The 72,089-nt window shown below is 48.9% G+C and overlaps 1 long non-coding RNA gene across 1 annotated transcript; it reads right to left on the bottom strand.

Moving 5' to 3' along the window:
* Positions 1-38,789: 38,789 nt before the first annotated feature.
* Positions 38,790-49,041, bottom strand: LOC125941835 (uncharacterized). The gene is made up of 3 exons (XR_007464647.1): positions 48,895-49,041; positions 39,083-39,651; positions 38,790-39,035 (listed from the first exon to the last, which is right to left on the bottom strand). It is a non-coding gene; the product is annotated as an uncharacterized LOC125941835 (long non-coding RNA).
* Positions 49,042-72,089: the final 23,048 nt, after the last annotated feature.

Below are 72,089 nucleotides of genomic sequence, written 5' to 3'. Positions count from 1 at the left end.
GCGGCGCTGCACAGGAGGGAGAATGAGGCGCGCGCGCTCCGTCATTTTCATACCGCGGAACTACTGTGGCGCCCCCAACGGGGTATGCAGCTGTCGCACCACCTGTCGTGCGAGCCGCTCAGGATTCCTACAGGACCGAAAGGGGGGCAGCGTAGGAGAGGAGACAGAGGGAATGAGACGCGCTTGCGCTGTGAGAGTGTGGCACGCAGGCGCGGCTCCGTGCAGTAGAGGATTCCTAGAGGAGAGAAAGGGGGGAGCGTACGAGAGGAGAGAGAGGGGGAGGGGACTCGCCGTGGGGGTGTGGCACGCCACGGGACGCAGGACGGACAAAGCCCCCGCCATAAGCTGCTTCGCATCTAAAAAAAAGTGGCCTTTTGACTCAAATTCATTCGATGTATGTTCTCAAAGAATCTGTGTGTAATCATTCTCTGTGTATTTCGTCTAAGCGGTGGTCTTCCAGAATTTGAACTGCTGATAGTCGCGAGATGAGGCACGTTGTCCTTCACTACGAATGATAGGTGGTGTCCAAAACATGGCGCCTATTGCGTGTTTCCGGATCCGCCGTCCCTTCCGTCGCATGCATTTATCTAAGGACCTTAGATATCGGTTTCTGAAACGTTGATAGGCTTCTGTTTTTGCATTTATATACCACGTATTGACGCCGCAGGCGTGCAGTTGCGAAATTGGACGAGAGATTAGCACAGAAATAACATTAAAAACAACTAGTGCTCAATAAAATATACATGTCATTCCAGTAAATGTAGCAAGATTGAAGCCTGTGCCGTGTAATGCTTTTGCCATTGTAGGTAAAAACAGACATACTCACACGCGAAATTGTTGAAGCCTCCCGATACCATTTTAAAATTTAGGTGAGATTGTGTGTGCACCCTTTTTGTGTTTTTGAGCGATAAATGGGATCAATGTCTTGGAAGGTGATGCATGCATGTAACATGCCATCACCGAGTTATACAAGTCGTGATTTTGTGCAATAAAATGCTGTTGAAAGGGAAGCTGACGGTCTGTCTTGTGCATTCTTTGTTTTCCTTGTACAGGGTCGTACACTCTTAGCGTGAACACGGCTCAGAGTGGCAGTGCAATCACGTTGCACCAGTGCGTCCGGTGCGGCCGCACATCGAAGCGAAGCGGCGCAGGCGCACATGCACCTAGGGGAGCTGCATCGCGTCGCCTGCTACAGCCCTGGAGCGCGCCGCTCTTGCTTTTCTTTGAAGTACACAGGCTCTATTCTCGACACGCATGGCAGTTGCACGGCCGCCATTATCCGCTATGTTGACTCTCGTTGGCTGTCGAGAGGTCACGCGTTTTGAAATTTGTGCCGGGAAACGGAAGTTTTGCAAAATGCACTTTTGCGTTTTAATCAGAATGACGAAACGTGACGTGGAGCTGCAAATTTTATGGATTAATACTTTTTCGTGGTCCTTGGCACCTATATTGCAACTTTAGCACTTTAAAAAGAAAGTGGACGGTAGCGTGCAAAAGCCCATGGAGTGCATCAGCAATTTCGCGAAAATGCGGTGGTGGCCCAAGGAAGCAACCATGTCAGCTTGCTGATTGGCTGAAGGAATATGCCGTGAGGAGCGTCGCAGGAAGACCGGTTTCGTAAACGTCAATTTGACGTTGCGTGACGTTGCGCTGGGCCGCCATTCCAGAGATTTTCCGTCATAATTTGTGGTGCGACCCGCGCGGAGGAGCGTAAATATCTTTATTGAGTCCTGAGGAACCCCTCCGTGGGCGTCACTTCGCAGCGCGCCCTCCCAGTCTTCTTTACTGAACACGGTGACGCTTAATGCGGAGCATTGCCAGAGCATGTGCGCTAGCGAGCAGTACGATTCGCCACAATCCGGACATTGCGGCTCTACCTCTTGTGAATAAAGGCCCAGTCTGCCTCTGGAGGGAAACGACCCTGTCTAAAGCATTCTGAATATCGATGACTGTGGTCTATTGAGTTTAGCGTGGGGGAGCGGGAAGGCCCTCCTCGACAGCTGATAGTGCGTTGTTATTTCGTTGAAGGTGAGCCACGGGTCTCGGTGCTCCCCTCCTTCCCCGCCACTTCGCTCGCCACGATCGCTGCGGTGCGTGAGTCCTCGCGCGCTGGGCCGCGTCTACAAATGCTGCCAGTCCCGGGCAGTTGGCGGTCGATTTGAGCAGTGCTCGGGCCCTCGCCTTTCGGCGCCCCTCGTTGAATTGCGGGTGGACGTTTCTAGGAAGCGGTTCTACCTTCAAAGTGCCCCTGACCGCCGCGCTGAGCGCGACATTGGGTGCGTTGCACTCTGCCTCTGCATTCATGCCTGCTTCTTCTAGGTAGGGTTGGTAATATCGATGAACGAGTAATCGATTAATTGATTAAAAGTATCCCGCAAAACGATTAATCGTCATCGATGTCCACCTTTCATTTAATCGTCTTAATCGATTAGGCCTGTTCGATTAATCGTGTGCGAGAGTTCGACAGGAGTGGCACGTGAATTTTGAAATCGTACTAGAATGGCGGCCCACGAGCAGTGTCTGTGCGACTGGGGTGGAGCGACTGTCGACTGTCTTTCCGAGTCCAGAGTGAGGCGGAGCCGAGCGCTTCCCCTCCCCTCCCCCCCCCACCTCACACGCCACCACGCCGCGCGATGCCGGAGGCTTGAAATGCCCTCATAATTCAATCATATAAGAATCCAACAAACAATGGCACCAAGGGCAACATAGGGGAAATTACTTGTACTTACTAATTGAATTAACGAAATGAAAAAATAATGTAAAATGAAAATGCATGAAAAAAACAACTGTCCGCAGGTGGGGAACGAACCCACGTCTTCGCATTACGCGTGCGATGCTCTCACCGTTGAGCAACCGCGGAGCCGTTTGTGAGTGGTGGCGCTGGCTAACACTCCCAGGGTAGTTCTACTTGTAAAACATAAATACCACAGAAAGTGGATGGGAAAACGGCTCCGCGGTAGCTCAACGGGAAGAGCATCGCACGCGTTATGCGAAGACGTGGGTTGTTGAAAAAACAACTCACCTGCGGAGAGTTGTTTTTTCATCCATTTTCATTTTCCATTAATTTATCATTTCTTTAATTAGTAAGTAGAAGTAATTTCCCCTACGTTGTCCTCGTTTGTTGGCTTCTTATATGATTAATAAAAATCGGGCCCCTCGGTTCCCTTTCTTCTCCCTCATAATTCAAGGCACACTATAGCAGCCCAGTCATTGATCGTAGTAAAGCTGCCAGTCAACTAAAAATGTTTCACAGCATGCGCGATGGCTTAAACAATGTATTTGACATAACGATGGAGTTCTATATTCACGCATGCTGGTTGTGTGCCATTCCAAGTAGGTGTCGGTTTCACCTAAACATGCCAGCCAATTGACATTCGTTCGCTCTGTAGAAAATATTATCTGGCTTAAAATCCTAAACCACTAACTTTCTTTTCCCCTGTGTACATTGCAATTTCTTGCATATTTAAGTTGGACTTCCCCTTTCACTTTTGCCATTTTTCATAATTATTCTTGAACTGTACTCTACTTGGATTCAGTAGTGCAGAGTACCTTTCTAAAGGGAAGCTTTATATGTCTATAGTCGGATACAACTTAAGTCTGCAGTGAAGCCCCGCCCACGTCCTCATAACCGCCAGCCACTGTTCCTCCGCGAGGCTGAAAATAGTTCGTACTTAAAGTTTCTCTGTTACCTAAATAAGGCGGTAACCACAAAAATAAAATTATAAACGCGTAATTTTACACGTTTTCACGTAACTATTATAGTGGAAAGTGCAGGTACGACAAGTACAGTCGTATCAAGTACGACGCCATTTTAAAACGTCGCATGACGACGATTTGTTGCTTCTTTGATTGGCTGGCGGAGTAACACAACCCCCCGTGGTCCCTCTACCTTTTTTGCCAACTGCTGTTTCTACATTTGTATCCTACTATAGGCGAAATCGTATATGGCTAGGCGAAATCGGCTGTGTACACACAATTATCATCATCAGCATTGGCTCGAGCGACGTCGTCTTCTTCCGCACCTGGCTCGTTGGCGCCCTTGGAGCTGCGCTCGTGCTCTGCATGCGCTCGTGCCACTGCTCCCGCGTTCGTCGTCATCGTCTGCTTCCATAGCTTGCTGCGTAGCCGCTAATCATTCCAGCGTATAATTTCACTTCTCTTCTGTCGTCGTAATGGGCAGGCCGCGTTTACGGCGCTATCAGTCTTTGCTTAAAGGGGTATGAGCCAATCATTGTCTTACGTGACGGGCAGATTTAATTTTGGAAGCAATTTAAGTTAGAAGACTCGCAAGCGGTAGTGGCGGGCGAATGCTGCTAACAACGCCGCCGAGCAAATTCGAGACATCCAACGCAAGCGACAACGGCCGACTGCGGGCATACCGTCAGTGACGTCGTTCTCTCCATCGCAGCCGAACGTGTGTGTAACCTCATATTTGAGAAATAATTTAATGAACCCTAGGGATCAACCTAGTGATAAATACCAGGGCTGCACGTTTCAGCTTCGCTGGTTAACCATCTTCACGGAGTGGTAGGGCTGCCGAATTTTTTCATTCTTGACTAAGTGCCATTTTATAACATACAGGGTGTTTCAGCGAACACTTTCAAAATTTATTTAAGGTTACCTATGGCAGATAGCCCAATTCTAGTTAATGAGCTGGTCTACTCGAAGTGGCGGACATTACTTGCAAAAGAAATTGAAATGCATAATCGACTAATTAACAAAAATTCACCAATTAAGCTTTTAACTAATTACCTGATGGCCCATATTGCAATTTACAAATTGTAGCCTTGGAGTTCGCAAGGCGGATACCCTTGGAATTAATTCTCAGGATGACACCAGTTTCAAGATATTAATTCCCGAACTTTGCGGAGAAATGCATTGGCGTTCCAGTTAATTTTATGCTTCAATGCATAAAGCGACATTTTGTTAAGAATTTAACTGCATAGAGAGAGAGGGCCTGTTCCCACACAACATAGTGGGCTTCAGACAGGGCCTCTTCACACAGGACGTAATGCTACTACTCAAGAAGCATATAATCGACGGCATGACCAGAGACACCAGGGGCATACTGGCCCTGGACCTAGCGAAAGCGTTCGACACGGTCAAACACAGATTTTTACTGGAAATTAACGATCTCGGTGATGGGGCTCGGCCGGAAATTCCACTCTTACATAGGCTCCTTCCTCAGAACAGGAAAGCCACGATCAAAATAGGAGAGGTCATGTCCAATTGGTACACGCTGGGCGCGAAGGGCATCCCACAAGGGGCGGTGCTCTCCCCACTATTATTCAATCTAGCAATGAAAGGGCTCTCGGACCGGCTGACGAGAGTCACCAACGTCAATCACGCCCTGTACGCAGACGATATTATGGTGTGGTGCAGGGGAGGGTCCGGCGCAGATGTCGAGCGGGCTCTTCAAGAGGCACTGTACACAACGGAAGAGTACCTGAAGGAAACGGGACTCCGCCTGCCACCCAACAAATCGGAACTGTTGCTGTACAGGCCCTCAAAACAGGGCATGATGAGTTTGACGCCGATCGATCAAATCGCGATCAAAATACACACGAGCGACGGCCAGCCGATCCCAAGAGTGAACACTATAAGAATCCTGGGGCTGCTAATTGAGGCTAAAGGCCTCAATTACGCAAACGGTCACGCAAACGGTCACGAAACTGACGTCCACAACGGAGAACATGTTCCGGTTGATCCTCAGGGTGACCAATCGCATGGGAGGGCTCAGCGAGAGCAATCTCATCAGACTTTACCCAGCCTTCCTCATGAGTCACGTAAATTACGTAGCTAGCTGTAACAGACCCCGTGATCGAGGTGCAGACGCCAGACCAAATTCCAAAGCCAGCTTATTAGCTTCTGAAAATAATGCCACGAAAGCAAGGACAATTAAGAGTGGACCCTCTGGAGCGCCAGCGAAGGCCGGTTGCTGTCCAAAGACTGAGTCAGAGCCCAGAGTTGTCAAAATGCAACAAAGTATATTCTTCGCACAAGGCAGTTACACACACACTAGCACACTTAGGCTAGACACAACACAATACAAATCAGATGGTTATTCACAAAACACAGGAAAATAATTAACGACAAGCACTAAGAGTCTAACACGTAAAGTACAAAGTGAATAGGACCACTAAGTGTCCAATCGTATTCACCCATGACGATCTCGGCGTAGCTCGGGGCAAATCTCGAAGGAACTTCTTCCGGAAATGCAGACGCTCGATGAACTCGTCGACTAGCTTGCCGAGGAATCCCCTTCTTCCGCAGACGGTCTGCCTTCACGTTACATCTGTTTACTGGAGGCGTCGCAACTGAACTCTTCGGATTCTCGCACGCCGTTTTTATAACCTTCGACGGTCGTTCTCAAACCTTCTGTCGGAGTCGTGATCCCGTAGCAGCAGGGTTCCACCGACCAAGCTGCCAAAAGAGATGGAAAAAAGAACAGCGTGATACCAAGAAAAAAATTACTAGCCAAGCTCCGAATACTTGTCGGGACTGGATGGGACCCCACGGTTCAATACATCCAAACTGAGACCTGGGTACAGGGGAACGAGGGCGTCACCGGGAACCTGCATGCGGACGAGGCGGCTCGAGGCTTTACAAATCACCGTGCCACCCCAGACTCTGAAATAGAGGACGCTACACCCCTAGACCCTTGCTTTGCAACAATTCTGAAATACTTCAGAGAAAATAGAAAGATCTATCCACCCCCGCACGGTAAACTCAGCGCTGCGGAGGCAACCGTGTTGCGAAGATTACAGACAAACACCTACATAAATTTGCACACACTCCACCTGATCTACCAGAGTGCATAGAGAGACATATGCCCGTGGTGTGGAGCAACACCAACACTCTTTCACATCACGTGGGAGGGTGCAGAACACGGAGAAGAACACGAAACAAACGGCACGTGGAACGAATGGGAGGCACTGCTGTCTAGCCCGGCCCTGGAAGCGGATGGCCTATGTTAGTGGGGCCTTCGAATAGGGGCACCACCCTGCTGGACAAACTTCGTCTTTAACCCCCTATACCCCCTCTGTGGACTGGGGTAGGAGCCTGTCCGGTTTCTGAATATATAATAAAGTTTTACTATTACTACTACTACTACTACTCGCCAAGGCGGGATTCAAACCCACGTACGCCTGGTCTCAAAACGAGCGTCGTAACCACTAGGCCATACAGCCACGCTTCCAAAGCATGCATTCATGTGAACCATCTAATTGCGTTCGAGCGCCCTCGGCAAAAGAAACCACCTAGAAACATGGTACCCGCGAGCGGCGCATGGCGGCGCCAGCGGTCGAGCACTGGGCTTGGGCGCAAATAGAAACACGCCGCCGGGTGAGAAGGTGTCTCGGCGTCTGCGCTCTCTCTCTCTGGTTAGCGTCGCTTCGTCTTTGTTCGTCTAGACGTCTAGATACTACAGACTAGAGCACTGCACGGGCCTGATTTTTCGGTCCGAGTCCGGCCCGGGCCCGCTTTACGAGGCCCGAGCCCAGTCCGGGCCCGTAATACAAAGCCCGAGCCCGGCCCGGGCCCGGGCGTACATGACCGAGATCAGCCCGGTCCCGGCCCGGGCCCGTGGTTCCAAGCCCGGGCCCGACATGTGCCCATGTTACTGAGCCCGGGACCGGCCCGGGCCCGGGCGTTCATTACTAAGCTTAGCTAGGGCCCGCGTGTGCATGACCAGGCCCGGCCTGTAAGAAAAAAAGTCTTTTTTTTTTACTTACAGATTGTACCGTATCTGTCAGCCTCACCTTCTCGAGGTTTAATCAGCTGCAGTATATAAGCAATAAAAGGCCGAAATCTTTGTTTCTCCCACGGCAACATCAGTAATCCGGCCCATTGCCTGTGCTACTATTTTTCTGGTGGTGCGCATGTACTTACTTTGATTTGTATGATATGGTTCTATGATGTCATTTAGCATGCAAATATACAGGGCGTTTCATTTTAGCTGAACCAAATTTTGAAAGATTGCCTGTGGGAGATAGCACAGTTAGAATCCTTGATCTAAACTACTCGATGAGGCGGCGATTACTTCAACGAGAAATCAAAACGCCTAATTGAATAATTACCATAATTACGCCATTTAACGTTTTAATTAATTATTTTATGACACATCTTTCAATCTACGAATTATAGCCGCCGAGTTCGCAAGGCGTATCCACTTGGAACGAATTCTCAGGACTAAACCAGTTTCGAGATAATAATTTTCAAAGTGTCCGACGAAATCAATCAAATCAAATTAATTTATTGTCCAGTTTACATGCTGGACGGTCATTTTGGACTAAAAGCTACATATATAGCTTGACGTGACCCATAAGACCAGGCAAGGCAATAGTACCGCAAACAGTGTGCACACATGCACAACAATTCACATATATTTCCAGTTATCGCTGGAATTCCTCATAGACGAAATAGCTATGAACGGAAAGACAAAGAATATTTACGTCACGGCGAGTTAACAGAATTGGAAAGTTTTAACAGAATGCATTTTAAACCACACTACAATAACAATACTAGCTATACAAAACAAGGCAACACCAGCTATACAACATAGCATGAGACTGAATTTTACAAGATCAACATTTGCTAAGAAAACGAAACAGGATTTACATTGTATACTCAGAACCATACACAAAGGCAGAATAATAATCACATCAGATACATTACAAGCGACCAAAGTGTCAGCTGAGTTCTTTCTTACTGAAATTACCGCCATTTTTGTATCTGTTCTAAGTGAATGGTAGGTAATGTATTAACGACTGATGCTTATAGACTGTTCTGAAGTATGGAATTGACCATATCTCAGGATTTCTTGCGTTCGCATTAATGCGACGACGCTCTAAGGAGGCTAATTGTTTTATGTAGTTGCAAGCTAATTCTGACATCGATGGCCTAATGGATGGTCAAAACGCCTAATTGAATATTTAACATAATTACGCGAATTAACTTTTTCATTAATTATTTTACGGCACACCTTTCAATCTACGAATTACAGCCGCTGAGTTCGCAAGGCGTATCCACTTGGAACGAATTCTCAAGACTGAACCAATTTCGAGATAATAATTTTCAAAGTGTCCGACGAAATGCATGGGCGTTCCAGTTAACTTTTTGAGGAAAACGCTGTTTTATGCATTGAAGCACAAAAGTAACTGGCCTTAGCGCTAAAATAATGCCATAGTATTGACACTGGTGCGATCGCAAAAGCGGTAACATGGAAATGGTTTGAGGAGTGGTTCTTTGTATAATTTATTTTTCCTTACGCGGAAACAATGTTCGTTTTTGCGGAAAAGAAAACAAAATTAGCGTAGCTTGCACTGGAGGCGCAATGCTAAAGAGACAGCGGAGATGATGGGCACCTATAGCTAGTCCTGTCTTTTGGGCTTGACTAAGCACTACCAAGTCATCCCCAGCATTTCCCGGAATTTATTTATTATTGATTGATGTTTGATTAGCTATTGACTGCCTATCGATTGTCTATTGCAAGATATTGGCCACGTATTTGGGATAGGCTAAGCACTACCAAGTTATCCGAATTTATTGATAATTGATCCTTTTATCGATTAGCTATTGATTGGCTGTCGATTTGCTATCGTAAGGTATTGGCCACGTATTTCGGCTAGGCTAAGCACTACCAAGTCATCCCCAGCATTTTCAGGAATTTATTGATTATTGATCGGTTATCGACTAGCTACTGATTGGCTATCATTTGCCTATCAATAGGCAATTAGTCCCCACCATTCTTAGCTAGACTTATCCAGGCTCAGCTTCGCTAGTTCACAGGTGCATGTGCCATTGCGCTTGGACCCTTTCTGCACTGTTGCCAGGATCGGCCAACATTTTTGGATTCTGCGGACACATTAGGCCCGGATAAAACAGCTCCGCTGTTAAAAATGAGTACTTCATCCGTTTTACTATTTTCTTTGATAAGATATATTCATGTGATAAGATATACATTCAAGAGAGCGGTGTGGATCTGAGAACAAACGGGATAACCGATATTCTAGTTCACATTAAGCGGAAAAAAATGCGAGCTGGGCCGGCCATGTAATGCGTAGGATGGATAACCGATGGACCATTAGAGCTACAGAATGGAAACCAAGAGAAGGGAAGCGCAGTCCAGGATGGCAGAAAACTAGGTGGGGTGATGAAGTTAGGAAATTCGCAGGTGCAAGTTGGAATCAGGTAGCGCAAGACAGGGGTAATTGGAGATCGCAGGGAGAGGCCTTCGTCCTGCAGTGGACATAAATATAGGCTGATGATGATGATGACAGTCATCTTGCACGTGTCACTTCAGCTTGGCACAGAATGCACTGAACCATGCAATGCACAACGGTCGCGTGTGCTCGAAGGCCTACTTAGGCCCTTCAATGAGCGGGCCCGAGTCTGGCCCGGGCCCGCGGCCTTAAGCCCGAGCCCGCCGACAAATGCTTCGGACGGCCCGGCCCGGGCCCGTGCAGTGCTCTACTACAGACGTCCAGAACAACGGGTCGCGTCGCCCGTTTGAAGCATATGCGCTCTTCCCCTCTGTTGAAACTGCCGCGGGGCCGGCGTGTTTCTTTTGCTGGCTTGCGTGACACACGGCGCGCGCTTGGATTACGGACTCTTTTGTGACAGTAGCCTCGGCGCTAAAATGGACCAAGAAAGACGCGGCCAAGATAGAGACACTGATGCGCAAGAGCATGAAAAGGGTGCTAGGTCTTCCGATCACTACAAGCACAGAGCGGCTCGATCGGTTAGGGGTCCACAACTCGCTAGCAGAAATCACAGAAGCACAGACCAAGCGCAGGTCGTGCGGCTGTCGACCACCAGGGCCGGCAGACGCATCCTAGAAGTAGGGATGGTCGATGAATTATTTTATTCGATTAACGATTAATCGTTCATCGTTTTAGCCTTTAATCGAATAATTGCTTTCGATGCATGGTTTTTCATCGATTAATCGAAATTTTTGGGGGCACTTTCAAAAAGGCTGAAATGCAGTTATCTACTTTTGTAGGGCCCTGTTTCAATGTTTGAGAGGTGGAACCAAGTTTGAAACACTAGTGTTTTATAAAGGTAATCTTTACCTTGTTAAAGACTAGTGGCTTTTGACAAGATAAACAATATACAGGGTGTTTCAACGAACATTTTCAAAAATTCTTAAAGCTTGCCTGTGGCAGATAGCCCAATTCTAGTTATGAGATGGTCTACTCGAAGAGGCGGACATTACTTGCACAAAAAATTGAAATCCATAAACAACTAATTAACACAAATTCACTAATTAAACTTTTTAACTAATTCCCTGATGGCCCATATTGCAATTTACAAATTGTAGCCGTGGAAATCGCAAGGCGGACACACTTGGAATTAATTCTCAGGATGACACCAGTTTCGAGATATTAAATCCCGAACTTTGCGGAGTAATGCATTGGCGTTCCAGTTAAATTCTTAACAAAATGTCGCTTTATGCATTCAAGCACAAAATTAACTGGAACGCCAATGCATTTCTCCGCAAAGTTCGGGAATTAATATCGCGAAACTGGCGTCATCCTGAGAATTAATTCCAAGGGTATCCGCCTTGCGAACTCCAAGGCTACAATTTGTAAATTGCAATATGGGCCATCAGGTAATTAGTTAAAAGCTTAATTCGTGAATTTTTGTTAATTAGTCGATAATGCATTTCAATTTCTTTTGCAAGTAATGTCCGCCACTTCGAGTAGACCAGCTCATTAACTAGAATTGGGCTATCTGCCATAGGTAACCTTAAATAAATTTTGAAAGTGTTCGCTGAAACACCCTGTATGTTATAAAATGGTACTTAGTCAAGAATGAAAAAATTCGGCAGCCCTACCACTCCGTGAAGATGGTTAACCAGCGAAGCTGAAACGTGCAGCCCTGGTATTTATCACTAGGTTGATCCCTAGGGTTCATTAAATTATTTCTCAAATATGAGGTTACACACACGTTCGGCTGCGATGGAGAGAACGACGTCACTGACGGTATGCCCGCAGTCGGCCGTTGTCGCTTGCGTTGGATGTCTCGAATTTGCTCGGCAGCGTTGTTAGCAGCATTCGCCCGCCACTACCGCTTGCAATTCTTCGAAATTAAATTGCTTCAAAAATTAAATCTGCCCGTCACGTAAGACAATGATTGGCTCATACCCCTTTAAGCAAAGACTGATAGCGCCGTAAACGCGGCCTGCCCATTACGACGACAGAAGAGAAGTGAAATTATACGCTGGAATGATTAGCGGCTACGCAGCAAGCTATGGAAGCAGACGATGACGACGAACGCGGGAGCAGTGGCACGAGCGCATGCAGAGCACGAGCGCAGCTCCAAGGGCGCCAACGAGCCAGGTGCGGAAGAAGACGACGTCGCTCGAGCCAATGCTGATGATGATAATTGTGTGTACAGAGCCGATTTCGCCTAGCCATATACGATTTCGCCTATAGTAGGATACAAATGTAGAAACAGCAGTTGGCAAAAAAGGTAGAGGGACCACGGGGGGTTGTGTTACTCCGCCAGCCAATCAAAGAAGCAAAAAAATCGTCGTCATGCGACGTTTTAAAATGGCGTCGTACTTGATACGACTGTACTTGTCGTACCGGCACTTTCCACTATAATAGTTACGTGAAAACGTGTAAAATTACGCGTTTATAATTTTATTTTTGTGGTTACCGCCTTATTTAGGTAACAGAGAAACCTTAAGTACGAACTATTTTCAGCCTCGCGGAGGAACAGTGACTGGCGGTTATGAGGACGTGGGCGGGGCTTCACTGCAGACTTAAGTTGTATCCGACTATAGACATATAAAGCTTCCCTTTAGAAAGGTACATTGCACTACTGTATCCAAGTAGAGTACAGTTCAAGAATAATTATGAAAAATGGCAAAAGTGAAAGGGGAAGTCCAACTTAAATATGCAAGAAATTGCAATGTACACAGGGGAAAAGAAATTTAGTGGTTTAGGATTTTAAGCCAGATAATATTTTCTACAGAGCGAAGGAATGTCAATTGGCTGGCATGTTTAGGTGAAACCGACACCTACTTGGAATGGCACACAACCAGCATGCGTGAATATAGAACTCCGTCGCTATGTCAAATACATGGTCTAAGCCAGCGCGCATGCTGTGAAACATATTTAGTGGACTGGCAGTGTTACTAGGATCAATGACTGGGCTGCTATATTGTGCCTTGAATTATGAGGGAGAAGAAAGGGAACCGAGGGGCCCGATTTTTATTAATCATATAAGAAGCCAACAAACAAGGACAACGTAGGGGAAATTACTTGTACTTACTAATTGAATTAAAGAAATGATAATAATAATAATAATAATAATAATAATAATAATAATAATAATAATAATAATAATCTTTATTTGCACTTGAAGGAAAAAAAAGGGGGGGGGGAGAGGAGTAAAGAGAAAGAGGGGGATCGCCCTGGGTGGCGTGCTAGGCGTGGCAGATAGGTACAAACCCGTACGCGGAGCGCCTGCCAGCCATCCACCCAGGGGAGGGGGGTGGAGGATGAAAACACTGTGGAGGATGGTAGACAAAAGGCAAATGATTGACCAGCTAATTCAGGATCTAGGCCCGGTCACGGAGGCTTCTTGCCACTGTTCTGCACAGCTCCCTAGATGACGCACGGTCCGAAGGGAGGGGTGTTCGCACATGTCGTGGGGCAGAAAGAAAGTCCCGCGCTGCAGCCGGAATGAGTGAATTATGGTGGCGGACTGTTCTCGCATACATTGGTTCGGGCTGAACCGTTCGCTTGCTGTAGCGGACGACTGAGCTGATGTAGGAGTCGTCAAGGGATCCATCGAGGCAGCGGCAGAGAAAGCCTATCCGGGCGACAGTGCGCCGCTGCTGGAGCGTCTGCCATCCAAGGCGTTGCGGTCGTGCCTCATACCGTGGAAGTGCTTCGCGGCTGCAGCCGAGGCGGGTGAACAATGTCCGGGTGGCACGGTGCTGGACGCTCTCCATCATATTGGTTAGGTGAACCTGAAAGGGGTTCCACACAGAAGAGCAGTACTCCAGTCGTGGCAGCACAAGGGCAGTATAAAGTGCACGGAAAGCATCCGGGCAGCACGGTTTCGACGTGCGTACCACGAAACCGAGTGTGCGACGCGCTTTGGCCACTGCGTTGGAGACGTGCAGTGAGAAATCAAGAGTTGGGGTGAACGTGACTCCTAGAATTGCTGCTGAGAAAACATTACGCAGGACATAGCCCTCAAGCGTGTAAACAGGCGAGGTAGCTCTCTTGCTGTTGTGAAAACGGAGAACGACACTCTTAGTTTCACTGATGGAGAGATGGTTGACCGATGCCCACTGGGAAACATGGGTGAGGTAGTCTTGCAGGTGGACAGAGGAGTTATCACACGATGAGACAGGGGCCAAGATAGATGTGTCATCCGCATACTGCACCAGGAGAACGTCGTTCGACTGCGGCATGTCGTTAACATAGAGGGAAAAGAGAGTCGGACCTAGCACAGAACCCTGGGGAACTCCAGAAAGGGCAAGGTAGCTCTCGGAGTGCGATCCGTGGTAATGGACCCGCTGTGAGCGTCCCACCACGAAGCGTGCTAACCAGAGGAGCAATGTGCCTTGAAGACCAGCTTGGGCTGCCTTTGTCACCAAAATGGCGTGGTCGAGTGTGTCGAATGCGTTAGTGAGATCCAATTGGATCAGATCTGTTGGCGTGCCGCTATCCATGTTGGAACTGACATAATGCGCGACCGTTGCTAGGGCGGTCTCACAACTGCGATTGGGACGGAATACGTGCTGAGAGGAAGCAAGAATTCTGTTCTGCTCAAGGAAGGCTATAATGGAGCGATTGACGAGACGCTCGAAGGTCCTACAAAGGATGGAGGTGATTGAGACTGGGCGATAGCTGGACATCTCACATGTTGGCTTCCCTCGGCCCTTGTGGACAGGGGTGACAAAGGATTCCTTCCATTTCTGGGGAACAAAGGCGTTGTCCATAAAAGACTGAAACATAAGTAGGAGGGAGTAGGACACGTGTGGGTAGATAAGTTTCAGGAAGGAAGGAGCAATATAATCCGGGCCTGGATTTTGGGACGGCTTAATGAAACGCACGGCCTCGTGCAGGTCATCATGTGAGAAGGAGATGGTACTGATGGAGGCTGCAGGAGTAGTGACTCTCGTTTCTACCTCTTGGGCAAGGAGATCAGGATCAAGAGAAGTGGTAGAGCTATATGTGGATGAAAACTGCGAAGCAAATAACCGTGCTATCGATGAGGGTTCGGTTACAGGTACGGCGTTCTCCATAAAGCAAGGTTTGGGGGAAGTGGACTGAAAGCGTTTAATATACGACCAAAAGAGCTTGAGGTCCTCCTTAGCCTTGAGAGCAATTTTTCGTGCGTAATCATCATGGGCCACTTGGATGGTAGCCTTCATTGAGCGCTGGAGATCCTTGGCTTTCTTTAGTGTTACAGGGCACTTGAGCTGCGCAGCACGCTTAAATAAGGCTCGCTTGTGGCTGGCCATCTTAATAATATCAAGAGAAATCCAAGGCGGTCTTCGTCAACGAGCTTTCCTGGTGGATTGAGGAACACAGTCTGCTTGGATTGCTTGGATGAAGTCGCACCACAGGTCGAAATTCGTGGAACAGTCACTCCCAGTGGTTAAGCACCAGGGAGCAAGATGAGCTAGCTGAGCCGTATGAGCCAGGTCTGTCCTCCCGAAATGCCACAACGTTCGTGCAAAGTGACCTTTGCGTGGTAGGGTCGTCGCATAAGAAATCTCAATGGCAGAATGGTCGCTCCCTGTGAGACCAGGAAGGACCTCGCAGGAGGTGACCCGGCTGATGTTGCGGACAAAGACGAGGTCAAGGAAGGTGGCCCGACCTTGCGATGAGTAAGAAGGATGCTGACAGACTTGATGTAGGTCAGCGGTAGTGACGGTATCAAGGAGTGTGTCATCGGCTGCATCACTGGAGAGAGGCTCGTCGTGCTGCCACCAGTCAATGTGAGCGTTGAAGTCGCCGATGAGCACTACATCAATGTACGGCTTAGTAGCTTCTGTGGACAGAGCAGCATCAAGCAGCCTGTAGGAGCGATCTCGGAGCTTGGGCGGGCAGTAGACACATCCAACAAGAAGAGTCCCTCGGGGAAGGTGAAGCTCCAAGAAGATTGCCTCAAGGTCGTCGTGCTCAAGGTCGTGCCTACGGTGCGCGGAAATCCCTACAGGGGTAGCAACGAGGACACCCCCGCCTCGACCACGGCGATCCCTACGGAAGATAGTGTGGGAAGAGATATCCATGAGCTCACCGTCGAGCACTCCAGGGTCCAACCACGTCTCAGTGAGCAGGATAACTGTGTTGGCTGGAAGGGCAGCTATTGTGGACTGCAGATCAACTAGTTTGTTTTTCACGCTCCGACAGTTTGTGTACCACAGTTCCAGTGCCATGCGGGGTCTTCCCGGGGGTCCTGGAGTCGTGCTTGGGGGGGATGTAGTACAATGACTCGGTGAGTGTGGGAGCTGCAGCTGCGGATCAGTGAAGTGGGAGTCGCAGAACTGAGGCAAGGAGCAAACGAGGCACAGCCAAGGGTCATTGCAGGAACCCAGTTTGCGATACTGAGCCATAGTTAGGTGCACGCAGCGACGATGAAACCAGCCGTCACAGGAATCGCAACATAGCGCAGCTTGATCGTCTCGCACTCGTTTAGTGCAGGATGCACAGGTGGGTTGTGGCGGGCCCGGGTTGGGAGAAACGTCACCGGCGAGGAGGAGGAATATGGCGAGGTAGTGGTGTTGGGCAATGCGGGTGACTGCAGTTGTGGGAGAGTTGCGCCGATGTGGAAAAGCCAATGGGGCGAGGAGGTAGCCATGGGGCAGCGGGGGAGTAGGCCTAGCAGCAGCTAAGCGACCACTCGGCTGAGCGCCGGTCTCTCTCGGAAACGGGGCTCCGTAAATCTGTAGCAAGACGCCGGGAGCACTCACGAGGTCGGAGATGACTAAAGCTTTGGTGGCGGAGCTGTAAAAGCGCGAGAAAAAGTAAAAGGAGACGGAGGCGCAAAAACACACATGCGGTAGCCATTGGATTGGATTGGATTGGAATGGCATCACGTGGACCGTCGCGCCGCCGGGCGCTGGCTGCGTTTGTTTACGATCACGCTCCATCGCCATTTTCGCCCGAGAAGCGTCTACCGACTGCGAGGAGCACAACGATAGCGGCGAACACAGTCGGCGATCGTCGAATCTGATCAGCGGCGAAAGATAAACAAGTGCACGTATTTCAAGCGATGTAGGCGGCGCAACGGTCGAAAAAGGAGCGCGAAGAGAGGAGAAACCAGGAGGAGGGAAGGCGGAGGAGGAGAGTGTCGCTACTTCCTATATATAGGGGCTTTACGTCCGCTGCCCTCCCCCTGCCTCCTCGATTTACGCCTACCTTCTCCGCAAGAGGCGCTCGCACCCCATACTTGCCTGTACATGCTGCGGAGCGTACCAAGCATAGTTCGCTACGCTGCAACGTGTTCAGGCTCCTCGAAGTACCTACCAAAGTGGCTCTACAAGCAAATGTCCCGTGTCCGTCGTGATGGCCGCAGGTAAGCTTGTGTGTCTTGCGGAAGCAACGGTTTTAATTATGTTTTTTTTTGTTTGAACTATCAGGGAAGCATGAAATAACTCGCAATCAGTGTGTGCAGTGCTCGCGGAATAAAACGCGACTTGTAAACATTCAAAAACAACAAATGGTATGTGCAATTCCATGTGATAAGAACGTCATATCGCTGCAAATCTGACCGATAATGTTAACGTGGGCTCTGATGTAAGTGTAAGAGGCAGCACTACGCCATCGTAGCACAAATTCAGGACGCTGGAAGTGGAAGTACGTTTAATACATAGCCCTAAATCATCGCTTTTAATTCCTTGAGCATTGTACAATAAATTAATTACATGAACGTTATTGTTGAAACAGCGTTCTGAGCGTTAAGGTTCAGTGTCACTGAATGAAGCGACCGTTTGTTTACTCGATTTTACGGAACCACATGCGAGCTGCTAGCGCCGTCACAACCTATATTATTTACTACTATAAAAACCGTGATTTACGGTGCATTTTATGCTGCATTACTTTCGACATACCAATTTGGTTTTCTATCTGCAGTGTGGAATCAGTTGGGGTGCCCTGCGCCCAACAAGATGCCGCACTGCTGCATACCACGCTGCAAGTCATCGAGCAAACAACGAACGCCGGGCATATCGTTCCACGAGATACCAAGCGATCTGGAACTGCGAGCGAAATGGCTAAAGGTCATTTCTCTGGACGATTGGACACCGAATACGACGTCGTGTTACTCGACTGTATGCAGCCGACACTTCGATTCCTCCGACTTCAAGGAGGGCTGCTAAATTCGCAAACTCAGGAAAGACGCTGTTCCCAGCATTTTCGAAGAGTATCCTGCCTACCTGCAGCCTCCGAAAAATAGAGAGACAAGCGACGCATCTGTGAGAAAACGTGAGGCAGCTGCGCCAGTAACACACCACAGCCGAAACGAAGAGCAGTTGAGAGCCAACTGGAGTCTCCTTCGCTTCCTCTCAATGACTTGCCATCCGTCGACGTCGCCTCTCAAGAGTTATCACCGATGGATTGCTCCGCAACCGAACTGCCGCTACCTCTGGAAAACGGTGCAAGAGAGCGCTGCATCACTAAGACCGTGCAGGTGTCGTCATTATTCTCGGTTTCGGCAATGGACAAACGAAAGTGGAGACGTAAGAAGCGAGACTTGAACACGCGAATTGAGCGACTCAAGAACACCGTCGACAAGTACAAACAGGAACTGCACGTCAAACAACGGCTACTGTATCACAAGCAAAGAGATGCCTTCATCGGCGAAGTGGACTAAGGTGTGAACTTCCCCAAAGAAACAACAAATGAGCCTGTGTTGGCCAACTCACTCTTGTGTTTCGTCCTTAACGGCCTTTCAGTTTCGTTCAAAATACCCGTGGCATACTTTTTCGCGAGAAACTGCACTGGCCGTGAGCTGCACATGCTCATGAGACACATTCTGAGGGAAGTTGAAGAAATAGGATTTTTCGTCGTGCGCATTGTCACAGACACCCACAAGATCAATGTCTTGGCTATGCAACTTCTGTGCAACGGAAGCCGCAAGCATTGCATTGACCACCCTGGAAAACCGAATCAAAAGCTCTTTCTTGCATTCGATCAGTGCCACCTGATCAAAAACTTGCGATCACAGTTTTTGTCCCGTGACATCGGAAAAGGCGGCGAAATATCAGTGAACCACTTGAAGAGCCTCTACAGAATGCAGCAAGGCAGCCTTGACGAGAAAGCACGTATTCCCTACGAATATGGAAAAAATGAACGTGCAGAGAGCAGTGCAAGTTTTTTCTCCTCCCGTGACAGCTGCAATGAAGCTCTTGCAAGAGCAGGCGGGCCACACGTGCGACGCAAGCTTCGCGGGTGTCGGACCGACGGTGCAATTTATGGACACCGTGCACCGCTGGTTCGTGCTCATGGACGTGAGTAATTGTACCCAGCACATACATCAGAAGAATGCAGACTGCAAGCAGTTTGAATCTGCAGGCGATGAATGGCTAATCTGGCTAGAGACAAGCTTCCTCGACTACCTGGCCGATCTCAAAAGGCAGTGACTGGCAAAGAACTTCCTAACCAATAGACTTATGAGGGTCTTGTGATCACAACTCGTTCGAATGTTGAGTGCATTAGATATCTTCTTGAAGAGATGTCTTTTCACTTCGTTTTGACGAGGAAAATGTCATCGGACCCAATCGAGTCGTTCTTTGGCTGGCTGAGGAAATCAGCAGGATCAAATGACAAACGGACGTCCGCGCCGTGCTCACAGGCATTGAGAAAACCCTCAAGACCGGTATCGCATCGACGTTGAGTACAAGCAACATAATGGTAGCAGAAGAGAGTGATTGCTTGTCAACGCTGCCGCAACAGAAAACACAAGGGAGCAAACCAGCGATGCACGCAGAGAGCTCATAGAGCGACTAAACCAAGATAAGCCTCTACTTCCCACTCCAGATGTGGCCGCATTGGCTATGTTTGGTGGCTACCTCGCAAGAGCCGTACGAGAAAACTTCGAATGTGAGTCGTGCTTTGCGCTCTTAACAAAGCCAAACGCCTCGACACCATCGGAATCGCTCATTAAACACCAAGACCGCGGTGGACTTCTTTACCCGTCCGCACAACTTCTAGATGTTCTCTACGCACTACAGAAGTTCGTCGAAGTTCTTCTAGCAAGAAGAAGGCGTATGCATCACCCTCTAAAGGAGGCTGTGAACAATGCTGCCGAAATCCTCCGCGAGCACAAAGCTTTGATGTGTTCGAAGCCAGGGCACCAAGAGAATTTGCTAAATTGTTGCTTACGAATTTCACCAATATTAACCAATTTCACTCTGAAAGCGACAGACAAAAAAGACGTCGCCAAAGTGTTCGCAATAAAGCCACTGTCACGAAAGACCCTGAAACTGTGAGCTTTATCTCACAGCTGGGGGCCTAAGTGAAAGGTCCAGTTTTCACAATATTGTTGCGTCCAAGTTCTTAAAAGGGACGTGCGGGTCAAAAGGAGAAAAGAAGAGAAGGACGACGACTGTGCAGCGGCCATTCCTGCTGTTCGTAGCCTGCTGTTCCTGCTCTAGCACGCCTAAATAAACCCCTTTTCCCCGTGCTTGTAACAAATTGGTGGACGGTGCTGGGTACACCTCGTAACCACGGAGCCTACGCTGCTACAACTTCGCCGAAGCCGTCGACTTGCCGGACTTCCACCACCCTCACCCGACATGCCTAAATACGCCTGCCAGATTCCCGACGGCTCTGACGCAGTTTCAAGGGCAGCCCCTGGCGTTCCGTGTCAATACTATCGGGTGCCACTGACTTTCGGAGGAAAAGCTGGAGATGATGTCGACGAGTGGCTCACGAACTACCGAAGGGTGAGCTGGTCTAATGGTTGGAACTCGACCGCACAGTTGTCCAATGTTGTGTTTTCCCTTACCGACACAGCGCTCGTCTGGTATGAGAATCACGAAGATACGCTCACTTCATGGGAGCTTTTCGTCGAGGAATTCCGAGCGTGTTTTGGAGACTCTAGTGCAAAAAAGAAACGCGCTGAACAGACGCTTTCGCAAAGAGCTCAGGTTCCCGGCGAAACCTGTACAACTTATATTGAAGAAGTGTTAAAACTGTGTAAGATAGTCAACTCTCAAAAGTCTGAAGATGACAAAGTTGGACATTTGTTGAGAGGAGTAGCCGAAGACGTCTACAATTTTCTGATCGGCAAAGAAAGCTTGGATACCGTGTCTGACGTCATTCGCCACTGCAGGACCTTTGAGACGCTGAAGATGCGACGAATAATACCGAAGTTTGGTCGTCTGGCTAATGTCACAACGGTGGCAAGTGTAGAGCCGAGCTCGTGTGTTGACTTCCATCAACAATACGGCAGATTGTTCGCGAATAGTTGCTCCATCGCGAAGAGATTTACCGTCGCACACCCGGCATCACTGGTGCGTACTCACCACACGAGATGAGCAACACGGCCGTTTCGACCGCTTGGCAACCGACGGCTCACGCAGCGACCATTGAGTATAGGTCTACACCACATACCCCACAAACGAGAGGGACCATGAGCTATCACGATCATGACTACGACCAACGCCCTCGCCGCACGCAGGTCTCCCGGCAGCCTATATATAGCCATGATGAATGTGACCCACCTGCTGGCTATGCAATCGACAGCAACATGCGTGACTACATGGAGGAACATCGAAATTTGCGGCCTCTGCCGGTTGTTTCCAATGCGGTGTCGCGGGCCACATAGCGAGGTTTTGCAATCGTCGCCCAACAACGTGGAATGATCGATCCAGGTTTTCAATCAGGACCACACTTCCTGTGAGGGCAACTCAACGGCCGTACACCACCTCTTGGTCAGCTGGCGCTCCTCCTGGCAACGATTACTGGCCGAGAAGCTTTCGGAGCCGCTCGCCGGCATCTGACAGGAGCTTGACGCCACCACCTTCCTCTCGTGCACCTCGTTTACGTCAATCTCCATCGCCAGTGCGCCGCTCCACCTCGTCTTCGCAACCAGAAAACTAGCTAGCGCGGCCGATGGGGTGAGGTCGCTCGACACGTGCTATCGACAGAAATACCCCCTGCAGTTGCTATGATTAAGAACAAAGTGCATGTACTTGTTGATGGTGTTTCTTTAATGGCTTTAGTGGATACCGGAGCAACTGTATCCGTAATGAGTCTCAGGTTTAAAGGTCGGTTGGGGCGCAAAGTTGTATTTCGGTGGGACCAGGCTGCAACGTTTTGTGGAGTGAGCGGCGAGTCGTTGCATCCTGTTTGTGTGTGCACTGCTGAAGTATCCTTGGCTGGTGGAGTTTTCGCGACGGAATTTGTAGTTATTCCTCAATGGACGCACGAAGTGATTTTGGGCATCGACTTTTTGCGACAGTGTGGTGCGACCGTCGATTGTCGCACGGGGGAAGTTTTCGTCGATGGCCATGTTTCGTCCGGGCTCTTAGAGGAGACTTGCTGTCAAGGTGAACTTTGTGTATCCGCAGATACTGTTGTGCCTGCGTCTACCTCTGTGTGCGTGCCGGTTGTATGTCGCGGTGATGTTCCAGACAGTTTCGATGCCTCCGTAGAGCCAATGCATCTAAATTGTGTGAAGAAGAACGTTTTTGTCCCTCATTGTGTGGTATCCATCGGCAACGGGCGTGCTGGCTTGTGGACGACCAACTGCTCGGCAGAACCCGTCCCGCTTCCAAACGGCTTGAAACTTGCCTACTTTACTAAATACACGTCTTCGTCCATAGCCGTACTAACAGACCCACCGTGTGAACCTGCTGACCTTCGCCACGTCTCGGACAAAAAGCTTCTGTCTATGATAAACAAGTCGCTCAGCACAAGGGAGCGCCATACCTTGGTGGATACACTTTCTAAGCATCTGTCAGTGTTTGACTTTGCGCAGCCGGACAAAGCGTTCTCGATTCCCGAGTCTCGAACACGCCATACTATCGATACGGGATCTGCGCGCCCGATCAGGCAAAAGCCTTATCGCGTCTCGCCTAACGAGCGCAAGATAATCGGAGAACAAGTGAGTGACATGATGAAAAATGGGATCATACAAGAGTCCTCGAGTCCTTGGGCAGCTCCGGTCATACTCGTCAGAAAGAAAGACGGTAACTGGAGATTTTGCGTCGATTATCGAAGATTAAACGCCGTGACTAAGAAGGATGTCTATCCGCTGCCCCCGATTGATGATGCAATTGATTGCCTTCATTCGGCCTCTTATTTTTATTCAGTGGACCTACGCTCAGGATATCGGCAAATCCCGATGCACCCGGCAGACAAGGAGAAAACAGCCTTCATAACTCCAGATGGATTATTCGAATTCAATGTGATGCCATTTGGGTTGTGCAACGCTCCAGCAACCTTTGAAAGGTTCATGGACACCATTCTGCGTGGGTTAAAGTGGAACATCTGTATGTGCTATCTTGACGACGTTGTTATATTCGGGCGCACATTCAATGAGCACAATACCCGCCTGGATATTGTCCTTGACTGCATCAAGAACGCTGGTCTGGTTCTGAACTCCAAGAAATGCAACTTTGGTAACCGTCAAACCCATGTGCTGGGCCATCTTGTTGACAAAGACGGTATCCGGCCTGATCCCCTCAAGACGGCAGCTGTTGAGGCATTCAGTGCACCGCAGTCAGTGAAGCAACTTCGTAGTTTTCTGGGCCTTTGCTCTTACTTTCGCCGATTTATTCCTGGTTTTGCTGACGTCGCCTATCCTCTGACAAATCTGCTACATAAAGATGCACGGTTTGAGTGGACACCCGAGTGCGATTCTGCATTTCGTCAGTTGAAGTTCCTGCTGACCTCCCAACCTATCCTTCGCCACTTCAACCCAACTGCGCCGACAGAAATCCACACAGATGCTAGTGGCGTTGGTCTGGGTGCCGTCTTGGTCCAACGCTATGATGACCGTCAGCACGTGATTGCTTATGCAAGCCGCTCATTAAGCAAACCTGAACGCAATTACACAGTGACAGAGCAAGAATGCCTCGCTGTAATCTTTGCTGTTCAGCGATTTCGCTCTTACTTGTACGGACGCCCATTCCTACTCGTCACAGACCACCATTCCCTGTGCTGGCTCGTGAACCTTCGCGACCCTTGTGGTCGCCTTGCGCATTGGGCTTTGAGGTTGCAGGAATATAACTTCACTATGTCCTACAAGAGTGGCCGAAAACATGCTGACGCAGACTGCCTTTCCCGTATGCCGCTTACCACGACGGACTGCGACGCAGACAATTTTGATCATCTCGTTGCCTCTGTGACACCCGCTTTTCCTGATATCGATGCCTTCAAAGCAGAGCAACGGACAGACACCAAATTGGAGCCACTCTTCACTTCAGCCCGTTCTACTGCAACAAGCAGCTAGTGTGTACGTAACGGGCTCCTGTACAAAAGGAACTACTCAAGCACGGGGTTACGCTTCCTTCTAGTGGTGCCGGAGCGTCTCCGGCCAGCAATCCTTCGGGCTATGCACGATGACCCTACCTCCGGTCACCTAGGCACTGTGCGCACCCTTTATCGCATTCAAGAACGTTTTTACTGGCCCCGGATGCGACATTCGGTTGAGTTGTATGTCGCCAGCTGCATACAGTGCCAACGTCGGAAACGTCCAACCACTGCCCCATCTGGTCTCCTTCAACCTGTGCCGCCTCCAAGCTTGCCCTTTCAGCAAGTTGGAATTGACCTGTTAGGACCTTTTCCTCAGTCATCCAAGGGGAACCGCTGGATAATTGTCTGCGCCGACTATTTAACGCGCTACTGCGAGACGGCGGCTATACCATCAGCCACTGCCACCGAAGTATCGCTCTTCTTACTTCACGTTATTGTTCTGCGACATGGACCGCCTTGTGTTATTATAAGCGACCGGGGACGTCAATTCACAGCGGACATCGTGGAAGAGCTTCTACATTTATGTGACTCGCACCTCAGGCACTTGACGCCGTATCATCCGCAAACGAACGACCTCACTGAGCGCACTAATCGAACGATCACGAATATGCTTTCCATGTATGTTGCGTCCGATCATAAGAATTGGGATGAAGTTCTACCATTTATTACTTACGCATACAACACCGCCAAACATGAGACAACCGGTTACAGCCCCTTCTTCCTTCTATACGCTCGCCCGCCCCGGTATACGCTCGACACTGTCCTCCCTTTTTACCACCACGACAATCCTGCGGTCGCGGATACGCTATGCCTCGCTGAAGAGGCTCGGCGACTTGCGCGTCTTCGGACTTTGGCATCGCAAGAAAACTCCAAAGCACGCTACGATGCACGACATCGGCCTGTTACATATCACCCTGGTGATCTCGTTTGGAAGCGCGGCTTGTGCCAAAAGCTGCTGGCAAACTACGAGGGACCGTATGTTGTCATCGAGAAGATCAGCGACGTGAACTACACTCTCGCGCGCCTCACGAACACTGGTCGACGCTCTGCTCGGACACAAGTCGCGCATGTCACCAGGTTGAAATCATGCACGCCACGACAAGCCAGTTGACTCGCCCAGTGGGCTTTGTCTGCGAGGAGAGGTATGTTGCGTCCAAGTGCTTAAAAGGGACGCGCGGGTCAAAAGGAGAAAAGAAGAGAAGGACGACGACTGTGCAGCGGCCATTCCTGCTGTTCGTAGCCTGCTGTTCCTGCTCTAGCACGCCTAAATAAACCCCTTTCCCCGTGCTTGTAACAATATGTCTCGTGTTTCTTGCTTTCAATGTACTGTGGGGATGGAAAGAAACGCGAACAGTGCGGCACCTACATTCTCTGATATTTCGCATTTCTTTTCGCGTGGTTGTAGCCCTGCATGATAACCAGTAGCCACTAGAATAAAACTATTCTAGCATCTTTTTATTCCCACCAGGATCACAGCAGGATGAAAACATCACGCCGCATTGTTTGCGTTTCTTCCCATCACCCCTGTACATCATGAACAAACACCAGTGCACCCTGCGCATTTATTTCACAGCTCCATCTCTAATACGAGCGCAAGTTTCTCTCCACAAGCACGCGCGCAACAGCGTAGTCGCGTCGTCTGCTCTGGGACTGGGTATGGGGTGGCAGCGCGGCGTGGTGGCGAGCGCATGAACTAGAAGGTACGGGCAGAGCACCTTTCTCCGCTCGCCACTCGGCAGGCATGAAAAATATAGGTGGCTATGGCTCTACTCAACGTGCATAGGCGTTATCACGAAACCCAGCCCGAGTTCGCAATGTTCGTGCCGAAGTGTCTTTTCGAGCGTGAAAAATACATCGTCTCGGTTGGGACGACGTTTATTGGTCCGGGAGGCGACTTTCCAATTGCTAGTAGATACAGCGGGGCGTGGCACTGCGGGTCACGTGACTTCCGCTTAACACGTGTTGTCATGGCAATCGTGGAGCTCCTAGGTGCTTAGAGACATAATCGCTTAGGGACTTTTGAGGCACTAGTCTGGCGCAGCGGCTGCTAGTTACTGAGCGTGGCTCTCTTTATCTCCGGGACCGCGCGCAGCGACCTTGCCGAGCGCAGCTCCTATGTGCATAGGGAGCGAATCGTTTAGGGCGCGTTGAATGTCGGGGGTGTCTGGGCCATGCCAGCCGCGCTTTATTATTGTAGTGTTTGTTTTAGTGGCGGAAATCCTTGCAGTAGTGGTGGTGTGGCATGACGGCTTTTGATCTCGGTGAATTGTGGTGGTGTAAACAGCGGATTTACAGGGTGCGAGAGAGAAACGATGATATTCCTAAATAAACGCATCACTGTTTTGATGATCCAAATATAATCTCGCTATCAGGGAGGGAGCAGTCTACCTGAATAGAGCAGTATTTTTTATTTGGGGTGATGCTACGCTGCGCTCCGCAACACCGCAATGACCGCCGCTTCGTGTCGGCGCCCGGCACTACGGCTTCCGCCAGCACTGGGGTACACACGCGAGCAGTATCCGCTTGTTAACACCACCACAGTTCACCAAGATCAAAAGCCGTCATGCCACACAACCACTACTGCATGGATTTCCGCCACTAGAACAAACGCTACAAGAATAAAGCGCGGCCGGCGTGGGCCAGACACCGCCAGACATTCAATGCGCCCTAAACGATTCGCTCGCACGTAGGAGATACGCTCGGCGTAGTCGCTGCGCCCGGTCCCGGAGATAAGAGAGCCACGCTCAGCGGAGACCAGTGTCTCAAAAGTCCCTAAGCGATATGTCCCTAGGCACGTGGGAGCTCCACGATTGCCATGACAACGCGTGTTAAGCGGAAGTCTCCGCTGTACCTACTAGCAATTGTAAAGTCTCGTCCGCGGGGAGCTTGTCAGTGAACCAGCGCAGCACATACGCGATGATAATGATCACATATTAGCCAGAACGCAGATCCAGGCTGGAAAAGTATACCGCGTCTTGGAGGGAATCAAGGGCGTCGTCAATGCGCGGCATAGGGTAATCTTTTTTACAAGTTATCTTATTGAGCACCCGGTAAACGACGCAAAAGCGCACGGAGCCATCTTTTTTCGCGGACGAAGACAACAGGAGACGACCAAGAACTAGCTGAGGGGCGAATTACCGTGCGTTCCAGCATGTCGGCGACATTGTCTTTGATGATTTTCTGCTCAGCTAGAGACACACAGTACGGGCGGCGCCGCACGATAGATGTGTTATCTGTCAAAATGCGATGCTCTGCAACGGTTGTTTGGCCCAAGGTTGACGAATAGTTGTCGAAAGAATTACCATGCTTTTCCAACAAAGCCAGCAGCAGTTGCGTCTGCACGGGTTTCAAGTCGGTGCTGATGACTGCTGTAAGGGCGGCAGCCGAAGAAGAATCACCAGGAGATGGGTCCCCAGAAGAGACTGGTGTAAGTGGCAAGATGCATACAGGCTCCAGATCGGCGATGCATGCAACGGTTATGCCTTGCGGAAGTAGGATTTTTTCTAGTGTTTCGTTCGTGGTAGTGACCAGTGCAGATCCATAGTGGAATCGAACAACTCCTGATTTAAATGCTATGCCTTAAGTAAGGCAACAGGAAGAAGGGAACACCAAGACGTCACCATGGTCAATGTCATTGGATAGGAGGGTAACAACTTGGTTTTATCCTCGAGGTAGTTCCGTATCTTCCGCAGCGGTCACAGGAGATATGGCTTGTGGGTTTCTTCACCAAGCAAGTGTTCGGTGTCGGTAAGGTTGTCGGGATATTGGGGGGATGCCAACGGCCCTCTGCCTCGACACACCGAGCCCCGCGGTTGGCGCATGCCTGCGCATCAACTGCGATCCGGTACAAGCTCGAGGAAGCAATAGACGACAACCACGTGTACACTCGGACAGCATTTATTACCACTGCAACTAACACTTCGAGCAGGCCAGCTAGCTATAGTTGACATCGCTGAGGTTCCCTCGAAGAGAATAATACTCTAGGTAAAGAAGGGCTTCCGACTTACCAACTGGGGAATACGGGGGGGGGGGGGGGGGGGGAGGCCGCGGCGTTTGCCGCGGCAAGAACGCGGTTGACTAACCACGTGCGGGAATACGGGAGCGGCGGCGGAGACTTCCGCCGTCGCCGCTTGCTGGAGACCAAAGAGACCCGGGCGATATCAGCGGGATCTCGGGTGACCCACCCGGGGCGCTGATAGCGCTTGCGATTCCCGCGCGCCGCCCGCGGAAGGAAAGTTTCGCCTCTCCCAACTCTCCCTGGCACGCATGCGCTTGACGCGACGTTCGCTGCCCGTGCGGCGGTTATGGGACCCGAGGATTCCCACATCCCTCCACCCTTACATATTGCCCTACGGCGGGAAATCGCTGAACGACGGCATTGACAAAGTATCCGGGCAGATGCGATGGTAAACTCCGGCAGGAAATGTCCGAATCCACGTTGATAGGCAGCACTGTCCTGTGTGGTGGCCGCCCACATGTGGCAGCCGTCACAGTGGTTGACGATGACGGGGCTGAAGGTGGCTTGCCCTCAAGATGCGCGCCGCAATGTCCACCCGGGAACAGCGGGTCAGGACTTTCTCGAAGCGGCGCGCGCGCTGGCTCGATGAACCTCGCACCGACGCATCCTCGTGGGGGTGTATGATGGTGGGCCTCCCTCATTGTGGCTGCCATGTGCTACTGCAACGGACCGCGATCAGGGAGGGCCTTCCGCTGCAGTTTGAGGGCGAGACAGCAGGCAGGGACGTGGACGATGGGCAGCAATAACAAGTCCAGGCGGCTTCACTCGTTCTGCAAAGTCGCTCAAATGCACTCCACAAACACTTAGAATTAAGGCAGTAGAGGCCGCCGCAGCGTCCGCAGTCTGACACGATGCTGAACCACCCGTCTACCGCATAGCTTTATGCGGCAACGAGAAAAAAAACCAAAAACAATCCAGTTCGTTTGAATGAAGTTATTCGCTTCGACCGAATTTTTCCGGTCCGATACAGTGCGAAAGTGGGCGATGCTCGTATGAACAAAGCGCTCTCTGGTCCCCCGAGATTTCGGTTATTCCGCCCGCAAAATATTGAGTTCATCTGAACAAAATAAGCTTTCTATTTCGAACGAGGTTTCTCCGCTCGGGCGAGTATAGTAAAACTAGCGAATCCGGTTGCACCGCTAAAGGTCACGGCATGGTCGTTCGAACATGCGACCGGCAGCTCCGCAGAGCCTTAGGCCTAATCGCGTCCATGACGGATACCAATGCACAATAGACCCATAAAGGATTCCAATGAGCCGCCGCGAGGAGATGCAGGCCTAGCTAAGTGGTCCCCGCTCGCTGCTCAACACGCAGCTTCCGAGCAGACTCCTGGGACTGCGCCCCGCTGACGTCCTAGCCAGCGTTTCCGGCGCCCGGTTGTTAGAGCCAAAGATACAGAAAGGAGGTTATTTACATATGTACAGGGAAAATCGACCACCACGTCGGCTGCTGCACTCACTCGCTTCGGGCGTACTCTTAGGAGAAAAACTCGCTGTAAATCTCGGCGTCTACACGAGTTCGGCGACACTGGCGCAGCGTTAACTCGCACTCAAGAAAGCACATGCCCAATCTAGCTAGCAATCACTGAGCCTTTGGGTGAGGCCTAATGCTGGTCCGGACAAAGCCTTCAGGCTTCCTCGCATCCGAACCGATCGTCGTCCCGTTTTCCAAGAGCTTGCCCCACGTTGGGCGCCAAAATGTCGGGATATTGGGGGGATGCCAACGGCCCTCTGCCTCGACACACCGAGCCCTGCGGTTGGCGCATGCCTACGCATCAACTGCGGTCCGGTACAAGCTCGAGGAAACAATAGGCGACAACCACGTGTACACTCGGAAAGCATTTATTACGACTGCAACTAACACTTCGAGCAGGCCAGCTAGCTATAGACCTACACCATGGCGCTACGTCACGAAAATGCGGTGGCGCTGTCGTCGGATTTAGTTTCGCTTGGTAGGCACTCCGCCGCCGAGCCGCCGCCCGTGTCGCGCCTACCACAGCAGCCGCTGGGTTTCGCGGGTGGTTGTGCGGTTCCATCTGTGAGGTCTTTATTCTATGATTTTACAATGAAATAAACGCAGTATGTGGATGAGCTGAGTTGCGTCGAAATACGCAAGAGACTAAAGTTTCATAGGTTTCCTGTTGATGAAAACCGTCGCAAGCAATGGGCCGCCGCGGTAAAAAGCGAAAGTTGGATTATGATACCAGATCATCCATTATGCGCAATACATTTCGTAACCGTTAAGCTTCTCTTATTTGATTGGCGTGCATTAGCCGAGCTTAGGATCGTTATTAGCGTGCCATTATAATTGCTTGCCGCACTGTGGGAAAGCTAGATTAGGATTAGCCTTGAATGTAGGTCGAGCGAGCAGATGCCCACAAAACACGTCACATTCGAATTTGTTTTATCTCAAAGAATTGAGCCCCAGAAGTGTAAATATCCTATCACACGTTCACATACGCAGGCAGCAGGGTCACAGCTGCATTTATTGCAGTGTGGAAGTCATAAACGCGCCTAAACGTGTCAGTTAAATTTCGAGCGCGAAACAAAATGTACAGTGTCAGTACAGAGTTGGAGCGATCGGACGGCCGCGTACAACAGCTAGCTCACATAGCGCGGACCTACACAGGCGGCGTCGCCGTAGAGCCGGTACCTCGCCGGTCCCATCACCGAGGCGATCGCTTCTATCACCGCTCACGGCGACGTAGAAATCGGCTACAGCTTGTTCTTAACATGAAATAGCGCTTAATAAAAAATATCTCGAATTTGCGCGTGTTTCGTAAAGCAGCGTCCCGTACTAAACCACTGGCGCGAACGGCATTTCGTCTCGCAGACGGGAACCAAGCATCGGCCGTCTCAACGAGGCGGCTCGGCTGGCTTGCAAGTACTACGTTTCGTTTGCTATTCGCACCAACGACACCAACAAAACCAATTCATTTAAGCCCACGTTAATAGTGTTGTCAAAAATAAGCGCACTATGATGAGCAGCAGGCCAGGTCGCAAGCGCTGTCGGCCGTCACTGCGGCGGTCAACGAGCTAGGCCTAGCGTATCGTTCGGCCGTATCCCGATGGGGGCGAGATGCAAGAACGTGCACTGGGTGCACATTAAAGAATCTCATGTAGTCAAACTAAATCCGGCGCCCCCACTACTGTGTGCTTCATAATGAAATCGTGGAAAAAGATGCGCCATCCGCGCGTGCAAGCGGTGCATGGCGGCGAACGTGGGCGGAGCCAAACGTAGGGCGGAGCCTACGCGACGTCGCTATAGGGCCTAAAATATATCGACGGTGCCTACCGCTGTTTACAAACATGGTGTAGGTCTATAGTTGACATCGCTGAGGGTTCCCTCGAAGAGAATAATACACTAGGTAAAGAAGGGCTTCCGACTTACCAACTGGGGAATACGGGGGGGCCGCGGCGTTTGCCGCGGCAAGAACGCGGTTGACTAACCACGTGCGGGAATACGGGAGCGGCGGCGGAGACTTCCGCCGTCGCCGCTTGCTGGAGACCAAAGAGACCCGGGCGATATCAGCGGGATCTCGCGTGACCCACCCGGTGGCGCTGATAGCGCTTGCAATTCCCGCGCGCCGCCCGCGTAAGGAAAGTTTCCCCTCCCAACTCTCCTTGGCACGCATGCGCTTGACGCGACGTTCGCTGCCCGTGCGGCGGTTATGGGACCCGAGGATTCCCACAAGGTGTACCACACGTTGGCCACAATAGCAGACACAGAGAAGATAGAAAATCCCATCCCAAAATCAGCTGGTGAGAGCATGTGTATAGCACAGCAAACTGTATGTGATGGAGAATGTCACCCATAAGTACACGTACAGTACAGAAGGCAGAAGGTCGAATAGTGTTCCCTTCAGCTGCAACCAGCGTGGGACCATCGTAAGGCTCCATAACTTTCTTTAGATGGGAACGCAAATGAGCACTCATAACAGAAAAAGCCACACCAGTATCCACTAAGGCATCCACGGGCACCCCTTCGACATACACACGAATCATATTGGATGGGCGCACTGGAGGAATTTAAGTTGTTTGTGTATGCAGTTTTTCCTCCGGAAACTTCAGCGCTTAGTTTTCCGGGCAAACGATAGAGGTAAGTGAGGCAGGCCGAAGTGGTGACAATGAATGGCGAAAGGGCGACGGGGAACGGCGTAACGGTAAGCGCCTCAAGCTTCAGGTGATGCGGGCTGAGATGAAGAGCGCTGCGGAGGTGAAGAGCAACGCTGCCCTTGGTAAACGGCCCGACTATAAAAATTGTGCGCACACATTTTGCAGCCACGACGCTCGTCTTGCTAGCGCTTGCAGCAAAAACGTGACAAGTGGGCACAATAGCCGCAATAATAGCATGTAGGATGGGATGGACGCCAAGGTGGGTAGTAGGGGCTGTTCGGTGTACCGGGTGACAGTAAGGTCAGATGGGCCGATGAAGGCACTGGCGGCGATGACGGGAAGTTAACCGTGGGTGCAGTAGCAACCGACGTGTAAGTTGGTAGCGGCTACGAATAAGTGACGCTGCTGAGAGGCTTGGCAGCAACTTGCGTGTATGTCGGTAGTGCGGCAGTCAGTGCATAGCGCAGGTCAAGGACGCCAGCTCTTCCCTGATAATTTCACGCAATGACACACCAAAAGGCTGGCTGGGACACGTCGAAGGTACGCCCATCGATTGCAACTCTTCGCGTATGAGCGTGCATATCAGTGTACATAGATCATGGTCCACAGTAGAATGGGTATCGTCAATGTCGGGCTGTAGGGGACCGACTCGAGCTCATCGAGGCACTGACACGTGGCGACGGTAGCCGGATTCTTGGTGGCGAGTGAATTGAAGGCGGGAGTCCCAATACTTTTGAGAATGTGGCATACCCTGTCCGACTCTGCCAATGAAGAATTCACACGTCAGCAGAGTGCAAGGACGTTATCGATGTATGACTCGCCCAGGTGTTGCTTGCAAGCATCGAGGATTTTCTTGGCGAGAGTGGACCGAACGGCCGGTGTGCAGAATATTTCGCGAAGCTGGTGCTTGAAGCAAGTCCAGTCCACAATATTGTAGATACAATCCAGAATGATTCCGGCGCCGGAGGTTGTTTTGGTCGCCAGTGCATGACAATAAATTCCGGAGGGGGAGGTGGAGCCCCATGCCTTCCCCCCCCCCCCCCCCACCCCCCGGCTACGCCCTGCACTGCGGAATACCCAGAATGTATGTTTTTAAGCTTCTCCGTATTTTCCATAGTCTCTTTCTATTTCGCCGTTTGGTATTCTGCGCCAGATTTAACCTTATATTCAGGTGAGGAAAAACATTAACGGATAAAGACGACAGAAGGCAGGATGAGCGCTTACTATAAACTGTATCGCTCAGTTCGCCATTTTAGTGAAGTTGCCTCAATGTGCACCAATTCTTTGTAAATAGCATTATCATGGAGCTCGTGAGCCGCTTATATGACGACACTCAGTAATTCTTGTTTTTTTTTTAAAAGGACCCGTTGCAAGTTTTCGTTCAGTGGCGTAGTTGGCTTGGCAGCTTGGTTATACAATGGAATTTGTGAAGCGCTGTCTAGGAAGCCTTTTAACGAGATGATTTTGAAATACGTTTGTTAAAAGAGGAGATTAAAAAAAATTCACGCAGAAACTTCTCAGGGAGTTGTCCAAGTATGCGTAAGCATTGTGCCACTTGCTCATCTCCACACAGCCTGGTGTCATTGTCAATGTTATGACACTTGATCCGGCCAGTACAAACGACAGCGTTGCAGTGAAACGAACTGCTGCGGACGGCGGCGCAAGGTGAAGTCATGAGGCAAGTAAACTACCGCAGGTGGTGGCGGCTGGTACGCTGATTCATTATAAGTGGTTATCGCTCTTCAGCGCCTTATCCATCCGCATGGAACCATTATGACTATGATCAACTGTACTCCCGCGGCGGCTGTGTATGGCACGGGCCCTATTTTGAAAGTGATCTGCGATGCAGACAAAGTGCGTTGAGTGGTGATAGCTTCATGTGTGCTTGTTCTCACCACTTAGTTCGCGTTAAAGCACAAGGCAGCACAAAGGTCAATTCGCTCGCTGCTGCGTGTAGTTTTGTTTAAGTAGTAATGATTAGCGCATAAGTGCTGTAGGTACATTACATGATGCTATATGGAAACTTACAATAGCTGTAAATGCATCTACTTTGTTTTGCTGTGTTTCATTCAGTTTTCAAAAGTTCAACAACAGCAACGAAAATAAAGAGTATAGAGTGTTGTTACTCATGAGTGGCCGGATCGGAAATTCACAAGACGTGCGCCTTCCTCTAGAATAAGTGAAGTTAAACGAAACGAGTGGTGCAGTGGTTGCCAAGAAAAACTATTCCTTCTTTCTCACATACTTAAATAGGAACCCCTGAGCTAAAGCTTCCTCAATGTAAACACTGTGCATTCCTTTTTGAAAATTTTAAGGAAAGGCACAGAGAATGTGTCTGCTTCCATGCAATTTTGGTCACTTTTTAGGTTTTCTACTCGGCGAAATGACAAGGGAAGCATGTGTTCATTGTGAGACTGCTGTACAAATTTTAACCTGTTAATATATTTGACAGCAAAGCTGTATAGCTCTACCTCCTAATGGGTCTGTCATCTCTTTGGGCAAACACTCGGGACGTGCGCAGTATGCACCGCTGGGCTCCTTGCAGCACCGGCAGATGGCACTTGCCTCCGCAGCAGCGGCGGCGCTGGTTGTGCGGGACAAAGAAAATTAAAGAACCAGAAAGCTCGCCATCGCACATAGTGTTAGCAGAAAGCGTTCCGCGGCAACTGTAGCATATGAAGCAAGGAGTGATATAGCTACAGTTTCGTATGTAAAAAAGAACCCGCCCAGCAATTGAATTGTGTGTTGTGACAGTGCTATGGGAAGGCAACGTATAGTGAGGACTCCTGAAAAGCAGCGTGTATACGAGGCGTGGCAAAAGTGTGGTCAAGTGCATTTCTCTTCTCTCTGTTCCAATGTACATTGTATGAAAAGTGTGGTCAAGTGCATTTCTCTTCTCTCTGTTCCAATGTACAGTGCATGAAGTAGCAGCGCAAGCCAAGTCGCAGGCCGTTGAAAGTCTTAGGCTAATAAATAGGTGAAGTGCATGTGAATATCACCACGTGAATAATTTCAAGCTTCATCGCGATGGGTAATCGTTCTAATTGTCATTTAGAGTTTCGCTAACCACCTTCACAGCGTGGACTGGACAGGATTCTTTTACAAGAACTATATGAGAAGCACTTTTTTAAAGTACGCCTCTTTGCTGCAGAAACACAATATTGTGCAGTGTAGGCGAGCGCCAAATTTTGTGCACCTATAACCACTGTGAGCGTAAGCACATGTCACCGAAAGACACTATGTGGAGAGATATGCGATTGTGGCCATGTTGGAGCCAAAACGAGCGGCACGCGCCCAGTGACCCAAGTTGGTTATGGACCCGGTTCCCTATTTCCTTCTCTGCCCAATGTACAGTTGACTTCCGTTAATTTGACTCTGATGGGATTGACGAAATTGATCCAATTATCCGGCAGGTCGAATTAAACAGGATGCAGAAAAAAACGTTAAAACACACAGCTGATTCATTTAGCAGTATTTGCCCAATTCTAACACGACCTAGAATGAAATGCGCACCTGCTTTTTGTGTCCAAAGTAAAGACTAACGTAGAAATGACGTTAAAGCTCCTAACAAAGTAGAAATTTAATGTGCGCCCAATTTTTGAACAAGAAAAATGACAAAGGCATTATATATGTGTTGCACCAGGCCATGCTATGCGGTAACATACAGACACTGTGGAGGCGGTCTTGGTTTCGTAGCGGATTGCAACCTGCGGGCAATTTCCGGCTCAATTTTCTTCGGAAAAAAAAAAGGAGAAACGGTGCATGTTAGAATCAGGTAAATACCACAATCAGACATTGTGAGCTGTGGTTATTGCTTGAAAATCTTTTAAGGCAGGCTGGAATAGGCGTTTTAGAGGGGAGATGATGTGTGTTCAACGTGCTCACTGTTCACAAAGCTCTGCCGAGAGAAATGCCACCACTAAAGGGGTCGCTATTGGGGACACCATAGGGGTCAAGTACGTGCTGACTGGTCAAGTTCGAATTATGCGGCAAAGGTCACTTTCGGATCAAAATCACGAGCATTCGGGCCCACAGAATTGCATGGGTGCTGGCCGAGGCCTTCGTTCAGGATTGAATTAAACAGAGTTGAACTAACGGAAATCTGCTGTATTTCTGTTGTCATACTGACTAATACTAATCCCTCAGAACAGCAGCTCAATGCTGTATCCATTAGACCACGGACTACCCAGTGAACGAAGTTGGCGGGAAAGATGTTCACTAATTAAACTGTAAATGCCAGATGTTTGCACTGGCGCACGAGTTTACAAACAAGAGCACAGCTATGCGTGACTAAGATACACATGCACAAGATGCATGTAAAAGGTGTAAAATGATTTATTTCAATGTTTCAGGTCCAAGACTAAAATGTACAAAGTGAGGTTGATCACAAAATAGAACTTCAATTTTAGGGACACAAATGACAAAGGAACATATGTACAAGTCGTCAAACTCGGTAATTAAACTGACTGAAACACACTGCGAGAGCTAACCAGCAACAACGCTGTTATACGGAAGCAAGCGCAAAGAGAGCTCACACTGATGCACACAAATCCTTTCTGAAGTCATCACTAACACCACCCTTTAAAATTTCCAAGACTATTCGAGGGTGTTACCATGACTGTCTTGAACCTCATCCAAATAGTGCACTTCAGACAAGATAATGCATAAGCAGGTGCATATCAAAAAGTACAAAATGTCCATTCTGAGCACAAAATCGTAGCCTACAATGCAATAAATGCAATAAATAAAATAAACTGTGCAACCAGCAGTGAAACAGATAGTGCACTTGTGTATGAAGGAACAGCCTGACCATTCAGACACTGAAATTACTTTACAAAGAGACTTATAGAAATCACAGTTACAAAGCTGGCAGAAAAAGAGCTACATAGTCTTTATTGAAGAAAATAATAATGATAAAGCTCACATTTCTAAAAAAAAAAGTACACTTCACTGTTTACCTGCACTTTACTGTAATGAGCCACCAGTTTTGCACATTCCAAAGGCAAGAAAAAAAAAGTCTCATAAGTCATCAAAATGACTCATTTAAAAAATCTGGCAAGAGTTTGTGCATAGTAAAATTCGACACTGGAGTAATGGTTTGCTTCAAATATGGACAGCCACATAAAAAAAAAAATAAAAAAAAACAAGTTCAACCAAAAAGCCATTTCCCACTATAAATGCCCTCACCGTAATTGTGCCGTGAGATGATCATGAAATAATGATTGAATGCATCAACATCTAATACACATGACTTAATTTAAGAAAATCAGCTGAGTTATAAAAGAATTTCAATCTGCTATGCTTTCACGGGCTAGAAGAACAGCACATTCTTTCTCATGACAAACAAACGAAACCAGAGGAATCACAGTCCAAAAGCAGTGTGGAAAACAACTTCCTTCTTTGGTGCAAGCATGTCAGAAAACGTAAACGGCTAAGCAGGATAAAGTGTGCACAGAAATTTAAAAGACAAAAAAAAAAAAAAAGGAGTTCTTTACTAGCCTAGCAACAAATATATATATCTGCAGTTGGACCATTTTTCGCAGCAAAGGCTACAAACCTTGAACAGGCAAACTTAATGTAAGAGCAAGACATTAATGAGATGCTCTATTCGATCAGACACAAAAATCCATGCTCTTAGCAATATATCTTTTCGGACAAACGGCACTGTAGATTTTTGCACAATATTAACAATGTTAAGTAATGACTTGCGACTGTACACTTTCCAGATTGGTGTCAAGCACACCTGTGCCCCCAAGACACCTGTGCCCCCAAGGGACTCAGGCAGACGCTGTGCCCCCATGGTGGTCAATGAACAAATGCAGATTTAACATTTCTGCACCATGTCCTGCAGACTGCGTTCATCTCATTCACCTTTAAACCAACAAGGCCTGTATTTACATAACTTAAGTGCAAATTGCGATTTGGCCATCACTGCAGTGATCGTCCCACTACAGAAATTGCTATCCTGAATGGTAGTGCCAGAATGCCAGCCAATAACGAAGTGTTATGTAAGACAAGTTTCCTGGAGACAGGCCTTGATGCATTTAGAAGTGACATTTTAAAAAGTCATCACTCTCTGAAACATGGCATCAGTAATGTGGACCACTTAGCAAAAAATCAACCGAGTGCTTGCATTACCTGGCAGTGTAACAGAATGTCCAGAAATAATGGGTGCCACTCGTCAATAGCTCCCTCTGGCTCACATTCATAGAAACAGCTAAAATGTTCAAGAGTGGAAATAAACAGGTGCCCACTCCATCTATATGATAACACTTCCCATTACATCAAGCAGATCCACACTGCTTAATCGCGTCGAACTACAGCTGATTTAATAATAAATTCAACTTGCAGCACAATTAAAAGCATTGAGAAGCAAGCTGGCTGCCTTGGTATTTGATGAATGATGTAAGGGCAACTGTAAAAGAACAGCTACAAGAAGGATCCCTGTGGAATTTGTTTCCAAGCAACCCTTCCTTCTTTTTCGTACGGACTGATCTATATGTGGAAGCATATGGTGCACATAAAACAAGCAGCGAGCTGTAGAGCTGCTTTGCATGAAGTAATGAGCTCTTCTATTTAGCTGAAATTGTAAAAGATGTTGATCTTACATTGGCAGCCAATGCTCATAGAAAATAAAAATTAATGCGAGAGAAAAAAAAAAAAAGAGCTCAGCTTACAAATGTCAATAACAGGTAATGATACTAAAATTAAAATGGATGGCAGGTGACAAGTAACGAGGCAGTGAATGTTGCACCCACTAATCATCAGAGTCCAGTGTCTTGGAGCAGTACAGTCGGCAGTGGAAATGAAAAAAAGAACTTGCCACTGAATTGCTCATGCCAGCATTGTTGACTGTGTGTATTGTGAGTATTTGATGGATGAACCACAGCCAAGGTGCTCTCTCACTCTTGCGGTAGAGGGTTCTGGGCGACAACCGTGGCGATAGTGCTGAGGATTCGGCCCAGCTCGGCTCGCTCGAGAGATGCAAAGAAATCGGGGGTGAGGAGCTGGCAGACCTCAAGCTTGGATAGCACCACCGGGCCTGTCTGCACCGCACCCTCTGAAAAGGAAGGCCGCGATGGGTGTCATAAAATAGCTTGCACAGATAGAAAGGGAAAACCAAGTGCGCTGGATGAGCGCACGTGAAACAGGTGACGTCGGGCGACTTAGAATAAACAGCGGCAGAAGACTTTTAGAATAAACTGCTCTGGGCTCCTTGTGCGTGTTGCCCATCACTGAGCTTGAGGCCCAATCTACATGGATAGTGAGGTTTCTGATTTTACAATGGACACACTCGATCACACAGGCCTCATCGGGGCGCCGTCAATAAGCCAGTGCAATTCAACTGGGGGCGCACGAATACGCGACCATCACCGAATCGAATAGTGAATGTTCGAATAATTCGATTCGTGAATCGATTATCTACACTATTAGATTTTTCGATATATTCGGCGTAGAGCCCCATGCAGTGTTGAGTGTGCTGCCCAAGCGAGCGTTTCACTAAGTTTTCGGCGCAAGTGGAGCTTCGAATGCGCCGCGAACGGGTACGCCCCATCTGATGTGAGGACCGATGCCGAGTTGGCCAGGCCTGCTTCTGTCTGATCAAATGATAACGTGTCACGGACAGAGGGAATGGCAAAAGAAAAGCAGTGCGTATTTTATAAAGTGCATGTGCGAATAGCGGGCCAATTAGCCGCCGATATGCACGCGGATCGTGTTGGATACGCGGCGATGAACTTACATCGCTTCGACAGCCGTCAATCTAACCCGCACACGCGATCTCGGGACCGATCGCTGATGAGCCAGCCACCCTTATGAAATATTTGCGGGAAGCATTCCTCCACGGCTTGTGGCCCACTACCCCATCGGCCAGTGGCGAATTTTCGTCACGACCAATTTTCGTCACGACCACACTGCCTAGGCCATTGGGCCTAATAGCGCTTCTCAGCCATCGGCGACTAAGGTTATGGTTTGGTGCCGAATCGACGCAGATCTGGGGCCGTATTCTGAAACGTTCCACTTCGGCGATCGTTCACCTTTCGCCTTTAGGCTGCGCTGATTGGCTGGTTGACCAAAACCGGAAAATAATTGCCCCATCTAGTAGTTCAGGTGCATGTCATTTTGACGTCACGGTGTCATTGGGTGCTCCCAACATATATCGAATAAATGAACACACCCGAGCCGTTCTGCACTGGCACAGTGCGCTCTCTCGTGTGTTGCAAAACATTCAAGTGGGCGTGTTGGTAGTGCATGCTGATGTCACGGGTAAGCAGCCGGTTGATTTACTGAACGTGACTATCGCCTCGGCGAACTATCGCCGAAGTGCAACGTTTCAGAATACGGCCCCTGTTCGCAGCAGCCGCCGCGACACTTGGAAAGCCGACAAACCGCCTCACGAACGAGAGCGAATGCACGAAACGTTGTTCGTGGCTGCAACCGTTCTCGACGCCGTTCGTAGACATGCATTTTTGTAGCTTCGAGCAAGCCGTCAGAAGACTAGCTTTGCATTTACTAGGCAGGCAAGAATGTGCCATAGTCGGTTACATGCATTTGGGCCGGCGGATGAACGCGGGGTGGAGCGAGCTTAATAATGTTGCGCGAACTTGCCGTGGCCATCTAAATTTCAGATGGTGGCAAAAACGCCGAACCAGACAATAAAACGGCGTGGACGGCTCCTGCTCTTTACCGTTGGGTCCGGCTATGCGGAAACGGTGATGAGTCACGTGACGCGTGGCCCCTGTCGCACAGATTATCCTTAGGATAACCAACCTGCCGTAAGTTGGGATGCCCTTATGTATTTCGGAGAAAAAACTGGAAAGCAAAACTTCCTATGCAATAAAAGATTGCCATAAAACAAAGGTCCACTATTAAACTGAGAACCTCATTGGTAGCATGGGTACAACAGAATGTCACCAATTCATTAGTTTCAGGAAAAAAAGATTTGATTGTGTTCAACAGAGATTTAATTAACAAAGAAGTACCTTTCAAACCTTCATACACTACAACTGAGATGTAATCGGTGCTGGCATACTGATTTGGAGTTTCCTGTAATAAGAGTAGATCGCACTGGATATCCTGATTTCTATGTACCTAAGTTGCAGATATCTTGTAACATTCTTGTTATGCAATGCTAGGAGACTCCCAAGCAAGTGCAGCACCACTTTTTGCCCAATATTTGCAAGCATTAAAATTGCGTGAAAAGTTTTCTGATAATCGATTTGAAATCGACTATTTGGTATTCGCACTCCCCTCGTATAAATTGATACAGTTAAACCTGCTTATAGCGAACCTCCATATACAGTTAAACCTGGATATAACGAAATTGACAAATTCCCGAAAAACTTCGTTATAAAGAGGATTTCGTTATGCAGGTTCGGCACGAAAATACGAAAAATAAACGTTTACCGATTTACTCGATTCTAACGCGCCCTCAATTGTAACGCGCACCCGTTTTCCGTTTTCGTCGAAGCACTCATCCTCGGAATGTCACACCAGGTACCGGATGCGTGGACGCGTGTCGTTTCGCACAAGCGCGAGGCATCGGAAACGAATAGCGAGCGTCACGATGGCGTCGTAGCGTCGTATAGTGTTACAGTAGAACCTCGCTGTTACGTTCCCGGGGGCTGCGTTTTCCCGGCTGTTACGTCGTTTTGGACAGGTGCCGGCACAGCTCCCATATAACTCAATGCATTGGTAACCCCGCTGTTGAGTCGCAACTGTGGGACCGTTCCCGCATCATACGTTGCGAACTGCCACCCCGCGCCGGCCCGAGCGGCCATTTTGACTTTCATGTCGCTTGGCTTGGTGGCTTGACGATGGCATTGGCCGCCCAAAGTGCCGGGGGCGACAACTATGACGTATTTTCGGTTTCCGCCAGCAAAAGTATGGCCCTTGAGATCCGTATTCGCTATAAAGATGGTGTCCATGACGCGTTGAGGCCCTAAAATTGGTTTTGGCATAGATATGCCGTATATAAGGGTACGGCCACGCTAGCGGCAAAAAACGCGCGCGTCATGCAGCGAGGTCATGCAGCGAGCGGCAAGTTGCCGCGCGTCATCAGCGCCTTGCCGCGAGGCCACCGTGGCACGCGCGTCTCGCCGCGCGGCAGCGCGATAAGATCTCCCGCGCTCTCCGAACGGGCGAGCAACACCGCGAGCGCTCGTTGTTTCATGCGAGAGACGACGATCGTCGATTGAAAACCCGGCGCGGACCGGCGGCGTTCGGTTGTGATGGCTCCGTGACGTCACCCTCGTCGTTCTTGATTGGTTCTTCATCTCGCGGCACGCGGCATTTGCCGCAGAAAGGGTCGAACCCATTTTGCGCGGTAAGCTGCAAGACCCCCGATTCCTGCCGCTTTTGCCGCGCGTTTCTGACGCGCGTTTTTGCTGCGTGTTTTTGCCGCTAGCGTGGCTGTACCCTAAAGTCCAAGGGCGATAACGCAGTCGCCGCGCGCCGTATGCTGTATGTGCGAGTGAAAACGTGCGAGGGGAGCCGACGACCGCGTCTAAATCTCGCGCGAGCAAGAAGAAAAGCAGGGAGGAAGCGCGCAGAGAGATTATTGTTGGAAAGGGGTGAAAGATGGGTTAAAGTGCAGCGCGATAACTGTCTCTCAATAGAGGACACCTCAACCGCGCTGCACAGGGGGATGGGGAGTGAAAGGAGAGCGCGCCTTCTTCCGTTGCGCTCGAGGCACCGGCGAGGGGGGAGGGATAGCGGGGCGGCGCGCGGCAGCTCGTAGCTTTGTGCGTGCTGTGTTCTCGGCGCTCAGTTTGCGTTGAAGCGATAGACAACAGCAAAAAGGTCACTTCGCTCGCTCTACAGCGGCGCTTCCACACGCCGCCAGCGTTTGACAGCGCGTGTCCGCGCTCATCGAGTCTGATGTGCCACAGCGTGTACCAGCGCGTCGGCAACATCAGCTGGAAAAGTAGAGAGTGCCGGCTTGGCGGGCTAGGCCAGCTGCAGCAAGCGGCAGGATCAGATTTGAATGAAGGGAGGGGGAAAGGTCACGCCTGCGGCGGCAAGATCGCCGGGTCGAGGGATGCAGGGCCGCCTCGCACACGCACGCACGCACACGTGCGCTCGCTTCGCATTCCATCGCGGCGGAGAAGGTGGTTCCGGTTGCTGCTCGCGCAAAAATGACAAAATTTGGGGCGAAATCTCTAGGTGGTCGGACGGGAAAATTGTTATATCGAGGGGGTCACCCGCTGCCACTTCGTTACGTAGAGGTCTCAAATACATGTGCTTCTATGGAGTAACGGCGGGGGATCGAAAAACTTCGTTATATCCAGGAATTCGTTATATGGAGGTTCGTTATAAGCAGGTTTAACTGTAACGCATTCCTGGATATAACGAAGTTTTTCTATTCCCTGCCATTACTCCATAGAAGCACATGTATTTGAGACCTCTATGCAACGAAGTGGCAGCGGGAGACACCCACGATATAATGAATTTTCCCCGCCGACAACCTAGAGATTTCGCCCCAAATTTTGTCATTTTTGCGCGAGCAGCATCCGGAAGCACCTTCTCCGCCGCGACGGAATGCGAAGCGAGCGCATGTGTGTGTGTGCGAGGCGGGCCTGCATCCCTCGACCTGGCGATCTTGCCACCGCGGGCATGACCTTTCCTCCTCCCTTCATTCAAACCTGATCCTGCCGCTTGCTGCAGCTGGCTTAGCCCCCAAGCCGGTACTCTCCTTTTCCAGTTGATGTTGCCGACGTGCTGGCAGACGCTGTGACACATCACACTCAGTGAGCGCGCACACGCGCTTGTCAAACGCTGGCAGCGTCTGGAAGCGCCGCTGCAGAAGCGAGCGAAGTGACCTTCGTGCTGTTGTCTATCGCTTCAACGCAAACTGAGTGCCGAGAACACACAGCACGCAGAAAGCTACGAGCTGCCGGCGCACCTACACTGCCTAGACTCTGCCCCAACGCAGATCGCTTTCAAGATACGGCCCGCGCGACCGTACGCCACCGCGCAGTACGCATTTGATGCCGGAGTACAGTACCACGGCCGCTTTTTTTTTTATCCAGCAGCCGTGACAGTACAAGGCCGCCCGCTACACCCCCCCCCCCCCTCCCTCGCCGGTGCCTCGAGCGCAACGGAAGAAGGCGCGCTTCCTCCCTGCTTTTCCATTGTGCGCGCGAGAGATTTATGGCGGTTTTCACTGGTCGATCTGGAACAGGATTTTTTGCTCCACGGCTGCGAATACGAATTTCACTGGTCGAGCTGGTGCGGGTTCGCGCTTTCCACTGGTCGTTTCGGATCAACTCGCTCCGCGCCGGATCGCTCTCACTTGCTCCGCTGCCGAGGCGCGGATTCGGGCGGAAATAGGACATGAAGCATAAGTCACTTCCGCTCGCTGGAGGACGGCGATCTTGGTGGCCATGGAAACATGAAGAGCGGAAGTAGATTTTTGCGACGCCTGTGCGCAGACTTCCGGTACGATCCAGCGCGGAGCATTTTCGCTCTCCGCTGGCAGATTAGGGTTGGTGAATTGCGAGCACTCGCTCCAGGATTTCGGCGGCCGCTCCAGATCGACCAGTGAAAAACGCCATAGACGCGGTCGTCGGCTCCCCTCGCACGTCACTCGCACATACAGCATATGGCGCGCGGCGACTGCGTTATCGCCCTTGGACTTAATACGGAACATCGATGAGCCAAAACCAATTTTAGGGCCACAACGCGTCATAGACACCATCTTTAGATAGCAAATACGGATCTCAAGGGCCATACTTTTGCTGGCAGAAACCGAAAATACGTCATAGTTGTCGCCCCCGGCACTTTGGGCGGCCAATGCCATGGTCAAGCCACCAAGCCAAGCGACATGAAAAGTCAAAATGGCCGCTTGGGCCGGCACGGGGTGAAGTTCGCAACGTACGATGCAGGAACGGTCCCACAGTCGCGACGCAACAGCGGGGTTACCAATGCGGGACCGGCCGAAAACGACGTAACCGCTGGGAAAACGCAGCACCCGGGAACGTAACAGCGGGGCTCTACTGTAACACTATACGACACCACGACGCCATCGTGACGCTCGCTCTTGGTTTCCAATGCCTCGCACTTGTGCGAAACGACACGCGTCCATGCATCCAGTACCTGGTGTGACATTCCAAGGATGAGTGCTTCGACGAAAACGGAAAACGGGTGCGCGTTAAAATAGAGGGCGCGTTAGAATCGAGTAAATACGGCAGGCGTTTCTTTTACGAGTTTTCGGGCCGAACCTGCATATAACGAAATCCTCTTTAGAACGAAGTTTTTCGGGAATTTGTCAATTTCGTTATATCCAGGTTTAACTGTATTTCTTTTTGAAAAGTAAGTAGCAAACAGTGAGGGTGGGCAGGCACAAGTGCACGGTGAATTGGTGTTAAAATCTCTCTGTGCTGGAAAGAGAAGCATTACAAATGAACAGCATAACACGCACAACAAGGGAGGGGAAGGAGGGGATGTTGCTTTATGTGGAGACCACCTTGCACATGCAGCCATCTGCTGCGCCAGAGTGGAAAGGGTTTCACCATATGCTGTGGCTAACGAGTGACTCCAGACTCTGCTCCTAGCCAACTTCCTGGATTTACTTGACTGTAACCCACACCCTACTTTGCCGCATTTTAGTTGATAATATAATCATACACCTGAATGTAAAATGCCCTTGAATTATAAAAGAAAATATAGTGTGCCCCCCATGTACCTGATCAGAAAAAACGAGTCATGCAGAGTTTACCTACACAGAAGAGAATTTTTTTAATGAGCTTTCATAATGAAAGGAGCACGTTGTCATCACCGTTTGCGCCTCATTGCCCACAAGTACTAAGCCCACAGGGGCGGTATTATCGAGCGATCACTTTTATAAATACAGTGTAGACCGCTTATAACGTAAGTCGCCGGAGTCGCGAATATCTGCACTATAAGCGGTACCGCACTATAACCAAAACAACGATTTTCAAGCACTGCACATATGCAAAACATGTAGACCAAGCATGTAGACACGCTTTGTACTATCGCGCGCTTATCGCGATTACGTTTTCGCCAGTGAGCTGGCAAAAACATAATTCCGATGTAGCCGGTGCTCTTCAAGCTCGACAGCTTTGCACCGAGTCAAAACGAAACAACTGTTTGCCGCAACTGCTGCGGAAAAAACCGTGACTGCTATCGACACGATTACGAACGGCCACTTTGCGGTGCTGAGGCACGCGCCCGACGCACGCACCGAGTCTGGACGAATTAACTACCATTCGCGGCAACAACTGCAGTCGAAACCGCGGTCGCTATCTACGCGATCATCGATGGCGACTACGCAGTTTTTGAGGCACGCGGCCGACACGGTACCGAGTAAAAACGAAACTACCGTATTTACACGATTGTAGGTCGACCCATTTTTCAAATTTGGCAATCCAATGTTGGAGGGTCGACTTAGAATCGAAACCGAACCGTGTGCCACTAGTAACGGCAAGAGAAACGAGAAATCAGGGGTGCTACGGCGTGGTTACAACTTTGCACCTACGCTTTTATGATTACGGTAGAAGCGTAGCGTAATAATTTCCTGTATTGCATACTTTTCATTGCGCCCACCACGAGCGCACGGCTCTTGTGGGAGCATCGATCATGGAAGAGCCGCCGTTTAGGGGGTATTGGTAGTTGGCGGAAGAGCCGTCGTTTGGGGGGTATTAGTAGTTGGCGGAAGAGCTTTTCTTTGAGATACGATTGTTTTCGACGGCCGCTCGCATCTGTCACTTCTGCTGTTGTGCTGAATCGTCGCGCCTGTCATGAGTGCCAAGAACTTTCGGCGCTCGTTCTCAGCAGCGTTCAAACGGGCTGCTATCCTCCATGTTGAGGAAACTAACAACTGCACAGCGGGACGCAAGTCTGGAGTCAGTGAACGTGTGGTGCGGCAGTGGCGGCTTCAGCGCGAGAAAATTTGGCCTCTCTGGCTACTGTGTGCGGGTGGGTCCTCTCTGCGTGGGGGGCTGTACCGCGCGATGTCGTGGTGCGGTCGTTCGCGAAGTGTGAACTCACATTGATGACGATGCGCTGTGGGACCGCAGCAGCTATGACGGCAGCAGTACCAGTGAGGTCAACTCTAGCGACGATGAGTAGTCATAGCCACCCCATCAATAAATTTCCCTTGTGTGAAATGCACTTGCGTGGTCCCCCCCCCCCCCCCCAATTTTTTTTTTGAGACATGCAATTTTGGGGGGGTCGACCTACATTCGAGTCGACTTACAATCGTGTAAATACGGTACTGTTCGCCGCAACCGAAACTACTGTTCGCCGCAACCGCTGCGGAGAAAACCGCGGTCACTATCGGCACGATTGTGGATGACGACTACGTAGTTACGAAAGCCCGTGGCCAACGCCGTGTTATACGCGGCGGTAAACACAAGAATTCTGGCTTTAGAGCACAAATAGGCTCGAAGCGTCCCGGCGTTGCTGTCATTCATGTACGATTTCAACTGATGGCTGTGGTGATGCGGACTCCGCCGCTTCGTTTCGGTTAGACGCTAGCGCCGTTCTTGCTCTTTTGCGTCGCACATTTGCGGCGCTCCTCGCTCACCGAGCTCTGAAAGTAGTCCGAATTAACCGTGTGCGGCCAAATAAGTCCGAATTAATGAGAGTTTGATTGCATTGATATGCATACGCCGGCCGGCAGCACGCATCTTTGAGAAGCGTGCTCGCTGCAGCCCTTGTCGGCAAGATTTCCCGCGGAAGCCGCATATAACCGGTATTTCGTCTCACGCGGCTGCACTGTAAACGGTATGCGTATACATGGAGTGCTATGGGAAACTAACCGGAGTCTGAAAAGACCGTACTATATCCGGTCCTGCACTATAAGCGGTTACGTTATAAGTGGTCTATACTGTATACACTTGAAACATGTTATAACGAAGTTGAAGGGGAAACCGAAATTACTTTGTTATATCTATTACTTCATTATGCAGATTACTGCCCTTTACTGCAATGTATACCCCATGGTGTGCACAACCTCGAACATGCAACGAAGTCTCCGCTGTGTGCAACATTCACATTTTAGTACCTGACTCAATGGCCTTTCCAATAGCCTCCTTCTATTCCAATGTGACGATCTTTAATTTGCTTCCGCTTTCCATATTGTCGTGAAACCGGCAACACGGTCGAAAAGAACAGCTAGCACGCTGCGCTGACTATGCAAATGAGGTGGTATTCTCGGGCAACCTCCATGACTTTCAGAGATAGGTTCACTTCAGTGAGATTTTGCAAACCCGTCGAGTATACAGCTAGCAGAGCTTTGGGCTTATGAGGTTTGGAGAGGATGCAACCGAACCCTTCTTACCTGTTCTCAGTGGGCAGCATTGCACCCCACAGCTGACAATGGTTTGTGCATCCTCATCTGACTGCGATGTGGAATTGTGCAGACTTGTGGGTGCAGCCATCGATTCCTTTGGCTCAGATGACGGCGAACAAGCAATCTCAGTTTCATCTTCCATCAGGTGGCCAGGTCGTCTTCCTGCAAGACACATACAGAGCAAGGCTTTTCAATAGACTTCTGCGAAGATTCAATTGAATGTTTATGCAATTCGGTATTGAGAAGTCAGTATTCATAACTTTCTCACCATTTGAAACAAAGAATATAAACTTGAAAATTTGCACCATCAACAATCTTGGTGAGCAAGTCGCATTACCATGACACAGCTGACAGCCAAGAAAAGTGAAAGCCAAAATTGTTTACAGTCACAAACAGATTTTAGAGCGCAGCCCTTCCTGCGTTGAGCATAGGCATTCCTTAGCAAAACCAAGTGAACGAGCACAGCGAAGGATGAAAGAGCGAATGCGGGGGATGAAAGATGGCGATAGCAAAGAGGGCAGGAGGAAAGTGGAGGAGAGTATGGCAAAAGGGTGAGGAGGAAAGCGGATGCCGCACGAGATGTGCTCCATGACGGCGACCAGGCACGCTGAGCGCGTCCAACGATACCGCATACAGAAACCAAGCGCTGGCGTGGGCTTCGGACCCACTGCGCATGCGCCGCAGATCTAGTCATACGCGGCACTACGCTTCTGTTCTCATGCTTTTGATATACCCTCCTCCTCACTTTCTGCCTGATAGTTCAGAATGCTGCACTCTCCTCCTTCACTTCCTACATGCGCTTTCTTCGCTATCGCAGTCTTTTATCCCCCACCGTGCGCTGCATTCACTCGGTTACGTCGAGGGACGCCGATGCCCAAGAGCCGGCGGCGCCTAAGAGCAGTGCTCTAAAGAAAACTTGGTGTCGGTAGCACCTTGAAATCTTAACTGCGTTGCAAGTAAGCAGCAAGAATGAGAGATGCTTGCACTGTGCAAGTGGCCACCTATGGCATGAGCGTTGCTAGCCGTTACCTTCGATCGTTTCTCAAAGTGGGCTGACTGATTTGAGTTTCACGAAAAAATAACGCGGCTAGAAATGTGCACTTTTCACCACTAGTTGGTCGCTTATGCTGTCTCAAGGTTGAATACAAACACACTGGCACCGATATACGATGAGATGGCTTTCTCAGAGACACACATCCTGGCTAATGAAGCAGATGCCGGCTTGTGCATAGCGAGAGGACTCTTCGACGAAACAATGGTAAGGTGTGTTGCTACATTGCTTCAATGCCAATCACATCAATGTCGACATTCATTTTAAGATTGCCTTTGCTGTCACTTTTCTTGGACAAAATTGTCCACATACAGTCATAGCAGCACATATGAAGTGGCCTAAATTGTTCTACAATTGGCAAGACCGCCCAAAAAGCGGGGAGGAGAGGAATGCTTACGCAGCAAAACCTCGTTAAACAAAGTTGATGGAGGAGCCGAAATTACTTCAGTATATCCAATGCTGTACTTATTCGAATATAGGGCAAGGTTCAGTTCGCGGTCAAATTTGGTCAAATATAGGGCAAGGTCTCAGTCAAATTTTGCAGTCGTGCACGCGGTGCGGTGACGCTCGCAAGCGGAGCACGAAGTCACCTTTTTCGGCATCTTTTTTTTTCGGCAGTCAAGATATAGCGATGATCGGTTATAACGATCGGATTTCTCGTTCTTCTCGATATCGTTATAAGTGGACTGCACTGTATACGTGAATTTAATGCAAAGATAAGTTATCTAATGCATTTTTCAAATCATTACCGCCTTAGTTTTGCAAATTATGCTGCTTCTAAAAAGTTCACATAAAATTTACCCCACATAAGAAATGGACCCACAACTTTGGTTTGGATTTGTAGGAAAAACAAGTGTGTTCATTATGAGTATATACGGCATATTACACTCTCAAAGAAAGAAATGGCGGCGGATGCACTTGTATTCTTGAAATTACAAATGATCGGAACTAGCCGTGGCCTGTTTCGAAGGAGCTAGCCGCCGCATTTCGCTCTTTAGATGACGTTGTCAATGGAAACTTGCAGTTAGATGCATAAAAGTGCTGGGAACAAAAATGAAGGGACCGAAAGTTATTTTTTGAACTAAAGTGGTGTTGAATCTTAACTGCCGAAGCAAGCTGGTGTCGTTAATTTTGTGCGTTTTTGAAGAGCAAGTCCACATACAGTCGAACCCACCTATAACAATATTCAAGTGCCAGGAAAATTCCATTGTTTAACTGAGTTGCATGAAAAAAAAAATCAAAATAGGGGGATGGCAGAGCTGTCGTGAGAAAACTATTATGGTGGGAGGCCAGTGCCCCTCCACACCACCTTCCTCCACCCGGCAGCTTATTATGTTGACTTGTTTAACTGTTTAACTCTGCTGCCTGCATGCTCTGATCCCATGTAACAAGTTGCGGCTGTCAGCATTCAAGGTTGACACTGCTATTTACAGTAAAACCTCGTTAATTCGGATTTCACGGAACCGAAAAAATGTCCGAAGAAACAGACTGTCAAATTATCGAGGTATGAAGAAAACAATAAACGAATGCTTTCTACGGCAACAAGCTTTTATTTATTGAATGAATCAGCAGAATCATGTTTCTCTTTTGCACAAAGCAGTGCGGAAGCTGCTTTTCTCGTCATCTCGTGACTGATTTGTGCTCGCAGTGGCGAAGGCCTTGTGACTTCTTTCACGGCACGGTCGCGGCGCCTGTCTTCATCTGACACACGCTTTTCACTACCGCGTGCACAACCCAATTATTCTTTTGCCAGGTCACCACTCATCGCGATGTAGACGGTGCTTTTCATCCTAGACAGCTTTGCACTGAGTAATAACGAAACTATTGTTTGCCGCAACCGCGGCCGCTGTCGACGCAATCGAGGACGGCGACCTTGTGGTTCTGAAGGCGCGCTGCCAACACACGCGCTGAGTAAAAACGAAACTACCGTTAGCCGCAACCGCTGCGGATGAAATCACGGCCGCTATCGACGCGATTATGAATGGCGACTACACAGTCATGAAGGCACGTAGCCAATGCGGTGCTACGCGCGGGGATACACACAAGAATAAAGGCTTTAAAGCACAAATTGGCACGAAGCGTTCCGGCTTTGCTGTCATTCCAGTATGAGTTTCACTGATGACTATGGCGATGCGAACTTTGTTTCTTCGTTTCGGTGGACGCTCACGCCACTTTGGCTCTATTGCGTCGCACATTTGCGGTGCTTCGCTAGCCCAGCGCTATCAGTGCAGTTGGCACGATCCATTCGTGTTTCGGAGGGTGGCGCGTTGTAGAGCTACAGGCGCAGCCCATTCGTGTTTGGAGGGGTGGAAGGGCGATGGGAGAGAGGCGCCGAGGCTGGCGATGCTGAGAATGATTGAAAACAGCGCGCGGTGACGGGCAATGACTCAAATTTCTTTTTTTCTTTTCAAGGAGTTATTCCATTGCTTGTAGCACGGACACCCAGTAGACAGACTTCATCGTTATAACCGATGATGCGGCATGGGGGCATTGTAATAGGCGGGTTATTTCATCATAGAAAACATACAAAAGTTGACGGTGCAGAAGCTGCTCATTGGTATAACCGATACACCGTATTTACTTGATCCTAACGCACCCTCGACTGTAACGCACACCCGGTTTCCGTGCCGACAAAAAAAAAAAAAAAAAAGTCCTTTACAGTACCGCGCACCTCATGCTTTCAAACAGAAATACAACTTTGTCTCATTTGGAAACACAGATTTCCTCCCGATGCACTGAAGTTGTGATAAATAAAAAAAAGTCGCAGTTTCGCCCGAAAGGCGAAGCATCGAATGCAATAGCAAATTAGTAGACCGCTATACGAAGTAAGGATAGCAGTTTTATAGGCTGTATCAACTAGCAAACATTTGCTTACTAATAAATTAACAAGCACGGTGTCACACGCGCGCAAGCAAAAATGAACACATCTCGCTCGTTGAACGTGAAAACGAACTGTCAAAACACTCGAGTGACAAAGCGCGGCGAGCGAATTAACCTTCGTGCTATCATGTCTCTCGCTTCAACGCGACCTATAAGCGGCGAAAACACGGCGCGCGGCGGACTTCCCTGTCACAATTTGCTTTCAAGATAGGGTGAAGGCGATCGTATCGCCGATGTGGATCGTTGCAGATTCCGTCCTGCTTCGGTCCACTGAAACCGTTCCTCATTGCTTTGCTGGAGAAAATCCTCTCCTGTTTGCGCCAGTCCCGAATGCAAGTTTCGGATTCTCCGAACGCCGCGATGCGGCCCGATTTCTGTCCTTCTCCACACACATGAGCACTTTCCTTTTAAATGCGGCATCATGATCAACTCGGTACTTCATGCTGATAGAGCAGATGCAGAGAATGTGAAGAGAGACTATTGCCTAAGGCCGTGTACTGCAGCACATTGAGGAAGCTATGGTAGCTAGGCTCGACGCGCGTGCGAGGCGGCCATTTCAAAATGCCGACGGCTATATGGTAACGCAGATTTAGGGTCGGACTCAATTCTAACGCGCACCCAATTTTGGACCTGTTTATAGGAAAAAAAAAGGGCCCGTTAGATTCGCGTAAATATAGTAACCATTGCCTTGTCATACCCTACCAGGATTTGACCTCACAATCGCAACTTCATACAATCAGCATCGCTGCTGTACACTGTAGCCATTCTCCCGAAACTTTAAAGAAAATGAATAATTAGAAATACAGTATAGACCACTTATAACGTAACCGCTTATAGTGCTGGACCGGATATAGTGCGGTCTTTTCAGACTCCCGTTAATTTTCCCATAGCACTCAATGTATACATGTATCGCTTATAGTGCAGTTGCGGGAAATGAAATACCGGTTACAGTGCGGCTGCATGGGAGTATGGAAGTCAGTGGAGACCGCGAACGCTCCCTCAAACGGGCGCTCCAAGGAGTGCTCGAGGAAGAAAGAGAGACGAAGTGGAGGAGAAGGGCACGTGGTGTGCGAACGAACAGCCAGTGAGGCTGAAGCCAGAATCTTGAGTGCGAGTCGTGAAATATTACAGCGCGCATAGCGAGCGAGGGCCACGAAACTGCCAAGGCCGGACAACGCTCGCTTCACGATAACGGCAGTAAACGAAACTTCAAGGGGGGGTGGCGCCGGCACGGCACGGTGAAGGGCGCACGTGAAGACCGTGGAATGTGAGGGAGGAGGGCGGCAGGGAAGCGGATTTCGCCTCGGCAACTCCGCCGCTTCGGTGGCTCCCCTCGCCTTCCCTCGTAGCACCCTCACTTTCGACTGTCACCGTGCGCGCCCTCCACTGCTCCAGCCGGCCGGCGCCAGCTCCCCAAAGTTTCGTTTTCTGCCGTTATCGGGAAGCGGGCGTTGCCGGCGTGGGCAGTTTCGTTGGCCGACCTGGAACAGCCTCTGCTTCCCTCTGCGCCATAACCACAGCGTGCAAGGTCAACACGTGACTAGAAAGTAGAGGAAGCATAAAGGAGAAAGAAGGGTTCACTGCCATTTTCTACGCGTGGCTACGGTAGCGTGGCTGAGATCGTCGGCACATACACGCATCTTCCGGCGCAACGCAGAATCGGCGACCTTGCCATTTGAGAGAGGGTGAAATTTCCGCAGCATTTTTTTTCTTTCTTTCTTTTTTTTTTGTTCGCGCGCGACATTGAGGGGTCTCTCCTAAGTGCCGGAGCAATGCGGTCGGAGGCGCCGCCGCGTTATTGGTTCAAATTAACGAGATTCGACTGTAAATTGAATGCAAACGTTCAAGCCGCATTCCTCGACTGTCGCATATGCGTGGCGGCTCGGTGCACATGTTTTGCATATGTGCGGGCCTTGAAAATTTTGCTTTGGTTATAGTGCGGTACCGCTTATAGTGCGGATATTCGCGACTCCGGCGACTTACGTTTTAAGCGGTCTACACTGTACTATAAAAATAAAAATTATTTTGTGTATGTTGCTTGTATGCACATCATTTTCCTGAGAAATATAATCTAAACCACTTCCTCGGAGCTCGGATGCTTCTCCACAAGAGTGCATTGCATTGCCATCACTATCGCACCATGGCGGCTTTCTGTTTTGTTTAGGTTGCATTGTGGCCTGAGCGGCATCTCAAGTTTGGTTTTTTTTTATGCTATTAATGTTAATGGTTTGCCAAGGCATAGGAAAACAGCTTTTGGGTTTTCAATGAGCTGTAATTTCAATAATTTTGCTTATGTCTGCTCCGTGAAAACTCTGTTGAAGTGAAAATGTGTCTGCGAAGTAGTCATTTTGGAAGGAATTTCGATGCATTATGTTTATGGGACATCGATGGGGAATGAAGAAATCTTCGTTGTGGTGAAAATTTTGTGGAAACAACTTTTTTTTGTGCGGGATTTTGGAGCATTTTTGAAGCAAGTAAAATTGTGTTTGGAGCAGTTTGGAGCAGATCAAATTGCATTTTGGAGCAGCTTGGAGCTGACCAATTTTCATGTTGGAGCAATTTGGAGGAGACAAATTTTCATTTTGAAGCAGTTTGGAGCAGGCCAATCTGAATTTTAGTGGAAAATGAAATGTGGCAGCACACTTCGAAACCACAACGAAAGCAAAGCGCGTAGTAGAAGTAGAAATAAACCAAACCAAAGCGCGTAGTAGAAGCATGCTTTGTAGCTAAAGTGTACTAGAATACCGAAGAGTGGGTCAAATGGTGGCACGGTGCATGCTTTCTAGTAAAGCCGAAAACATCGGTGGCACTACGATCCAACTACATATTCACGCGCAGACGCTTACGATAGCGAAAACTGTTCTCAAATCAGGCAGTCCAATCGATGCTGTAACGATTTCTGGGTCACCATGTGTCACAGCAGACCCAGGAAGCCGCAATCAACCCTGGGGTGGTATAACGTAAAACTATTCCAATCTGCTTTTATTGTGATAGCAATTAATGGACACTCAAGGCGTATTTCTGCTATTGGCATTGCTGTGGGCGATAACTTGGGTCATCGCGTGCCATATGATGTACATGCAAGTGAAAGCGTGCGAGGCTGAGCCGACTATGGCGGTTCAATCTTGCGTGCGCAAAGGAGGAAAGCGGGGGAGGGGTGTTCTACCCCGGTGGCTACTGGGTATGGCGAGGCCGCGCGGCCCTATCTTGAAAGTGATCCGAGATGGGACAGAGTGCTGATAGCTTCGTGTGCACTGTGTTCTCGGCGCTTAGTTCACGTTGAAGCGACAGCCAGCACGGTAGTCAATTCGCTCGCTGCTGCTGCCGCGCTTACTTACTCCAGCGTATTGACAGCAAGTTTCCATGGTCATAGAGTGAGATATGGCCATGTTTGCTAGTGCGCGCATGACACCATGCTTGTCAATTGAGTTAGCGAATTTTACATGCTTACACTGCCGATAAAACTACCATCCTTACTTCATATAGCTGCCTACTAATTTTCTATCGCAATCGATACTTGCCTTTCAGGCAAAGCTGCGACTTTTTATTCCAAATCCACTATTAGCCTTTAGTGATAGGTCAAAATGGCTCAGGCCTCGCCCATATAAACTTAAATCAGATTGGAATAGTTTTGCTTTACACCGGCCCTAGGGACAGCGACGCCTGCCAGCTGAACCAGCTGCAATGCGCACTTCCATAGTTCGCTTGCGGTGCCCTAAGCCCCGTTTTGTCGTTTTGCGTCTCAGCTAGGGAGTGCGCGCGCTCAGTCCACCAATCGCATTGCGCAATAAATACAGCTGCCCTGGTCGTCCCGACCGCAGCAGCATTAGCTGGGAGAGGCCGTGCGCGTGCCGGCCACTTGACAGAAGTGCCGAAAGTCCAGTGTATGAGCGCGAACATTACGAGAAACTGCGGGAGGCGTCATCGCACGGTGTACGGAATGTGAACAGCACACTCTTTTTCGGAGAACAAATCAGCTTGCTGTTCGAGCCACTGCCAGAGCACACATGCCAAAGCCATTATGGCGTAGCGTGGTGCAGGAGTTCCACCCCTGGACCTATTGGTTTATACTAGCCTAATGGTGTATTCCCGCACACACAACTATGAAAACCTACCCATGATTGCCAGATCTTTCGAGTTATCAGAACACATTAGCTATTGTAGGAAGCTATGACAATACAGATTCTGTGACAGCTCAGAAGGGGTTCCAATATTACGGGCCACCATGTGTAATGAGAGTAAATACCTGTGAGGTTCTAGCAGTGGGTGCCTGCGTGCAGGGCATGTCTATGGTCTCGTTATCCGAGGCTTGCTCGAAGTTCACGTCATCTGTGTAGGTGCTGTCACTCGCTGCTGGCTTCGAGTTAACATCATTGGCGGATGCAGTGTCATTCTCTGCTGGCTTCCAGTTGACATCATCGGTGGATGCAGCGTCATTTTCTGCTGGCCAGTTGACATCATCGGTGGATGCAGCGTCATTTTCTGCTGTTTCCAAGCTACCAGTGGAGTTGCTACTCGTTGACGGTACTTCTTCCGAGTGGACCGGTAACTCGAGAGAGGCACTCTGCGTCACAGAAGAAGCATCCTGCATGAATGGGCAGAGTGGGGTGAGCCCTACATAATACCAGCCACACTTGCTTCAGCAAAAATATGAAATTTATGGCAGAGTACCCCCAAACCAGCTGGGAGCAAAGCGCAGGTAGAGAAGCAAGAATAAACTGGAGGAAAAACTGCTCTGTTCCAGTGAACACATCACCAAGTTTAGACAATTCATGCGGTTGATCACTGCTTGCTTGATAGCAATCTGAGCCACAATGAACATCTACACAAAAGGAAGAAGAAATACCAAGTCTGAACTTAGTTAACTTGGTAACGTCAAGAGTGCCTATTGGGGTCAAGGCTCATTACAACGAGGCTCATTATGGGCTGAGCAGCATGACCAAAACTCCTTTGACGCAGAAATCTGTTGCAAAATTTTTGCTCCTTTATCTTCAGACATTTCCCTCTTGCTTACATGAAAATGGTTTCAAGTCTTATTCTTTTAGTGCATCAGATAATACTTTTTCTTACATTTTTCATTTGTTTACTTTAAGTGCCGTTCAGCGATAGAGAGAGGAGTGGGTGAAAAGAATACAGTAGGCTTCCATAATTTGACTCTGGTTAGTTCGATCCTGACTATAGGTCCCAACTGGCGCCCATGCATTTCTAAGGGCCCAAACTTTCGTATTTTGATCCTAAAATTGGCCGTCACCAGATAATTTCAACTTTACCTGTCAGCATACACGCACCTGACCCCTGGTGACCTTAACAGCAACCACTTCACTGCCAACGCCTCTCGACTAAGGGGACAGTGAATACATTGAACAGACGTCACCTCCCATCGAAAACGCCTGCTGTATTTCCTGCCTGCACTAAGCAGATTTTTCAAGCAATAACCGTAGCTCACAATGTTTGATATGGTAGTTACTCAATTCTAATGCACGTTTCTCCGCAAATCATGTTTATGGAGTTTGTATGCTTTGCCATAATGCGGCTGCATTGCGGCGAAGCTGAATTTAGGATACCGCTCGCTACTGTAGAACACATTAGACCTTGCTCATTTTCTTGCTAAAAGATCAGGTGTGCGTTTCATTCTTTGTTTAGAAGCTTTAATGTTATCTCTACCCTACTTTTCTAATTTGGGCACACAGAAGTCCGATTCGGGGGTGTGTAAGAATCGGAGAAATGGTGGTAAATAAATCAGCAGTGTGATTTGCATTTCTTTCTGAATCTTGTATAGTTACACCCACCTGGTAATTCGATCAATTGCATTGGCCCCGTAAAGGTCAAATTAACGAAATTCGACTGTACAATATGACACGCATAACTATGTTTCGTAGTGACCATTTTCCCCCGTCTAAACACTATATTACAAAGTTATCGCTTGGCACAAAATGCGCCTTCATGTATCGCAACTCTTTCGAATGTTGTCGCCGATACAATGGTGAGGAAACCTTGTCTAAACAGATTACATGTGCATGCAAATAGTGGTGCAGCCATCAGAACCACGGTGGGCAGATGTGGAACATCCTTTTTAGCCCAATGGCATCACGTAACCGGTGAGACACTTCACTCGTAGATCCCATTTCGACAATCGATAATTGTGCTTGCTGCTATCAATGTGCTCTGTGTTCATTTTTCTGGGCTCAAGTTCGCCCAATAAAGAGTTAAATCTGCTTGTGCGAATATTCAATATTTGCTTTGGCTTGAATTTCAGTATGCAAAGTTCCCCAAGAGTTCAAAAACATCAACGTGCATATTTTCTGCTTATACTAAGCCGCGCCCCAATTTGCAACAACTCGGAAACAAATGCACCACACACACAAACACACACACACACACATAAAAAAAAAAGAAAATATGCGCATATAACTTGTGCAAATAACTACATACAATGCCCAAACTTTGCAAAAACAGTCTATATTCGTGGATGCACGACTCGCCTATGTCGAATGTTCGGCCAGCGGGTCTCTCTTCTGCGACACTGATGGCAAAAAAACTTTGCCCTCAAGATAATTTAACAACAGCACGGGGCATGCTGCCGTGAACACCAACCTTGAGGTGTAATTTGCACCCCGATTTTACAGTTCAATTTTTTAAAATTTTGGACTGTGTTCTATGTGCAAAAATATGCTGAATTTTAAAACACATATAATGAACACATTCGGCTGCACCAAGGCTTCAGTTTTGGTGAGCAAGTAGCATCCCATAACTCACAGTCAAGACAAGGCAAAGATTAATTGTTTACAGTCGCCTACTGATTTCTGCACCTGCTCAACTATCCAAAATATTTGCAGCGGCCATACAGCTTCCCGAGAACCATATTCCAACTGTGAATAGATTTGCGTTGATGCAGCTGTAAACCGCAACTTTGGTGGCCGACACCCAGCGAAACAGCAGTGGTTAGGCTTAACAGCCAAGGCAGGCATGGTGGCAGACACCAAACTGTCGCGGGAAGTTTGCCACTCATCAGTGATCGAGCCCCAGATCATGCGTGAGGGTTAGAATGAGGACCCCAGAAGCGACGAGCGTGCCTACTAAGTTTGTCTGTGGGCTTGCAGAACGGAACAAGTTAAGCTGACCGGCAGATGGAAAGCATCAAGCTGAATTGTGCAATGCAGCATAAACCGTCGTGCAGTCAAGGTTGAAATTCACAGCACGGGCAAAAGCAAAACACTCACTGCCTCAAACCACAAAATTTTAGGTGAACTGAAGCACAACAGTGAGCAAGAGCCTGCAAACAAGTTTTGTCTGCTGCTGGAGTTGTAATGAATGTTGAACTTGAATTTTTACGTGAAGATATTTGAATAGGGAACTTTGAAGATAAACTCCAGAGATGAACCTGTTATTTTTTGCCAACTAAGAACAAACTTTTTTTTATATTTCTCAACATATGGCTCTTATGTCAAGGTTTTAAGCAAACCCCACAACTACTTGAACAACTTGCTTCAAAATTATTTGCAACTAATTACTATTTGCTTCAGGTAATCGACAAATCTGCAGAGTACAATGAACCCCTCTATATGGCATTCATACATTATGAAAAGGCATCTCATTCAATAGAGATACCAACAGTAGAGCCATTACATAATCAAGGAGTACAGGAGGCATACGTGAATTTTGGCAAATATCTACGAAGATTCCACAGCTACATTGGTTTCCACAAATAAAGTAGAAGTTACCTATCAAGAAAGGGGTCAGGCAAGGAGACGCATGCTTAGAAGAAGTATTCAAGCTCTTAGACTGGGAAGGCTTAGGAGTGAGGATCAACGGCGGCTCAGCAACCGCAACCTTCGGCTTCCAGATGACATTGTCCTGTTCAGGAACATTGGGGACGAATTGCAACAAATGATTGAGGACCTAACGAGAGTGGGGTTGAAAATTAATATGCAGAAGACAAACATAATGTTGAAGAGCCTGGCAAGGGAACAAGAATTCAGGATCGCCAGTCAGCCTCTAGAGTCTGTAAAGGAGTACGTCATCTAGGTGAATTACTTACAGGGGACCCTGATCACGAGAAAGAAATTTACAGAAGAATGAAATTGGGTTGGAGTGCATCATCTCCTGCTCTCAGAAATCTGAATTCTGCATGTCAAGTGAAGACACGGTGTGGTTCCGAAGCAGACAACTGCGGTTGCGATCTTGCCCGCTGCCACAGCAGCCACCAATGGGGAGACGTTTTTCAGCACGGCAGCCAATCGGAGGCCCACTTTCATCGGAGGGACTGTGTGGCTACCTCCAGCAGACCCGCGCATCATCTGTGTTTGGTGATTGTTACAAGATGGCGACGACCGACAATTGAGAAGCAGAATGGTGAAACGAGTTTTCGAACGATACCAAGATGGCGGCGCTCGGGTGGCGGGAAATACAAGTATGGCTCCGTGAACTGCGGTGATTTTGAGCGATTTAAAGCTGTTTCTCGCCTGGCACTTTAGTGCGTTTTCAGCCAAATCATTTGATACAGCATAGATTAGGCGTTGCAGGTACCGAAACAGGGGTTTCCAAAAATAGTTTTTTTCTCACGATTTTCGCGATCTGATCCCCGCATTCCCCTTAGGGAAACTTAGGAATGCAAATTTCACGATTGTTCTGCATGAAAACGCCGGCCGAAACGAAATTTCAATCGTTATATCCGATATGCGGTGAATAACATACAGTCAAACCTCGATATAATGAAGTTGTAGTTGCAGCGAAAAACTTCGTTATATCGAGAATTTTGTTATATCAAGGTTTTGGTAATTTAATACAACTAAGATGGGGAAATAAAAATAGTTTGTTACATCGCGAACTTCATTACATTGAGGTTCGTTATATCGAGGTTGACTGTATTGTTATATGCGATTTCCTTTCTCATAGCCCTAATGCATAAGTTGGTACTGTTAAGTCCGATATATAGGGTATCGTTATAAGTGGACTGCACTGTAAACTACACCTAGTACCCTCTGGTTAAAAGGTTGGCCTCGTGGCACAATTGAGTTTTTTGATGGGTGTACAATTGTATTTAATCAGACAGCAATCAAACTTGGTTGCAACTTTTTTGCGATAGGGTCCACCTGTCAAGGTGCTGTCACTCGAATATTGCGTACGTGTGGTCGACTCTTTAGAATGAGCTTCGCGAGAAAGCAATAGAAGCGCAGTACTGCACAATACAGAAACTGCCAAAACGTGGGCCGAACACTGTGCGGGTTTCTCAGAAAGAAAGCTTTCCAGTTGAGGAAAATTCGTCCTGGTCAGGGTTTGCTTTATAGCTTTGTGCTGCATTCAGGTGGATGACTTTTTCTCTTCATGCATGGGCGATAACGCGCAGCTGCTCCCTGCTGCACGGCGGCACCGAGTGGGCATCATGCTTTGCTCTCGCATCGTATTCCAGCGTCGCACACCGGCTCGATCTTGTTAAGGTTTCCTGTCACTGCCTCAAAACACTATCCAATAGGAAAACAACACAGCACATCTCGGGCTGCTCAGGCCTGCCATCTCGACGCACGTCAGCGTTTCGTGCCGCGATGATTCTGTTGAGTGGAACGTCAAAACTTCCTCTTGTCTTATGCTGAAACTATTGGTGCAACGCTTCGCATTACGTAGGTGCCAACTACAGCTTAGACGACTTATAATGTAACCGCCTATAGTGTAGAACCGACTATACCACGGGCTTTTCCGACTCCGTTTACCTTCCGAAAGAACTCCACGTATACGCATATCGCTTACAGTGCAGTCGTGCAATATGACATACCGGTCATATTGTGGATTCCGCGGAAAAAAATATTGCACCCACGCGCAGTCATAAAGCGCACGCTTACTTTCTCTTGTTCTCAACTAATTATATTGGTTAATTGATTGAAAGGGCTTAACATAAGAAAGCAACACGAGACTGAAACACCACTGCGGTGGGTTACTTCTGCCGACTAACAACTGCTTAGAATGCAGTCCGAGCGTGACGCCCTCATGTTTTTTGCATTTCACCCACACTGAAATGAGGCCACCAGGGTTGGCTGTTGAACACGCAACCTTTTGCTTCAGCAGAACGCAACAGCCATTGCAGACCTGGAGTGTCATCTGTGTTCCTCTGCCTCCGGCAGATGAGTAAAGCAACATGCCCAACACAACTGTGGGTGCGTTCCAATTTGACCAGTACCAGTCTCCATAGACAGCTAAGAGGACAGGTTCAAGCCAAAGTAATGGAATGCACCTGGAACCAGGAAGAAGTCTCAGCAATGCGACGCCACCTTGCGGCAACTAGAAAAAGCTAAGAAAAGCACATATCTCTGTTTTAGCAGTTTGTGTGTGCATACCTATGGAAAACACAATGTAACTTACATTAAGCGCGTAAAAAAAGCTTGGCTACGTTTCCTTCTGTGCCAGACGACATTCCTGCAGAATTTCCAAGCTTCCTACTCAGCTACCATCTTGTTTGGAGAGCGAAGTAGCCTGCTCTTTTTGACTTCAATGCTGTCTTTACGAAGCCGTGCTCCATAATGGATTCGTCAGAATTAGAACAAAACCTAAGATGGCCGCTGTCTGCTTAGCCGTCTCCGGCAAGATTGGAACACAGCCGGTGGTGCAGACCCACCTGCAATGGGGAGGCCTCGTTGAGGGGGGAGCCATCCTGAAGTGCGGCCGCATACTGCTCGAGTGCCTTGCGCAGGGAAGCCACACGTGGAGCTCGCACCGGCAGTTGGAGCGCTTTGCACAAGTCATCGATGCCAGTGCCCCCACTGTCGTCACGCCCTGTAGCCGCAGCTTGCGCCCAAGGCTGCGCTGCCTGCGTCAACAACGAGTAAAGCCTGGAACGGACAGTCTCACAGTGCAGGGCCAAGAAAGAGAAGAGAAAGACAAGGTCTACATAATACACATGCAACTGGCAAGCAAGAACGCTTACAGTCACACCCGCTACAACAAATTCACAGGACACGTCAAAAGTCTCGTTCAAGCAGAAATTTGCTGTAGAATTAGTACTACAGCCACTGACCAGTTTTGGGACTCTTATTTTTCTGACTTACTCGATCATTTGGAGTTCCCAGGGGCAGCATCACCTACGCCACAGAACCAATGCATAGTAGTGACAAATTCTGGATGCTGCAGGGAGTGCAACTCAATTTTCGGACCAATCTGCGCACTTGATGTCGCAAACATTGCTGCCTCCAACAAAGCTCCCTCCACAGGTTGTTGCCCGTACATTCACTATTGTTGTGGAGAGGTTTCCTCAGGCTTCCGAATGCTTTACAGTGGCCACAAAGACTGTTTCATTGGCTGGGCACCAAACCTTAAGGGGCATGTGGCTTTAACACCAACTTTCTAATTCCTTCACCTATGTTGATGAAAATTGGCACAGATATTGCGAATGCCTCCCTGATGCTCCCGTACAAGTTTCAGAGTGATATCTTGAGAACATTATATTAAAAAATTTTCGCCTTTGCATTTCCTGGTGGCCTTGGAACGAGATCCAATGGAAAGCTCATTGAGTATTGACTGCTTAGCTAAATGTGTCCTGAAGGTCATGAAATTTTGCTTGTTTTTCGCAACACCAAATGAGCAAATTGCCATTTTTTTTTTTACTTTCACATCAGGCACAATTTTGGGTAAACAAATAGCCACATCATACATCTAGAAAAAGTCAAGTGAGAGCAAGAATGCCATGACCTGCACTGCAACCCAAAAATATGACAAAAAAAAACCGAGCCAAATAGGCCTAACGATTACAAAGAAATCAGCTCCGAAAGCTGAGAGAAAGGCAAAAAACAGTTTGGTAAAATCGCTCTCAAAGTTTCCCCTTCTTTTCAATTCCCTAAAAGGCACCAACTTTATAGTCTTTGGTGTGTTTTGTAATGCAGGGCATCTTGAACAAGTGGCCTCTTGCCTGCTATGTGACAATGTGTGTCTAGAGTTGCAACAACTTGCGCAACGCTTTGCATTACAGTAGAACCCCGCTGTTACGTCCCCGAGTGCTGCGTTTTCCTGGCTGTTGCATCGTTTTCGATCAATCCCGGCATAGCTCCCATACAACCCAATGCATTGGTAACCCCGCTGTTGCATCGCAACTGTGGGACCATTCCCGCATCAAGCGTTGCGAACTGCCGGCCCGAGCGGCCACGTTGACTTTTCATGTCGCTTGGCTTGGTGGCTTGACGATGAGATTGGCTGCCCAAAGTGCCAGGGGCGACACCTATGACGTATTTTCGCTTTCCGCCAGCAAAAGCATGGCCTTTGAGATAGTATTGCTGTCTCAAGATGGTGTCTATGACGCGTTCAGGCCCTAAATTGGTTTTGGCGCGAAGCTCTTCCATGTAAAGTCCAAGGGCGATAACGACGTCGCCGTGCCCCGTATGCTGTATGTGCGAGTGAAAGCGTGCGAGGGTCAGCCGACGATTGTCGAGGGTCAGCCGAAAATCTTGCACGTGCAAAGGAGAAAGGCAGGGCAGAAGCGCGCTTCTTCTGTCACGTGCGAGGCATGGGGTGGGGGTTTACTGCGGCGGCAGCCGTATCTTGAAAGTGATCCGCGACGTTGAAAAAGTGCGCGCCTACGCAGCATTGTACAGTGGCATCAACTGCGTACTGCATGGTCGCGGGGACCGTATCTTGAAAGCAATTTGAGTTGGGGGCAGAGGCTAGGCAGTATAGGTGCGTCGGCAGCTCGTAGCTTTGTGCGTGCTGTGTGTTCTCGGTGCTCAGTTGCGTTGAGCATCGACAGCACGAACGTCACATCGCTCGCTGCTGCGGCGGCGCTTCCTCACACCAGCGTTTTTGATAGTGAGTGTCCGCGCTCATCAAGTGTGATGTGTTCATGCTTGCCTGTGTGCGCTGACACTATGCTTGCTAATATAGTTAATAAGGAAATGTTTACAAGTTCATATGGACAATAAAACTACTATCCTTACTTTGTATAGCTGTCTACTGATTTGCTATCGTAATCGATGCTACACCTTTTGGGCCAAACTGCGACTTTTTTTTTTCAAACGTATAAATTAAAATAAAATTGGGTGCAGTTCGCCACTACTCATTTCTCAATTTTTCCTGTTTCTCGGCTTTTGCGTTTCGTGTTTCCGTTTTTGCGGCGGCAAGTCATCAGTTGTCTGCTTCGCAAACCATGCCGGTGTCTTCACTTGACACGCAGAATTCGGATGTCTAAGTTCCCAGGTTAGTGATGGATCGTCCCTCATTTCAGAAGAAATTTTTGACGAAGCACGCCTTCGGAATACGGAAGCGCAACCTCACATGGTGAGAAAATACGGCAATTAGTGGAAGAAGCGGAGGTGCACCTAACTGAACATGTGGATTATGCCTCGCTATCTTAGACCGTGTGGTTCCAGCAGTGAAGCTGACAATCTCCCTGTGCCATCGGCGCACAGTCGACGGAAGATGCGCCAACAGACACTCCCGCGCGGATTAGTAGCCGAGATTGCGTTGTTAGAGGCGACGTGGGTCGAAGGTCACCATCGCCGGCAAAGACAGTGTACTCAGTTTCTGATGCACTGTGCCACCTGGACACGCAGCCTGCGAGCGAGCCCACTGTTTGATGAGCTACAGTGATAACCGAAGATTCGCCGGATGAATCATCACCTAACGTCGCAACCATTCCGATGCGCCTCGAGCCGCATTTGTGTCAGGGTTGACGAGGCCAAATGTGCTTCCCTGCCACCCTCCCCTCACCTTCGACGGTCTCTCCGCGCACGCGCGTCGCCATGCTGGCGCCGCCCGCTCCCTGAAGTTTCGTTTATGCTGTTATCGGGATGCGAGAGAGAGAGAGAGAGAGAGAGAGATTGTGTGGTTGTGAAGAGGAAGAAGAGCGCTATCGGGATGCGAGGTTCACGCCGGCGTGGGCGTTTCGTGGACCGCGTGCTATGTGCTGCGCGCCGCGATATTTCCGACGACTCGCACCGTTCGTAGTAGCACTATGGTGCACAATACGTCAAAAATAAGTCCTTTTAATTCGAACGCAGTACCGCATATAACCAAAGCAACAATTTTCAAGGCCCGACATATGCAAAACATGTGCACCGAGCCGCCACGCGTATGCGACAGTCGAGGAATGCGGTTAGAACGTTTGCATTCAATTTACAGTCGAATCTTGTTAATTCGAACCAAATCACGCGGCGGCGCCTCCGACCGGCATTGCGCCTGCACCGCCATGGAGTAAAAGCTTAGAGACCCTCAATGTCGCACGCGAACAAAGAAAAAAAAAAAAAAGGAAGAAAAAAAAAAAAAAAGAAAAAAAGAAAAAGGCAGCGCAAATTTCACCCTCTCTCAAATGGCAAGGTCGCCGATTATGCGTTGCGCCGGAAGATGCGTGTACGTGCGACGTCTCAGCCACGCTACCGTAGCCATGCGTAGAAAATGGCAGTGAACCCTTCTTTCTCCTTTATGCTTCCTCTACTTTCTAGTGTTGACCTTGCACGCTGTGGTTATGGCGCAAAGGGAAGCAGCGGCGCTGTCCCAGGCCGGCCAACGAAATGCCCACGCCGGCAAACGCCCGCTTCCCGATAACGGCAGAAAACGAAACTTCGGTGAGCTGGCGCGGGCCGGCTGTAGCGGCGATGCCTGTAGCGGCGGTGCCTGCACGGCGGCGGGGCGCACGGTGACCATCAAAAGTGAGGGAGGTACGAAGGAGGGCGAGGAGAGCCACCGAAGCGGCAGAGTTGTCGAGGCGAAATCCGCTTCCTGCTGCCCTCCTCCCTCACATTCCACGGTCTCTGCGTGCGCCCTTCCCCGTGCCGTGCCGGCGCCGCCGCTCCCTGAAGTTTCGTTTACTGCGTTATCGTGAAGCAAGCGTTGTCCGGCCTTGGCAGTTTCGTGGCCCTCGCTCGCTATGCGCGCTGTAATATTTCACGACTCGCACTCAAGATTCTGGTTTCAGCCTCACTGGCTGTTCGTTCGCACCACTGCCCTTCTCCTCCACTTCGTCTCTCTTTCTTCCTCTAGCACTCCTTGGGGCGCCCGTTTGAGGGGAGCGTTCGCCGTTTCTGCTGACTTCCATACTCCCATGCAGCTGCACTGTAACCGGTATTTAGTTTCCCGCAACTGCACTATAAGCGACACGTGTATACATGCAGTGCTATGGGAAAATTAACGGGAGTCTGAAAAGACCGCACTATATCCGGTCCTGCACTAGAAGCGGTTACGTTATAAGTGTGTGGGATGCGCGACTCTCACACATCCCTGATGTTTTCCTCGCATGTCTCCTGTAGTCCGGCTTCTCCGCGTGGCTAAGCCTGGCGGCGGTCGTGGTGGTTGCAGCGCATTGCGGGACATGGCGCGAGTGTCGCAGCTAACGCGCCGAACAGCGGAGTGACTTGGGAGAGAAAGGTCGAGGGCGCTTCCTTTTGGGTTGGGATCGGTGAGCGATGCAGACGTCCGCGCGTGCGCCGATCCACGCTTCGCGAGACGTCTCGCGTGGCTCGGAGCGGGGCACCGGTATGGACGAACACAGATCGTTCGAACGCGCTACCGTTCGCGTGACCGTACACGTGAACGACTAGGCGATGGTGTCACAGCATGGGGCGAACATATTCGCTCGCTATCGGGTCGCGGTGAGTCGGACTTGCTTGATTTGTCGCGCGCCCATGTGCATGTTCAATTGGTTGTAATTCGGGTAGTGTGCATTAGTGTATGAAAGGTGCAATAAATGCCCTTTTGATTGTTTGCACTACTGTGTTGTCGTTCCCTTGTTCCAAGAGCATGTGTGAGTCCCCACAAGTGGTCTATACTGTTTTAGTTTTTTTTTAGTTTCCTGATATTCGATTTCATCTATGGCTTCTTTTTTTTCTTGACTCTATACGATATTCAATTCGAAATCTACTATTCAGTATTCCCACACCACTACTTTACATGGAACACAACGCTTCTCTGCTTCAATGGTTGCTTTAGGTCATATGATGTGCGATTTGAGAGGTGTGTTCGCCGCACGTAATTAAACCATTTGACCATCTGCGCGTATGGAAGTTTCATTTATTGTCTTGGTATTTCATTGCGGCGGCAGTGAAATTTAATTTAAATCGTGTATAAACTTATTTCGTTATATTGAAGTTCATTATATCGAGGTCGAACTATATTCTAACATTCATGATTCAATTCAACCCCTAATTGAAACAACACGCACTTCTGCTTATGTACCGATCTTCGAGACATTAAGAAATCATACATGCCAGGTCAGAAAATTAAACAACGCGACAGATGCTTCTGTTTTCACAGTTCCTGCCACGTAGAAATTATGTTGGCGAGTTGACCAAAGCACAAATTTTGCAGTGTTTGATTGGCGAAGTGGTAGGAGCACTGAAGGTTTGTTTGAAGATACCTCCCGCCAACGTGCGCGGAGGCTGCCGGTAGAGGCGGCGTTCTCATTACTGTGTATTAAAGAGTTTAATAAACTTTTTGATGTTTTGCATGTTCGCACATCACTACCTTGACGCCTATGCTGCATTGGCACACAACAAAGTGACTCACCAGAGGGAGCTCGTGAGCAAAGGCAGGACAGCATCCACAGGCTCCGTGCAGCCCTCGAGAGAAGGCCACAGTGGCTGCTGACTGTCGGCCAGTTCACCTTCGTCCATCTCTGGCTCCTGCAGCCACATATTAGTATGGGTCATTAGGGCTCTCAAGCTGGTCATCACAGGAAGAGCAGAAGACAACACGGACACGACCTCTGTTTCGATTAGCAAGGGCACTGCCATCCTGGTCTGTTACACAATTTCTCGGACTTGTGCGAAGAGATGTCAAATTAACATGATCGGGTGCCGGGTGATTTTTCGAAGTGCAACAAATTAAATTTGTCAAAGTAACAAATTTTCGGGCTTTAAGTTCAAATGCAATTTGTCGGCAATATGTTGCGGGAAATTTAAAGTTTTTAATCTTAAAGTTCAAATAAAAATTTACTTACGCCAATGCATAACTTTAATTAGAATAATTAGTGTAAAGATAATTAGCAAGATGGCCTTTTTAGTCAGCGTCCCTTAAAGACACTTCGTAATCAACATCAAAGCCCTCAGAATTAGGATTCATATGAAGTGTTGAATTTTCACACAAAACATGCAGGCTTTTTGCGATGGTAGACCACGTTGGAAAACAAAAAGTGTGAGCAAAACTGACAGTCAATAAGCTTTGTTGCACCATCTGTCATATAAAAACAAAGCCTACCACAAAATTTTAGTTTACCCAACTTCCAAGTAGATGGTGAAACCAGTCTATGAGTGTTTCACGTTCATGAATTATTTTAAACACAGCTAGGGGTGTGTATCAGCAGCCAGGCAAGTACAGATGACATCAGTTATTTCGACCCTGATGGGACTGATGAGCTTGGTCGAATCAACTTTCCCTTACTGTGCAGGCAAAATGGCGGCACCACAGTCATTTCCAATGTGGGCACAACAATGATGGCCTGATGATGATCGTGTGTGAGGATGGGGAACTTGAGTTTGCAGGAGATATTTTCCTCGGCAGTAAAACCTTACAAGATGGTAAAAATCCATGCAGCACATGGTGAATCCAGGAAAGTTGGCAGGTATGTGATATTAAGCGCTACATTCCAATCACAGAGCCGTACACCTAAACAAGGCTGCTTCTGTTAGTGATTTTAGCTAAAATGCCTGCTTTTGTGACACTATACACTAGAACCACGGTGATACGAATCTCGCGGCATCACGTGAAATATTTGTATCACCCAAAATTCGTATCATCAAATCATACACAAAATCAAGAAAAAATGATTGTAGCAGAACAAAATTCCTAATAGTGGAACCGCGTTGATACGTTCCTCGCTGCTGCGTTTTCCCAGCTGCTACGTCGCATGTTTGCGGTCCTGACCTAAATCCTACATTGACTTCCATGTATTAAGTTCCCTTGACACATCGCCAATCTGTAATTTTTCTGCATTTTAGGTTGCCGTTAGAATGTGGTGGTCACGTACTTTAGCGGTGCAGCCAGCATGTACGTTGCAAATAGTGACCGGTGCGTTGCAACAAGCGACCGGCACGTGGCCAATACGGCGTGGCCACCATATCTTGAAAGCGATCTGCAATGTGCGCAAAGTGCGTGCCCGTGCGGGCCTCATCTTCAAAATGATCTGCGATGTTGACAAAGTGTGCCTACTGCCAGATAGCCTAGTATGTGCTGTGCTTTCAACATTTAGTTCGCGTTGACGCGCGAGAGACAGCGCGAACATATATTCGCTCGCTGCTGCTGCGGCCCTTCCTCACTGCAGCGTTTTGACAGCGAGTTCCCGCGGTGATCGAGCGAAATGTGTTCGTGTTTAACTGTGCACGTGTGACACCGTGCTTGTTAATTTAGGTAGTAAGCGAATGTTTACAAGTTTATATGGCCGATAAAACTACTAGCCTTACTTCGTACAGCTGTCTACTAGGTGAAGCAATCGTTGCTTCACCTTTCAGGCAAAACTGCTAATTTTTTTCTCTCCCCCTTGAAAAACAGTTTACTACCTCTGTACGTTTTCTTCTTGCCCAACTCGACAGCGATTGCCTTCTGGAAGGCGTGAAAGTGTGCGCACGTGATCTCCTGAATCTTTTAGCCGCCGTGGCTACTGCCGCGGTCGCCGTTGCTGCAGTGGTCCTCATCTTTTGCGCTGGTCAAAGCATCAACTAGGCTGTGATGCGGTCCGGTCCACTCGACGGGGGAACCAATGAGAGATTGCGCAGCCTCGTGACGTGGCCGGTTGCTTGGTGACTTTGGATCTCGCTGTGCCGGCATGTCTGTGCTGGTCACTCAGCTGGCTCAGCTGCTGCTGCCGTATTGCTCACGCGTTTGTATGATTCGCAGCAGTGCGGCAAGACGTTCGTAAAAGCCGATGTTTTTCGTTAAGAGCAGTGTATTGCAGCCGTGGAATTTCACAAATTTGTATCATACCGCAATTCTTACCAGCCGTGCATATCAGCGGGGTTTTACTGTAAGTGGCAGCCTGAGCATTTCAACTGTATACTTGTCAGCAAGATTTTTAAATGTTCATTCCAAACTAGGCTTGCGCAAATATTCGGCATTTTGGAAATATGCCATTCGATATATGCTTTGGGTCAAATTTCAGTATGCAGCATTCGAAACTTGAGAATATCAATTTAAAAACATGTATATTCATCAATTCAGCAAGCAAAGTATGAAGCCACAAACCCTACTCACAGCCAAAACAAGTCAAAGACAAAGCATTCATTTACAGTCGCCGATCAATTTTTAAAACCTGTTTGATTATTCGCACATCCCTACAACACTGCCACATCCT

This window comes from Dermacentor silvarum, unplaced genomic scaffold (genome assembly GCF_013339745.2).
Source record: "Dermacentor silvarum isolate Dsil-2018 unplaced genomic scaffold, BIME_Dsil_1.4 Seq438, whole genome shotgun sequence".
Taxonomy (NCBI): domain Eukaryota; kingdom Metazoa; phylum Arthropoda; class Arachnida; order Ixodida; family Ixodidae; genus Dermacentor; species Dermacentor silvarum.
This window is presented reverse-complemented; position numbering and strand designations above follow the sequence as displayed.